Source organism: Pseudonaja textilis, chromosome 2 (assembly GCF_049901715.1).
Source record: "Pseudonaja textilis isolate UNSWEBS1 chromosome 2, rPseTex1.2, whole genome shotgun sequence".
Lineage (NCBI taxonomy): Eukaryota > Metazoa > Chordata > Lepidosauria > Squamata > Elapidae > Pseudonaja > Pseudonaja textilis.
This window is the reverse complement of record NC_141991.1, coordinates 77,577,879-77,649,967: the sequence shown is the minus strand read 5'-3', so window position 1 is coordinate 77,649,967 and position 72,089 is coordinate 77,577,879. Positions and strand designations below refer to the sequence as shown.

Below are 72,089 nucleotides of genomic sequence, written 5' to 3'. Positions count from 1 at the left end.
ATTTACCATAGCATCTTTTTGGCATTTGTTGTACCCACCTTTTCATCCATCCACAAATATTTTAGGGAATATTGGTTGCTTCTCCTGCTACCTTCCTAATGCCTCCTTAATTCAATACCATATTTTCTTTCATGTACACCCAAGGTGCTTCTCAACCATGGCAACTTTAAGAGATGTGGATTTGAACTCACAGAATTCTAGGAGGTGAAGTCCATGTGTCTTACGTTGCCAAGATGAGAAATACTGATTGACATTATTATTATTTGACTCTTAAAAAAGACAAACTTCTTTAAGGAGCAGCTGACAGATACAACAGGGTTCTTGTGCCACATCTGAAGCCCCCTTTCCCACTTCAGATCCTAATACTGGACTACTCTATTATATAATTATATAATCAAGAAACAAAGACAGACAAAGCTAGTATAGAAATAGATAGAATCAGATAGGATGTCTGTGTCCAGCTTTGGAACTGGAAATGGACAATATTGTTTACCTTTGGGACCTTCACTTTTCTATGATTCACTTTTGAGGGAATGAAAAGGTGAAGGGTCTGGAAAAGAGACAGGAAAAAGTCAAAGAGCAGCTGGAGCCAGGACTTTCAAACAAAAATATGCCTATGTCCCTCTCCCCACTTTTTTGATAATATCTGAATAGTAATTCAATAAAAGACTTTAAGTTGATGCTGAATGCTCCAGATTTTCTTTGAAACCTTTATGATAGTAGATTCCACAAATACTCCAGCCAACCTCATCCATTGCCCAATTGCATTTACGGTTAGGAGCCCTTTCTCAATATCTAATCTAAATCACTTTTCCTGTAAACCCTTCCTTAGCAGTGATGCTTCCTCCCTTATCTACAATATAGTCCAGACTCCAAAGCAAAAATTGATTTGCATGCTATGCATTTTGAAAACAGTTTTTTAAAAATATTGTACAATGTTTGGGACATTTAAAAATACAGAGTACTAATTATCCAGATTATAGGGGTTTTGTATGTTTATGAGGAGTTATGTGAAGAGCTGTTCTAAATCTAACATCTGTAGGAAAATGACATTAATACAAATGAAACAAAGCAACATTTTAAAATGCAGAATGAAAGGCAGAGTGCCAAAGATTCCCATCTGGCTTTTCAGTTGTCTTATCCAAAATATTTTCAGTGGAGAGAGAATGTAAAACTCCCAAGCATACTCACCAATCAAAGCTATGTAGGAATTACATACAACTCAGTAACTTTAGTCCTTGAATTTATCGTTCTTATGTGCTTTCTTGGATAACCCTATCCATGAGTAATAATTTTCTTTTCTTCCCCAACCCAGTTGTACCATTTGCAATCCTGATGGTTAGATCCCAACGAACCCCAACAGCTCACTCTTCCTTTTCCAGATTTGATTTTAAAAAGTAAAATATCTTGAGAACATGCACTTTGATATTTAAACATCACTTAAAATCATGACACGGTCATGAGTACAGGAAAATACTTCTGCTCATCCCACTATGCCAGGGCATAAGTGGCATTTTTTAAGAGACAGGGATAATATAGATTTAAAATTGGGAGGCTCTGCTCACAGTCAGTCATGTCCCAGTCACCTCCAGATGGGACTACTGTAATGCTGCCTTTAAGAGTATCCAGAAGCTTCAGATGGTGTAGAATAAAGTGGCATGGACAGTTACAGTATGTGTGCTTCTAGAGCAACATGTGTCACACCTCTGATCAACGAGCTGCTTTGGTTGCCTATTTGCTTCTGGGTCAAATTCAAGATGCTGGTTTTAACCTTTAAAGCCCTTCATGGCATGGGACCAGGTTCTGACAGACCACCTTTCTTTAGTTACATCTCCTCATCCCATTGCGGAGAAGACATATTACAGATCCTATAAATGTGATCTGGTGGGTCAAATCATCAGCAATCATAAATCATAAGAGCACCTCATTGGGTCATGTGTTGCCTTGTACTAGGTGGTTTCTGATGGAATTGGGGGAAATTGGATGGTCAATTCTCATCAAACTGTTTGCTCGTATCCTATCCTTTTCTTGGAGAGACTGGTCTCTCTGTAACTTTTCTGTTAAGGGAACTGAAGGACTTGACTTTCTTCATTTCATTTGGTCATGATACTTTGATACTACCTTTTAGTGGTCAGAGAGAAGTTTGTCATAACAAGTTAATTTTACAAGTAAAATAATTATGGAAATAATTATGTCTTGGTAACTATCAAATTATTTAAATCCAAAATTTAGGGTTCAATAATATATGGAGCTCAGCTGTGTAGTTATAACAGAAACCCAAGCATAGAAGCTATAATCAAGATTTATGAAAACTTTTACTTGATTTCTAATTCTTTAAAATTGTTAGAACTAGGCTTCATCTCTTCTGGGGCTTGACTAAAAATCTGACGACTTCAATTCTGGCTGAAGCAAGTACCCTGATAATCTCCTTGGTCCATCTCATCCCACAACAGGTTTAGAACTACCTCAAGGAAGCAAATTAATGATATCATATAATGTCACGTTTCCTTACTAGTATTTTCTGCCTTTGGCCCTGATAATACTTTGGCTGAATTGAAGTAGAGGATTTGGGATTTAGATATTCAGACCAATAAAAGCAGTGTTTCCCATTTTTTTTCCTACAGTGTAATTGTCACCCTTCATTGGACTGTGCCTAGATATTTCTTTCTACTCTTACCTGGTCCTCGCATGGCACAATCTGAGGTGCCACCCATTAGGATGATTAGTAGACACATTAACCTCCCTACTGAAAGCTGCACTTGTCTGTGCTGAAATAAAAGGTTGAATCTATATCACATGCTATTCACATGTCCATTATATACACCCAACAGCAATCGAAACTCTTAGTCCCATTTCTCAGTAATTCTAATTGCTCCTGGGATTAGGAGGTTTCTGTTCTTTTTTTATGGCATCAGTCCTCAGAAATCACTAAGAAGGTTGCAAAATTCCTTTTGATAGTCATAGCTTTCTGAAATGTCTGGTATCTCGTTCTTTCTATTGGGGCTGTTTCAGGATGTTCATAATCTTATCTTGTTATTTACTATGTTGTTGAATTTCTTTTTTTATGAAGAGTCTTGGGACCTAAATAAATAAATAAAATAACCTTATTAGCTAGTCTGCTGTGTCCCTTTTTCACTAAGGCAGACGGGCATAAGCTGAACTCCCACAGTTGCATATGGTCCTGGAGATCTCATTCTAAGCTGTAATGTGGGACAATGCAGAAGAGGGACAGTGATTATATCAATCAATCAATAAAATGCAATATAGTCAATATGATCAATAAATATAGTCAATATGATCAAACATCATATTGACTATACTGCATTTTAATTAAAATAAAGGAAAGTAAAACCAATTAAATTTTGTAGTGGCTTCCTCCAACCTGGATATGCCAAGAGCATGAGTTGTGATGGGAGTAAAATCTTTTCTCCCCTGCTTTCTTTCCCAGTGGCTCTGCTCAATCCATTTTATCACACCTCAGTTTTAATGAAAGAAATGAGCCATTTTAGTGGTGGTCATAGTGATGGTTGTGATGGTGGGATTAAAGCTGACGAGTGTATCCTAGAGTTAGCAATTGTTGATAAGACAGTCAAAAGTCTGGATAGTGGATGTGGCAGTACCTGGAATCAGCAGAAAAGAAGAGGCAGAACTGGAGAAAATCACATATAAAAATCCTCAAATGGAGGTAGAACAATTGTGGTGCAAGGATAGTACCAATAGTAATAGGTGCCCTTGGGTGCCGTCCCAAAATATCTGGACCACCACTTGAATGTCTATCAACATTGACAAAATCAACACCAGTCAATTGCAAAAGGCAGCTTATTTGAAACACTTTACACCCTGTGATGAAACCTTCATATTATTAAATAACAACATCTGCCTATCCTGGATTCTTTGAAAGGACTTAGTAAGTAGGAATAAAATGCCAAATCTAGTCTAAACACCTGGCTGATTGTGTGATCAACCACAACCACAACAACCACAATTATTATTATTATTATTATTATTATTATTATTATTATTATTATTATTATTATTATTATTATTTTGATGAGCTCTTATTTTTGCCCATATCTGCTTTTGTTCTGAGAAAACACTCCTTCTGAAACTTTTTTTCCCACTGGGAAGCAAGAGACAATCCTTTATTGATGCCACACTATAATTTCTTCTAAAGCAAATAACACCTTTTTAATTATACTAGTAAAGAAAAGCTTAATGTTCTTCATATGTGCAGTTATGTCAAAAAATTATTTGCCTTTTTAAAAAGGTATTTTAAATACAGGACCATTTATAAATAATATCTGGTTTGATCCTTACCAAAGTATATTGTGCATGCAATGAAAAAATTCTAAAAAAAGAAAAGAAAAGAAAAAAAAGAACAAAATTTCCAAAAGATAAAGGAAACTATTGAGATTTTACAGGTGACCACTGAAGAAAATGTGATAAAACTCACCATCTTCATGTTCCAAAAACGGTGGGATTGTGTATGGTCCAATGATGGATTATGATGGAAAAAGAAACCACAATCTGGAATACATTATTGAGACCCTTCAGTTCCTTCAGTTATTCACATATTTTATATTGCTAAAAATTAACATTAAAAAGAACTCCACATATTTTAAAATGACTGACATTGTTAAATATGTAAAACATATAGCAATATTACTTGGCTTAGGATAAATGTGTGCTTGCTGATAATAAATTAAATGAAATTAAATGAAAGTAGTAATCATAAATATAAGTTGATCCCCGAGGCTCAGAAGAAGCAGCCAAAATCTATCATGAACATATACAAAGAAAATCAGAACAGATTGCCAATTAAAAATTACTAGTGTCACATTTAAAGCATAGGTGAAAAGGTCAGGCTTTACCACTCATTGTGTTTCTGTTTACACAAGTTCTGTCAGTTTCCATTCAGCTATTCCTCCTCTATTGCGAGAAATGAGTTCATGCCTGAAGGTTCATTAAGAGAAAAGAGCAAATAAACCTTTGGAACCATGAACCAGAGTCCAACACAGGCTAGTTGTTTTGTGCTTATCAAGCTGTTAGGAGTAATGTTATCACAATGTGCATTCAGTGGATTTATAGAGGACCACTGCAGATGTTGAGTTTAGACAGGTCTCTAGACTGAACAAACATCAGGCGGAGACAGGAAAGGGGAAAATGATGGAGTTTCATGTGCGCATAGGAAGACTAATTGCTTGTGGAACAGCTGTGTGGTACTTGAAACTCAAGATGAAGCATCTGCTGCAGCCACTGTCTCATGACAAAAGGACCACTCTAAAAATAATTTGCCTCCACCATGGAGTCTAATTAAGAGGAGACCAGCAAGAAATAAATGTAGAAGATGGTTCTTGTGGAAGCTTCCACCTCCTTGTGGAAGCTTCTTATTTGATGTTCTGCTAACTGCTAAAGATGGTTTGGAAATGAAGAGGTTTTACTCCATGACACTAAGCATCGTTGGAACAACTCCTATGCTCTAAGGACTGTCAGATTGGGCAGGCAAAACAGCACAGCAAAGCCATTTCTACAGTTTACATTCTCCAATCCTTTAGGCAACTTCCTCAAAAAAATTTTTTAAATCTTGTCCCTTTAGCCCACTTAACCAAATGCATTTTTGTGTCATTTGTTTTTTGTTTTTTAATGACCTGGCCAATTGTGGTATTTTCTGCAATATATTTCTAGAAATATTGTGAAATGCCAACAGCAACATTGGCACTTTCATTTTTATGGAAACTGTTGTAGAGCGAAGGAATAGACGAGGCTTAGACCAGAGCATACAACTAACAGACTTTATTCAGGGAATAAAGGGTTGTCGCGTCTGCTAGCTAACAAGGCAGACTGCAAGCGAACAATGGCTGGCTCTGCTCGACAGCCGGCTTTTATAGCCGACTGTCAAACGGAGTCAACCAATGGGAGCCGCTGATGCTCCCGCTCAAACAGCGGACCTGGTTGGGAACTCCAACCAGTCCTAAAGACATAACACTCCTCCCCCCTAGCTGGGCACATGCATAGTCTTTGAGGTATGAGGGTGGACTTCACTGGTGACCGGAACGTCGTAGCTCAGGGAGACTGCTGGTGGGCAACGAGTCCATGGAGCAAGACTCCGAGGTCGCCGGGGTGTCATCTAGGCTTGGCGCTGGATCCTGGGAATGCGAAGTCTCCCCTCGTTCGGGCTGGCTCGGCAGAACGGCTCGGTCTGGGTGGTTGGTGTCTCTGCCGGGTGGATGTGATGGAGATTCGGGTCGGCAGTCTGGGTCCGTTCTCAGCTCACTCTGTTTGAATGGGGATGTCCGGTCCCTCAGGAAACTCCCTTCTGGAACCTGGGCGAGGACTTGAGGGCTGGTTGGTGGATTCGGCTCACCTCTGGTCAGGTCGTTCCGCCGCCTGCGTAGTTGGTCCAGGTGCCTCCGCCACACGCGACCGTCCTCTAATTGGACCCGGTAAGATCTCGGACCGGTGATAGCCACGATCTGTCCTGGCACCCATAATGGATCCCCTGCATAGTTCCTTGCAAAAACTGGGTCCTGCAAGGCAAAGTCTCGTACCTGGCTGTCCGACCCCAAGGGGGTATCCGGGCAGTAATGAGGGTGCAGCCTGTCAAGAGTAGTCCTTAAACGTCTCCCCATTAAGAGTTCAGCTGGGGATTTGTTAGTGGTTGTGCATGGAGTTGTATGCTGGCTGAGGAGAAAGCGGGACAACTTGGAATGCCAGTTTTCCTGACCGCATCTGGCTAGTGCCTCCTTTGCCGACCTGACCGCTCTCTCCGCCATCCCATTACTGGCGGGGTGAAAGGGGGCCATGAGGACGTGTCTGATGCCCAGATTCGTGACATACATGCTAAATTCACAGGACGTGAACTGCGGCCCGTTGTCGGAGACTATTGTGTCTGGAAGCCCATGAGTTACAAAAAGTCGGGTCAGGGCTTTAACAACTGCCTGTGTGGTGGTCGTGGGAAGCAAAGCAATGTCTATCCATTTAGAGTATGAATCCACGACCACCAAGAAAGTTTTGCCATGCACAGGCCCGGCCAGGTCGATGTGTAACCGTGACCATGGGGCATTGGCGCTTTCCCATTTAGTGGGTGAGGCTGCTGGTGGGGCCGCCCTAGATTCTTGACAGGGTTTACAAGAGCTTACCCACTCTGCGATCTGATCGTCCATCCCCGGCCACCATACGTAACTGCGAGCCAATGCCTTCATTCGCACGATACCCGGATGGCCCTCGTGCAGCACCTTCAATATGGGTACGCGAAGGGCGGTTGGGATAACGACTCTGGTACCCCACAGCAGGCATCCCTGGAGTTTTGATAATTCCTGTTGACGCGTTTTAAACGGGACAAAATCAACTGAACACTTTGTATCCGGCCACCCTCTCCCCACCCAGTCCAGAACCTGGGCGATTATTTTATCTTTCTTGGAGTGTGCTGCGATGTCATCTGCAGTCACAGGTAGCTTAAGTTCGTTGACTTCGAAGATTGTGTGCACCGGAGCTGGGTCCTCAACCGGGGTCGGCAAAGGGCAGCGGCTGAGAGCATCTGCGTGGCTTAAAGTCTTACCGGGGCGATAGACCAGCTTGAACGAATAGGCCGCCAGGAACAATGTCCATCTAGTCATCCTGGGGGACAGCACTTGTGGAGTTTGTCTGTCCCCTGATAAGAGCCCCAAAAGAGGCTTGTGATCGGTAATGAGTTCGAAATGGTGGCCAAAAAGGAATTCATGGAATTTTTTGACTGCTGCTACTGCAGCCAGAGCCTCTTTATCAATCTGGCTGTAGTTTCTTTCAGTCATGGAAAGGGTCCTGGAGAAAAAAGCAATTGGCGCCTTGGTGCCATTGGGGAGTCTGTGACTTAGGACAGCTCCTATCCCGAAGGGGGATGCGTCAGCGGCCAAGACCAAGGGAAGGCGTTGGTTGAACTGAATTAAAACGGCGTCAGAAGTGAGCAGAGATTTGATCGCCTTAAAGGCATGGGATTCTTTGGGGCCCCAGTGCCACGGAGTGTCTTTATCTAATAACCTGTGTAAAGGTTCAGCGATTGAAGCTTTGTGTGGTAAGAATGAAGCATAGAAATTTAATAAACCCAGGAAGGCTTGTAGTTCCGTTTTATTGGTAGGTGTGGGTGCCTCGTGGATGGCTTTTACTTTTGACTCCACCGGTGGATGCCTGAGGCGTCTAGTCTATATCCTAAAAGTCCACTTGTCTAGTGGCGATGGTGCACTTCTCCCGTTTGAGTTTGAGCCCATGCTGTCTAAACTTCTCCAATACTGCCCTAACCCTCTGGAGGAGCTGGGGCCTGTCCGTAGCTGAGACCAAAATATCGTCAAAGTATGGGACTACTCCTGGAAGACCTTGGAGAATTCTCTCCATTCGTGACTGAAAATTCCTGGGGCTACGCTAACGCCGAATTGGAGGCGTTTACACCTGAATGCCCTCTATGGGTTACTATGGTTTGTAAGTCTGCTGTGTGGCTGTCGACAGGGAACTGCTGATATGCCTGTGACATGTCTAGCTTGGCAAAAATGGTGCCGGGTTCGAAAGTGTGCAACAGGTGCTGGATGACAGGAACGGGGTATGCGCTAACCTGGAGATAACGGTTAAGGGTCGTCTTGTAATCAGCACAAATTCTCAAACTACCGTCCTTTTTGAGTGGGGTGACTATGGGGGTCTCCCACTTGGCGAAATCTGTGGGTTCAATTACCCCTTGTTTGAGAAGTTTGTCCAATTCCGCGTCTAATTTGGGGCGGATAGCGAAAGGCACTCTACGGAATTTCAGACGGACAGGAACTGCCTGGGGGTCTACGGAGAAAGAGATGGGTGTGCCATTGTAGCAACCCAGCTTGCTACTGAAAACATCGGAATAGTCAGAGAACAATGTGTCTACATCAGAAGTTGAGACAGCATGAATTCCTGTTATGCTAAGGCCAAGAGAGGGGAACCAATCTAACCCCAAAAGACTAGGGAGGGTACCATGAACCACCACTAAAGGCAAATGGCCTTTGAAGGTTTTGAATTTAACAAGGAACTTGCCTTTCCCGAGGACAGGGATGTTCTTGCCTTGATAGTCTCTCAGGGTGAGGTGGCACTTTTGCAGCTGCTTCCTGGTCAGTCTGGGTTGAATCTTTTTCAGCGTATCCCAGGAGATGATTGAGAGCGCTGAGCCGGTGTCCACCTCCATGGTGCAAGGTTTACCTTCTAGGGAAAGAGAGAGTTTAATTTTATTTGGAGTTTGGGAAGTGTGGTTGGCGTGGTAACACGTGTAAAAGTCTTCTACTTGCCTTTGGAGGCTAGGATATGAAGGAAACTTCTGGGGAGGAGCGTGTGCTGCCTGGCAGACTCTTGCAAGGTGACCTTTCTTGTGGCAGTTTAGGCAACTGGCGTTTCTAAACCTGCAAGATGCCCGGGAATGGGAACCCCCGCAGGTTAGACACAAAGGGATCTGTTGTGGGCCACTGCTGCTTCTCTGCCTCGCTCCTACCTGTGGCTGTTTCAGTTGCTTGAGGCGGTGGACATCTGAAATTTCAGAGGGGTTGGCTTCGCTCATTACCTCCTCTGAGTGGACGGTGGACGTACCAGGCTTTGGTGCGGTGCCCTGAATCTCAGCTGCTGACTGGATGGATAGTTCAGCAGCTAGGGCTTCATCCATCGCTTGGGGAAGATTTAGATCTTTCCTGGCCAGCAGACGACGTTGGAGCCTCTGATCTCTTACCCCGCAGACGAGTTGGTCGAGAAGCATGTCGTCTAAGTAATTCTTGAATTCGCATTGAAGAGCGGCTGTTCTCAGGGCGGCCATGTACTGGTTGATGGATTCTCCCTCGGCTTGCTTCCTCATTCTGAACGTGTAGTGCCTTGCGATCTGGGAAGGTTTAGGGGAGTAGTGGTTCGAGAGCGTTTCTTGTAGCTCACTCCATGGGACGTTCTTGATATCACGTGGTGCAAAAAGTGCCGTGGCAGTGTCGAAAACTGCAGCCCCGCAGTAGCTAAGGAAGTACGATTTCTCCCTATGCTACGCAGCGTCGGCTAACCCAATGGCATCGATGTAATGGCTAAAGCAGTTTTTATAGGAGTCCCACATCTCCTCGTTGGGTCTGAATGGTTGAAACGCCGGATTGGCGTTCATCTTGGGCCCCTCGGTGTCATCGGTAGACCGGGCTATCTCTCAGGTTGGTCGTGGCCCTGGGGCTTCACTATCGGGCGTGCTGGTGGTTGTGGCTACAATGCCCTCGACTCGCTCCGTGACTCGGCCCTTGCAAGAGCAGCCTGCGTTGTGCTCTCTGCGCTCGTTTTCGGCGGCAGCTAACAGCGCCTTAACTGACTTCAGCTCAGTGATAACAGTTTTGTATTACGCGCTCTCTGGGGAGCGTTGGCGACTGTGGCTACAGTGCCGTACTTCGCTAGAGTAACTAATTCAAACGACAGCGGTTTGAATTTTGCGCCCTCTCGGGGGCGTGGGCGGCTGAGCTTTCAGCGCCATGACTTCAGCTCTTTCGCAGCGGACGAGCTTGAGCTTTCAGTGCGAAGTGGCTGCGGTTCAGCTCCGAGGCTTCGCTGGCGTGACTTTCAGCTTTTTTGAATTTGAGTGCTTCTGGCTAGCCTGCGTTCACATCCCACCTTCGTCGCCAGTGTTGTAGAGCGAAGGAATAGACGAGGCTTAGACCAGAGCATACAACTAACAGACTTTATTCAGGGAATAAAGGGTTGTCGCGTCTGCTAGCTAACAAGGCAGACTGCAAGCGAACAACGGCTGGCTCTGCTCGACAGCCGGCTTTTATAGCCGACTGTCAAACGGAGTCAACCAATGGGAGCCGCTGATGCTCCCGCTCAAACAGCGGACCTGGTTGGGAACTCCAACCAGTCCTAAAGACATAACAGAAACTGACCCTTGCTGACCATTTTATGGTCTTATTGCTTTCCGACACATTGCCCAAATACAGTATATTTCTATGAGAGTTAAAAATAAAAGCCCAGTCAAAGCTTCTGGTTAATACATGCAGTGAAAAAAGTTACATGTATCAAAAATGAAATAATATATACTGAAATTCATTATGACTTAAAGTTAGGGAAATGTAATATTTGCTTAAAACTAAAGAACATCCAGCTTTATCTTGGACTTCATTATATGTACAAACACACACAAACACACACATACTGTATGCATGCAAATCTCTCCCCCCCCCCATCTATATCTATATGAAATAATAAATACTGAAATTCATTATGACTGTAATATTTTCTCAAAACTAAATAGCATCTAGGTTTATCTTGGACTTCATTATATGTGTGCACACACACAAACACACACAGAGATACTGTATACATGCAAATATCTGTCAGTTTTGGAATCCTTATTCACTGCTGCCACATAGCTTGAGAAAATGGGAGGGGGGGTTATTGAGTAGCTTTAAGTAGACAAAATCGAATTCTTTTGTTAGTTCAAGGTCATAGATTGTGGCACACGAAATAAAAGGATAATTCTCTCTCTCTCCCTCCCTCTCTCCCTCCCATCTATATCTATCTATATCTATCCATATCTATCTATCTATAACACACACAAATACAAACACACACACACACACTCACACCCTGGTAGGGTATAGGGAGGAATGGGAACTATGTAAAAGAGAAAACCAATTGTTTTTCTTGTGTGTGTCTCTAGTCTGTTTATTCCAAGGCTAACAATCTGTTGCAATCAGACTGAACAATCAGAGTAACGTCTGAATATCATAACATAAGATCAGTGCATATTATAATATTCAATGATTAAGCCCATTCATTTTACTTCCCATTTTCTCCCGATTGTTACATCCTGATTTTATGGAAACATTCATTGCTGTGGTACAATAATTTGGCAAGTTCCTGCTGACAAATTCCAGATGAAGAGAAAGAGTAGGTACACCTGTTTCTGGGCTGTCCAGATTGGAAAAGGAGGCTGTCACGATTGACTTCTTTTCAATGTAAAAATCTTCAGCACTGAAATCCAGATTTCAAAGAGAAGATTTTTCAGGGCATTTGCTAAAAAAAATGATAACTAGGAAAACTCAACATGTGACTTGATTTGCTACACCAAAAAAGCTGGGAATAGTGCAGCCCTGTGAGATATCCAATTACAGTTGTCATTAAAAGTCTCTTCGAAGAAATTATTAGCTTAGAAAGTAGTAGCATAGTGAAGTTAGGGGTGGTGGGGAAAGTCTTCTCAGGTTTGGTGTTATGACATGGGCTCCCTCTTCTGTGAGAAGCTATAATTCTTCAGGAGAGGAGTTACAGCAGTTGTCTGGATAAATACATTTTGAGAATGGACAGTTGTTAAAGACAGACTAGGCAACTTTGTTCCTCAGTTTTTAATTTTTTCCATTTTTTTTCTAAAGAAAGTCCTTTCCCCCTACCCCCCACATTGTTGTAACTGTTCCTCCCCCAAAGTCTTTTTTGTACATTTTTCTTAATATTTCCTCCCAATGTGCACATTTCCAGATTTGAAAAATCAAATCAGCCTGATTTTACATTTTGTGTTGAAGCCTTGAATTAAGTTGGCTTGGTTCTCCTAATCAACCTAAATCATTGAACTGCATCAATCAACAATATATCACCTAATACTTAATAATATCACATAATACCTAATGAGAGTGAGGCTTCCAGATCAAGTTATAGGCTTTTTAGTGTGAATTCTTGTGATTTCTAGTATGATTTAGTGTAAGAGCCGTGGTGGCACGGTGGTTAGAATGCAGTATTGCAGGCTAATTCTGCCGACTGCCAGGGGTTCGATACTCACTGGCTCAAGATTGACTCAGCATTCCATCCTTTCAAGGTTGGTAAAATGAGGAGCCAGATTGTTGGGGGCAATATGCTGACTCTGCTTAGAGAGGGCTGTAAAGCACTGTGAAGTGTTATATAAATCTAAGTGCCACTGCTATTGCCATTTCTGCTCTAGCATCTTTCCAAGACAGGAATGTAATGGTCTCATTTTCAGTATTATTGTCATCAGCTCATCCAGGTTAATGAGTGTTTCTCAAAAGCTATAACTTATTCCATCAATATATCTCAAATTCCACACCTCATTTGCATCTAATGGAATGCTTTAGAACCCCCAAAATTTAACACCGTCATATTTTACTTATCTCCAAGATGCCACCAAAAACTTTTGGTGAGTTTTGTTGCAAGTTAACAATGATCCTTCGGGAAATGTTTACATGAGGTCAAGTTATTTTGTCCAGTTTCCAGTCATGGAGGAGATTTTTGTGCCTGCAAACATCTATAAGATGCAAAGGAGAACTCATGATTTCCTTCTAGCTGGGTGGATAAGACTGTAATTCAAGCCTAGTGGAGCTGTCAACAGCTGTTGACAAATACATTACAATGAAGTTAGGTTAAGTGAAAATGTATTAATCCACACCTTGGCTGATATTCATCTTTTGCACTGGGAAGAATGTGCCAGCAGGGATGACTATAATTTCTGACAACATTCTGAGAACTACCTCAAGGTGGAAATTTGCAAATAGAGCTACTGTAGTAAGTAATGAGAAGCTACAGGGCTTTCAATTATCCCACATAGTCTGTCTCTTTGCAACTTGACTGACAGCTAATTATGCTGGTGCCATTTTTTTGGCAGCAGAATTTAATCTCCCAGATGGAAAGCAAATCAATCTGCCCATCCACTGCAGCTGAGGCATACTCTGGCTCAACTTTAATTTATTCTCCTAAGCCTAAGAAGCCTAGTCATTTCAAGGTACAGAAATATCACCTTTCCTGTGTTAACCAAGTCGGCAGGAAAACACATGCAGCAGAACTGGGATTTCATAGGCTATGCTGGGAGATGTTGTCACTATTCATTTGCTATTAGAAAACAGCAAATATCATCTCCCCTTGATTCCTATTTGTGAGATTCAGCCCAAAGCAAAGACACTTATGAACCAGTTGCTAGTGATAATGGTTAAACATGAGCTATGAAGGCATTAAGTTGGATTCTATGGAGGAATGAACTAAATCTCCAAAGAGCAAAACACAGAAAGGAACTTGTGGCAATTTTCAAGTTTTGTAGCCATCATACACCAGCCTTGTTCCCCATGGAGTTCAGAGCAAGGATGTAAATACAATCCTTCTACTTACCTGCACTCTTCAGGCCTATCAATTATGCTGCTGTTGCTTCTGAGTTGCGGTTCCAGCTTTAGGTATTAAGGCTGTCTGCAAAGGACATACAGAACGAAGTATAAGGCTAGTTAGGCAGAGGGGAAGACTGATACTTGAATGTAGCTAATATCCAGACTAAAATGATATCATTCATCTCAAGTAAGTGTTGTCAGCTTGCAAGTCTGAAAAAAAAGGACACGCTTTGTGCTCATTGAAGCAATTAAGTTCTGCAGTATAATGAATTCATGTTGCAGAGTTTGTTGATGATTTATCCCCATAAGGCAAAATAGGCTGAGCCAAATTCAGCAGATTATCAAGACTGTGATGGCTTGAGATTCATAGGGTTCCTGACATTTACCAACCGGAAAATCTCATTTATCTATAAGAGCCAGACTCTAATTTTACACTAGCAATAAGGTTGCCTCTTCCCAACCTGTTAACTTCTACACAGATAGGACTGTGTTTCTTTTCACCTTCAGCCATCTTCAGATGATAGTAGTTCTATTGCCCCGGTGGCCATTCTCTCCATTCACAGACATTCTTAAACACCTCCTTGTCTGAACCATCAGATCAGTCTTGGTCCAAGGACTCATGCCCACCCTTCAAAACCCTTTCAGGGCTCTTCAAAATCAAAATTATTAGCCAGAAATTGAGAATATTTGCAAAAAAATTAAAACAGTGTCACTCTTTTCATTATAATTTTTATTTACTAAAATATTTGCATTATGTTACTATCTCATGGGTTGTTATTTTTCAGTGTTGTTATTTTTACACTGTTCAATAAATAAGTATTCTACAAATGCATCAATTTTAATTTTCTTCCATACTTTTGGTTTTATTTAGTAGATATTTTGAGGAAAAAATGCAAGCATTCAGGGCCTAACATTGCACCAGTAACAATTCAAGGGGCATTGGTATGATGATGACACAGATGTTGCCCCAATACTAATGATGGGGTTCCCTCTTCCCACATTAGCACATTGCATTTTAGTGCTTTTCTTCCAACACTCATATGCTTGAAATAATAACTACGTTTCTTGTGTCATATTAAGCTATTATGAAACATTATTTTATCTGCATTTAATCTCATAATTGTCCAGTGATAAACCTGTGTTGTCAGGTAGATATTTTCTATAGAGACTTCCATTCACATTTTTATTCACTGAATTGCAAAATACAGTATTATAGAGGAGTACAGAAATGGCTTTGAAGAATGAATTCATCAGAAGAGCTCTAAAAGGAGGAGAGAAAAAACTCAAGAAGCTCTATTTCAGGGCTGTCAAACTCACTGGCCAGGGCCACACCTGGTTTAGTGAAGGGGAAGAGAGGGAGGGAGGGAGGGAGGGACTATGTCATACATTTAAGATTCTGTTATTACACTTTGCAACAAAAAAGCAGAATTACAGAATTTGTGGAGTATATTTCCTTCCCTGGCCTACCTTGAAGAGCTGATAAAACTCTGGGAAGAGTTGGAATAAGTGTCATATTTTAAGAAGATATTGACCCATCTCCACAGAATTCATCTACCTTACATTTGTGTGGGGAGGAACGCTACTAAGACAGATATTCTTTCTAATGAACAAGCTATGTTAGTTCATAATTCACAATTTTGCAAGTCAACAATAAGTCAGTGGAAAACAATATTCTCATGATCCTCTTCTATAAATTCTTTAAATTCTATAAATTCTTCATCATTTTGCTAATTTTCAAGCCTGATTTAAATGCTTAAAGATGATTCAAGAGCATCCATGGGAGGAGAGAGTTCACAAGACTGTGGTTGTGACTGAGCAATTCCTTCTCCTGTATGTACTGATGTTATACAAACATAGAAAAGGGCAGGGCTGCAATTGCAACCTCCATGTTGATTTTTTTTTTTTTTTGGCCTCTCCTGCAGATCTTGATTTGACATGATTAAAAAGGGAATGATTCAGTATGAGGTTCTGAGTCAGCAGCAAACTGGTTCTATCCAAATTGGGTTAAATTTCACGATTTAACCTGAAAAAGAAAAATGAACTGTGGTCTACAATGGGGAAGCAATGAAGGCTTCTTTCAGTTTGGATAGATTGAAATGAAAATAGCAGGAAAGGTTGACTGCTTAGATGGCATTGTGCTTAGATGGCACACCTTGATTCATCTGGATGTTTTCAAGGAATTCACCATAATATACCTTTGAAAGTTCCTCTTTAAGGCTGGGGTAGAAATGATTGATCAGCATCTAAATTGTCCAGTAACATGGCCAAATTATATAGAACCAATGCAGGAAGTTTCCTATCCCAAAATATAAACTATTAGGACAAAAACCTGTTTTAAAGTTAAGTTCTTACTTTTCCACTGCTTTCTCTCCAATACTGGATTTGACATGACACACAAAAAACGATCACAGGTTTCTCTAGTGGAACTGCTTGCTTGCTTGAATCTCATTTCTGAGGTGCCAGGACAATTGGCACAGCTGGTTGGCAAGCTGATTGCTCTTTGGGGGGGATGAGTCCCCTCCTCACTGGCAGAACATGACACCTCAAAACTTGTTCATACTTTTTCGTGAATTTGTTTTTTCTTTTTCTTTTTGTCTTCTTGACAGAGACTCTAGAATTCAAAAGATCTTTTTTTGCATCTATAACAGCTGGCAAACTGTGGTCTTTTTCTAAAACAAAACAAAATTCTCAGAGCAAAACTATTTCTTCATCTTTGCTTCTTGGAATTGTAGAATATAAAGTTTTGGAGTAATATATGAAATTAGTTTTAAATCTCCAACATTTGAACTGGCACAGAGGACATAAAAATTGAAGTCTTTTTTCAGCCACAAAACTCAATGAATGACTTTATATACCAGTCACAGTATCTTTTTTAAAAAAAATTAAGTTATCTTAAAACATTGAAGGAACCAAATAAATGACTACATAAAAGGAAAAAAAGAATAAATATTAAAAACATAGTGGATATAAAATAAAATCTCAGTAAATGAACAAGAATTTACAATTGTAATATTTAAAATCCATCATTTGATTGATTAAATAATGAACTGGATATGTATATCATCTTATATACTCATATCATCTTAATAAATAATTGAAAATCACTAGAACACTTTATTTATTTAAATATCATCACTATTTATCATTATTTATATAAAAAAGTACAAATGACCTTGTTGAAAAGAAAAGAAAAATGAATAAATAATAAAGAAGAGAAATAAATCAATAAAAACAATTTAAATTCTACATTACATTCTAGTTTGCTTGACTGGTGATTATATCAAATATTCATAAATGTTAAAATTGTTTCTGGTTATCACCTTTACACTGAATATTTCTTCCTTAAAAACCATAATTTAAATGTTTGAAATTGACTTGTTGGGTTATATGTAATATATTGGGAAGCTCTTCCTGCTTAGTCAGACCATTAATTTAGCCATTCTAGCATATTCCTCAAGCCTGCTTTCTGATTCTGATATTGTCAACAAGCTATTGTTTTTCCAATGTTCAACCAAATTTGTCTTTGCAGCTATCAGTGTGATCTTAAATCAGCTATGATACTTTATGTTGATTTATTCTGGAAAGATTCTAGTAGAAAAAAATCAGGGTGTGTGTGTCAATTCAAATGCTTGTTTCCTTTAAATTCTGAATATTGCTGTGTATTTCTTTCCAATATTTGCTAATACGTCTAAAGATAGAAGAGAAATTGAACATCCTTATCTGGTACATTTACTGTTTGAAAAATTTATAATGTTCCATTAGCTATGATCTTTGCTCTGTGTATATTTAACTCAAGCTTTAAATTGTACTGAGGCATGTTGTAAAAAAGATGCATTTGTTGTAAAAAAATAAAATAAAAACTTAGTAAAAAAAAGACAAATAAGTGAGATGTAAATGATGTAAACATGTAGTCCAAATGCTTGAATACAAAGCCCAGGTGTAGTATGAGACTCTCAACACAAGTTTGCTTGTTTGAACTTATTATCCAACAATTCAAAATACCTTCATCTCTTCTATCTGCAACTTTAGTGTGTAGTCTTCCCATTATCTGACTGCTTAGGCAAGTGTTCCTCCATATTTTTTCTGAAGTTTCTCAGGAATCTGAATTTAGAAAGAGCAAGATCTTTTTCTTCCAGATGGCAATAGTAACCAAGATGAAACATTACTTGGACTTTATTTAAGATTGAATTGAAGTGAGTTGAATTGAATTCTTTATTGTCATTGTACTGTCATGTATACACAGTATACATATAATGAAATTAACATAACACCCAGAGACCAGACCCAACACACATACACACATGAAAATCCCGAAACAAACCACCCACCCCCCTGCCAAAATTCCCCGGCCTTAAAAACACACAAGCATCCACACAACAGACCAAGTAATACTGTCCAACAGCTCACTGATGGTGGTCCTTAAGTTCATTGTTAAGTGCAATTATAGCTCTGGGATAAAAACTGTTCATAAAACGTGTGGTCTGAGTTTTAATTGTTCTGTATCTTCTGCCAGAAGGCAACAGTTTATAAAGATTGTAAGCACGGGAAGAGTCTTTGAGAATGTTGTGCAACTTCCTCAAAGAGCAAGATGCGAAGATGTCGTCCAGGGCTGGTAGCTGGAGCCTGATGATATTCTGGGCAGTTTTAATTATTCTCTGTAGAGCTTTTTTGTCCACTACAGAGCTGCTCCCATACTATGCAAGAATGCCATATGTCAGGACATTCTCAATGATGCTGTGGTAGTAGGACAGAAGTAGATGCTGAGAAAGATGTATCTTCCTGAGCATTCTCAAAAAGTACAGCCTTTTTTGTGCCTTCTTCACAAGCATGTTAGCATCCATAGTCCATGAGAGGTCCTCCGAGATATAAGTGCTCAGGAATTTCAAGCCACCAACCCTCTCCACCTCCTTACCATTTATGTACAATGGTAAATGTACATCTCTCTCTTCCTCCTGAAGTCAGTTATAAGTTCTTTAATTTTTTGGATGTTAAGTGTAAGAATATTTTCTTTACACCACAGTGTCAGCCCTTGTATTTCCTTTCTATAAGCAGACTCATTGTTCTTATTAATGAGTCCCACCACTGTTGTGTCATCCATAAATTTAATAATTGTGTTTGTGTTATGCAATGGGGTGCAGTCATGTGTGCACAAAGAATAAAGGAAGGGGCTTAGCACAAACCCTGGGGGGCTCCTGTGCTTAGTATCAGAGTAGAAGAATGGTGAGATCCCATCCTTACTGACTGTGGTCTATCTGTCAGAAAATCCTTTATCCACAGACAAATCTTCTGATTTATACCCAAATTGGACATTTTAAGAAACAACCTGTTGAGTAGAATGGTGTTAAAGACAGAACTATAATCCACAAATAACAGCCTTGTGTATGTTCCCTGTTTCAATACAGTATGGACAACAATAGACATAGCATCATCAGTTGATCTGATCCTCCTATATGCAAATTGGTATGGGTCCAAAGTAGATGGAAGACTAGCCTTAATGTAGTTCAACACCAGTCTCTCAAACCATTTAATCACAACAGATGTTAAAGCTACTGGTCTATAATCATAGAGAGATATCACTACTGTCTGCTTGGGGACTGGCACTATAATGGATCTCAGCTGATCACAGATAAGGGCTTGAACAATAGCTGTCTTCCTGAATGATAACTTACACTGTACAGTTTGTGCAGTAAAATCTCCAGCGCCTTGGTTCTGCTGAATCTATCACATGTCTTCAATTATCTGTGTGTAATTAAGCCCTAGTTGGCTTATTCAGTGTCCTTGGTGAGGCCAAAACACTTTTATAGAGGACCAGCCTCAGATGAACCATTAAGCTTCATGTTCAGGGCACCAATGGAAGGGGGGCACCACAACTATCATGCTGTTAACTCTTTCATTGTTACCCTTAGTTTTACTGGGTTTTAATATCCTGTCAATCAAGCAATGGAAATAGTGAAGGGCATCATGGTTGGGCTGTGCTTATGGCACCAGTTGGCCTTAATCTGGCCCTGTGAAGTACATTATCTTCAAATTCTATGAACACGAGAGTTCTGCTGGATCACACTAAACACCCCCAAAATACTCATTCAGTTCCCAGTACATGAGAAAGAATAACTTGTCTTGTCATGTTTACAAGGAAAATAGCCACAGAAACAAAGCTGTGAAGTTACTTTGACTTTTGTTATAGTGGTGCATTAAAAACAAAAACAAAATAGTTACAGGATGCAGGTAGTGGCCTTATTGGAATCCACAAAATTGTAAATTAGACAGATTTATTCAATTCGTATTCAGCAATGGATTTTGCATTAAACTAAAATATCCCCCAAAGGGAGAAAAAGTGCAATGTAGTATTTTAATTTTAGAATGTAGGAAATGAAATTGCAGAATTCAAATAGCTGTTTTCCCTTTCTCATAACATAATATATTCTATGAATAGGATTTGAAGGATGAATGCATTGCTGTCTGTATTTCATGTGTATTCTGGCTCTGAAAAAAAGACTCTTTGATTTTGCCTACAGTTTCATAGAAGGAAATCCTATTGTCTTCTTTGTTCGGTGGATATTGATAACCCTGCTTATTGGACAAAAACTCTGCAGACTATTAAGGCATAGCTTTTGGATATTCAATCCAATATCTGGGATATTTGAATATGCAAAGGCAATGTCTGGGGCTAACGTCACAGCAATAAATCTGCTTGGATTATCCTCCCAATAGATTCTCAATCACTGGGTGAAGTGGAAAATAAACGGCATTCAAAATATTTGTATGTGTGATGTTGGAGGGAATGTTGTCAACTATGTGATCAAACCATAAATGTTTGAATAGACTTGTATGATATTATTATGTTGCATATAACATATTGGAAGGTGGGATATGTGAAAAAACATCCTGAACTTTTACCATGACCAATAAAGGCATGTAAAAACAACAGCCAATCTTTCTCTTGAGAGTGTAAGTCAACAGAATAATTCAGCAACCACAGATTTTATGTAAACTTCATGTTACCCTTGTGTGGCTATTAAGTCCCAATACTTTCATTTTACATGCACAAACTACTTCATTACTCACTCATTCATTTGGGCTAGGTGTGGCCTGGGCCAGTTGGGCTTCTAGTGTTTGTGCAAACACTAGCAGACCATTCTTACCTCATGTACTTTCCCATTAGTAAGACTGAATACAATCCAAGAACCCAAGGCTTGTTTTTACTAGATCCAACCAATCAGTCTGACTCAGCATCTCATTTCCAACCTCATTAAGACAAACACCCCTGCTTAGTAACATTTGCAGGGGAAGGCTTTCATCTCTCTCTTTTTATGGTGGCATATAGTATGAGAATTATGTTGAAACCATTAGTCTCTCTCCAGCTAATAGGTGTTAAGAAAGCTTTATTAATTTCCACAAGAGAAGTCATAGACAAATCTAAATTCTGTTGGCTTTGTGTAAGGCAATTCTCTTTCAACTATGAACAGTCATTCTTCTACACTACAAAGTTCCGTGAAGTTTGTTCTCCTACAGAAACTGTGGCAACATCTTGATTTCTTTTCCACTGGTCCTGCTTTATCTGACAATACTGTGTTTTTCAAAGTATAAGATGCACCGGACTATAAGACACACCTTGGTTTAGAGGAGGAAAATAGGAAAAAATATTTTGCCTCCCTGCATCCCATTTTTGCCCTCCCCAGTGTCCAGAGGCACTCTGCAGGCCAAAAACGGGCCAAAGCCTCTGTGCATCCTGTTTTTGCCCTCCCCGGCCAGGGATGACAAAAACAGGACCCACAGAGGCCTCTGGAGACCAAAAAGGGGCACGTTTTTGGCCTGCACAGTGCCTCTATATGCTGAGGGCAAAAACGGGATGCAAAGAGGCTTTGGGAGGCCCAAAATGGGCCCATATTCACTGTTTAAGACTCACAGACATTTCCGCCCACTTTTTTTTTGGGGGGGGGGAGTGCGTCTTATACTCCAAAAAATACGGTAGTTAAAAATAGGAGTGGCCAAAAATAAGTAATAATAACAACCTTGGTTTGAGTTTTATTTATTTATTTATTTGGTAAATTTATATAGTCCCTCATCTCACATCTTTTTTTTTTTTGACAATTTACTAAGTTAAAGCAGTGAGTTGAAGCTGACTGACAGGCTGCATTTTAGAAACAGTGAAAATGAGGCAACCCACAATTTCTACTGTGGGTGTTAGTCCACAGCTTCACATTCGTTGTATTTGTGATCCCTAAATACAAGTATTGGTGCAAACTGGTGGAAGCCCACTCCTGAGAGCTAGACTCTCCCATTTAGCTATATATATATTTTGATTCAACTGCGTTAGGCTATTATTGGTGTACATGAGAGAAATAGCACACATATCTTTCTGTCAAAGATGGAACTCCATACATATGTGGGTATATATTGTAGGTATTTTTAACTTCTGCCAAATGTCTGTTTCAAAACTGCTTGAGAGTTCTCAATATCCTCACAGTCCTTGTAACTGTAGAAATACACATTATGTATCAAGAATGTATTCAGATTGCAGGATATTATAAACTATATTTTATTCTTTATTGTATTTGAACTGTACAATGAGACTGGGCTGAAGGAAGAACATTTGCTTTTCATTTACTGGCTAAAAATGATATAAGATGGCATCCAGTTATTTCACAATTCTGACACCTAATATTATGGTTTAAATTCTCACACCCGCAGCATTTTCTTCGCAAATAGTGTATAAGACATCTGATTCTCCATTTGTGTTTGGAAGACTGCAAGTATAATGTTCATCTGAAAGCTACTGACAAACTAAATTTGGCCTTTTATAGGAAATATTCCAAAGCGGTAATTGATATTTTCCAGATTCTTACAATCCCTCTAGTGACATCTAGTGGACTTTAGAGAATCAAATACAAATACATATATTTGTATTTTCTTATGCTAGCAAATTATTTTTTGTTAAATAATCCTCTACTTTTAAACAGATTTTGACATGACATTTTGATTGTATTAAAAAGAATGATATAATTAAAATCTCAATTAATTTGATAAACTTGTTTAAATGGGAACTTTCACAATAGTGCAATGTAGCCAAAATTAACAAGCCATTTAAAAGGCAATTTAAGAGGCAACATGTGATGTGGCTCCATTGTCATTAGCACCCCTTCATCTCTTTTTTAGTTCTTTCATAGTTTTAAAAACAACTATTATTATATAATGGGTTTTAAGTAAGGATTGTTTTACATTAATAGGAATTAATTTATTGGATTAGTAGATTGTTATACACAGCCCAGAGACATTTTCTGTGACATGGGCATCCATATAACTTTGATTAATAAATAAATAGTTATGAATTATTTTGGAGAGGTGAGAGAATCTGGTCTACTCTGAGCATTAGTGTTTTCTTGTTAAAACAATGGCACTTTGTATCCTGACATTAAGCCTATCATTAAGCTGCCTAAAGGTTATTGCGAGCCATAAATCTCCAGTTCTGATCTATGGGCTGGATCCAGTTTTTAAGCAGCTCCACTGACTTGAACAGGAGCTTAAGTTAGGCACGTGGAAAGGCTGGGTTCCATTCTATATTGTTTTTATTGATTTTGCTGAATATTGGAGTATGCAAGAGTCAAATAAGTTCAGGCCAACTGACTCCCAAATGGCTTCAATTGCTGATATAGTGTTAACATTGAAAACATTATGAATAGGCTATAATTTTGTAATAATAAAAACAAAGGCTTTATTTGTGAGAATATCCGATCTTAAAGACAAACAATAACAGGGTACCACTATTTCAAGTGTAAAATTTGAAAAGCCATGGAGAATTATTGCATGAATAGGAAAGAAGAATTGAACTAGATATTCTTGCATGACACCTAAAACTATTTATTGATTCTGCAGTGGACATCCCAGAATCAATTGGACGATCATCCTGGAAGAAAGATTCTTGATTAGATGGACACTTTATCCAAATTATTCTGCTTTTTCTCAGAAACAGGATCTCATCTAACGGGCTCTTCTTTTAGAATTCCACTAGGCTAAGGACTCTCATTGGAAGCAACAGACAGAAAAAAAAAGAACAGAGGAAAAGTGGTCTCACTTTGTATGTGTATGTGTAAGAGAGAGAGAAAGAAAGAAATCAAGATGATGGCCATAGCCACATGATCAAAACATTTGCCCCTTTCTACGTGTCACACATGCATTATCCCGGCAGGGTTGAAAATGTGATCACTCGGCACAAACCTCCATTCTCCATCATAATCTATGAGAATTAATATGCATATTTCACTGAAATATAAGTTATCAGTCATTGTTTGGTAACATCCAAATGGACAGCTAAAGATAAGGGTAGTTTCTCCTATCCAGTTCTGTCTGACTCTAGGGGGCATTGCACATTTTGGTTTCTTAGCTGAGGGAGCCAGCCATCTTTGGCTGAAGACATTTCCATGGTCATGTGGCCAGCATGTCTATACTCTGAGGAGCACAGAATGCTGTTACCTTCCCACCAAAGTGATACCTATTTATCTACCTGCATTTTCATGCTTTCCAATTGCTAGGTAGGCAGGAGCTGGAGCAAGTAATGGGAGCTCACTCCATCATGTGGTGCTCGGGTCTCAAACCTGGGCTGTCAGCTTTCCAGCTGACAAGCTCAGGGTCTTTAACTGCTGAGTCATTGAGTCCCCTACCATTTTAATCTAAGATTTACAAATCATTAATTCAGACGACACCAAGACCATTTCAAACATTTTACTAAATCAATCCACACAAGTTCCAAATTGCAAATATAATTAAGGGCAACGGGTACTTTTCTCCTTGGATTCATCATTAAGACATGAAATAAACACAAATTAGATATGTAGCATTTTTTCCTTCTTTAAAGAGATGAGAAAGGAATGCCACCTGATAAGAACACCACAACACTGTTACAAAATAGGATCTGCCGGTTTCTTTCACAAATAAAAGACTATGTACTGCTAACAATTTTCCAATCAATCCATAATTCATTAAAATAAAACTATAAAATCTCCTAGATTACACTAAATTCAGATAATGCCTGGAATACAGTGCATTAAACAGCAGTAATGTCAACTATCAGTGCCAACATAAAACATTTTTAAAAGTAAAAAAAAGCCCATCTTTATTTCCTAGATGAATGAAATTTAAAATAAGGGGCTATCTGTTTTACAATGAGGAATTTAAGGAGAGGGGCTGGGTAAAGAGGCAAGTATCATTTGCTTTCTAGATTTAGTTGACATCTAACTTGGCCATTTCTTGCACATAAATCCCTATACTCTCACTATCAAAGAGAACAAAATAGACTGTCTTGATTGAAGAGGACATCGTTGATACAAAATAGCTGGAAATGGCTTTCAGGATCAGCTGAGCAGCAGTCTGCTTTGGGAAACCATTCCTATTCAAAAAATTTTGGAGACAAAAGATAATTACAATTTGTTTAATAAAAGTTGAAAGTGGAATAGGAATCTCATTACGTTTCAAAAATGTGACAAAATCCTCATGAGGCTTGTAACAAAAAGTAGTTTTCTAATACCAAAGGTCCTATTAATTAATTTTATAATGACATTTATAATGAATTCCTGTATCTGCATGTTTGGGAGTACGTCCACTGAAATCTCTGAGTAGACATATATACTATATTATATATTATACAGACATGTGCTGTGCATCTTGCAGAAGCTTGAAGGAAGAATATATGGGGTGAGAGTCAATAGGAAATGAGGCAGACCCTGGTTCTTTTTTCACTTAGAGTAGAGTAGAGACAAATACAAATGGCAGCCTTTTTCTTTCTATCTTCTCTTTGTAGTGTGGCTTCTTAAACCACATGGCTTGTAAAGCAGCCACTGAGAATAATCAAACATAAGCTATGGAAAAGCTTGGAAAAGCTGGGCTCAATTCTACTTAGGCAGCAAAATACAATCAGTGGATTTCTAGAAATTTATGGTCAACCCCCCTTTCAAACCTTCTCCAAATGTTCTCAATAAATGGTAATCTTTAATGTGACAGAAGGGGAAAATATTCTAAACTAAATTTTAATTAAGTGTATTTAATGTCATGTGCATTAATTGGAAACAAATTATTTTTTTTGCTGGATTTATTTGGGGGTTGCAGAGTCAACAGTATGTTCTTATCCCCTTGGTCTAAAAATATTATGTACCATTATGCTACAGTAATGTTGAACTTATGGTTGGAAACAACTCATGCAAGTTTTTGCATATTTCATCTATCTATCTATCTATCTATCTATCTATCTATCTATCTATCTATCATCTATCTACCTACCTACCTACCTACCTATCTATTTATTTTGTCAAGCAATTATAAGATTACAGGTATAAGTATAGACATAATTACGAATACATGAAATGGTTTCATATAAGAAAAATAAAAAGAAACAGGACAGGGACGGTAGGCACGTTGGTGAGCTTTTCAGGGAATCCCTAACTTCCTGAGTGATTGCAAATCCTAAGGAACAAGCAGTGGAGAAAGGAGATTCTTGAGCAGTTCCAACATGAATAGATGAAAAGGCAAGCTTTAAAGGACTTTGAAGATATGCTCTGAAGTCTACATTTAAACAACGGTACTTATTGCTTTAGAGAAGAGTATATAGAACTTTGAACTTTTAAAATGCCATTCTACAAATTTGGTTTTGTTGAAATTAGACATTGCAGAACATCTGGCATAACGATTATAGATTGCCCATTGTGCCTCCTCCCCCTTTCCCTCTTTTCTTGAAATACACACACTTATAATGAATCACCCCATGTAAATTCATGTTTTATCCATAAAATTGGACAGAACTGTTTATACAGATTTAACGAGTAATGTCTGGTTGACAGATGCCTGTCCTGGAACAGCTGTGTACATGTGTTGGGACTGAGAGAAAATGCTGCTCTTAAAAAACATTTTTATGTTTTAAGATTTTTATTTACTCTTCTTCAGATTTATTGAACTGAACTGACAAGATGAGTCTGCTATTCTTTAAAGGAACACATTTTCACTTGGAATATCAATCTGATTCAATACTATTAAACTTCCCTCTATATACATACACAGCCCCATACAAGAGAACTTTATCGAACAGTAAACATTTTTTCATGGGGGAGGGAGAGAGAGAGAGAGAATTAATTCCATTCATCAAGGAAGCAATATAATATTGTTTTATAGATATTTTATCTGAAAAAATGTTTTTCGTAATATTGGCTCTTTTAACTGCACCATTTCCTAAAATTCTAGTCATGGCTAAAATGTTGCCAAGGTGATAGGTCTGACCTCACTAGAGATTGTGGACAGAAATGAATGGCATCATTATTGTTTGCACTGCCAAAGACAAAAAGGGCACTGCTGAGTCACCCAGCTTAATTATTTGTCTCACTAAGGGACCGTTCAAAAGCACGGCGAAGCCAACATTAAAGAGTAGTGTATAGTAAGCTATAACATATAAACTGCAAGGATTTAATCATTTTGCAACGTAGCATTTATTGAGATACAGAAGCTACTATAATGGATCATCATAGCCATGGCACATTTGTATGGATTTGGGTTTTATAGAAAAGAAAAGTATCATTTAGCTCTAAGTTTGGAAACTATAAGGACTTCATCTTAAATCAACACAAGGAAATGGTGGCTTAATATATTCCATAGTGGTTAGCAATCAGAAGCAATCAGAACTCCAGGGATTATATTGATACTAAATCATGGTTTGCTGAATTTTATAGTGTAAGTAATTTATCATGCTATCCTTGCCTTATCAACCACAATTTTGCCAAGCCACAAGAAACAATCACTTTATTGCCTAGCATGTTGTATGAATATAGATTTGGTACAAACTGGATGAATTCCAGGTTTACCTGCCACTTCCAATGGAAGGAAATGCAATTGACTTCAGCTTCTTTTCATCTGCCAGTGCTAAGCAGTTTTTCACTGTCTTTTCCAACAATTCCTCACATTTGTCTGAACCCCAACTGGGGCTATTGCAGTGGATGACAAATTTTGCAGGCAATCCATGTCCTGAACTGACAACAGCTGGTTGAGGAAAAAAATAAGAGTGTATTTAACATTTTGGAAAATACTATTGGGATATTATAATTCAGCAATGAAGGATACATGTAGTTTTTTACTCCAATGGATCACCTATACTGCACAATGAATATGATTGTATTTATGCCGGGTGGTAAATTTGGACATAACATTAAACTATAATTTGACTGGGGGGGGCAACATGCCCTGTATTCTACATACTTATACTCTTTGGTTGTATTCACATGAGTTAGGTCAATTGTGAAATACAAATTCAATACAAATTCACACAGATTTTCCCCTCAAATGATATAATGCTTACCATTAATATATAGATAATACTATGTAAGTAAGCTCTACTTAGGTCATTTTTCAATACCTTGGATTCTATACTCCTTCAATTCCACATGCAGTTGACTTGCATAGGACTATATGCCTCTAATTTTTTTAATTTTTTTTTTACAAATATAGCAGTTTGAATTAGTGCATATGCTAGTAGTGATTTGAAATTGAATGTATGCATAGTTTATTTTCTTTGTCCCATTTCTCTTGTTTTATTATTTTCAATGTAGTGTTAATGCCTTCTTATAAACCCAGGTTCAAAGGCCTTTTTAACACAATCCTTGTCGATGACATGTTGAGGACATTCTGGTTAATTAAAAGAGTCTAAGTTAAATTGAACTACCATCTATGGTACACAAGCATATCATGTTCCCCATTTCCCAAGGATTTAAACTGCACCTCCTGCTGTGTCCAATGGCCCGTTCTTTTTGCGAACTTCAACAACAGCCTCCAGGAATTCTTTTCCACCCCGCTTCTCCAATGTGCTCCCTGTGCAAGAACAGAGCGGTGACTGTTCCACATCCAACAGAGTATTTATCACTTCAGGTGGCTATACATCACAGATTTCTCTGAGCAAAAAAATGGGGGTGGGGGTGGGGGACTGCAAAGTAAGATCTAAACCTTTGAGGACTGGTCCATAAGTAACAATTCCCTCTTGATCGCCATCTTTGTAAAAATTCACCCTCCCACGGGATTTATCCCGATACAATTTGCAATGCCAACCAGCAGGGCAACGACGTATCATGCTGTTGCTTCCATAGAACCACCGGTAGACATGCCTTCCGGAGAACAGGCTAATGCAATGAGACTTGACTGTTGTACCAACGCTTTCCCATGGAGGGCAAGGTCCCCCTTTCTGTTACAGACTGCTTTAAAGACAAAGTCGCCATAATAAGAACTTGAAACTCACCTCATCTTCATCCCTGACCCCAACAGGTGGCCCCCGGGAGTGTAACAGTCTTGTGAGTGCAACTGGCTGCTTTACTTGACAACTGCCCGGCTTGTTGAACCACCTTTAACCAAGAGGAAGAGCCTCAGAAATAATGGAGATTCTCTAGAGTACCCACTTCCCTCCACTGAATTGCTTCACTGCAGCTACGGAAGTGTAACAAATGCTGCTCGAGTTAGGAAGGGAGCTGCATTATTTCCATTACGGGCTGAGGTTTGCGCAAAGGCAGTCCACTATGAACTGGTTTAGATCTTATTTTGCAGCTTTACTTTAATACAGAGGAAATAGAACGTAGCTGGAAAAGGTTCATTCCTAACGAAGCACCCAAATCACATTGCATTTGTTCCATGATTATACAAGGAGCGAGGCAAAGAAACAGTGATAGTGACACTGGATTAATTCTGGATTAAAGCAGTAACTTTGCAAATTGATCCCTGCAGCCTAATCATAAACATATTTACCTAGTAAGTAACTCGGGGCTTATTTCAAGAGAATTTTGTGACGATACGTAGGTTGCAACCTGTGCCAAATTCATCAAAGCTTACTTCCAGGTAAACATGCGTAGGGTCAGGCTTTTGGTACTTTAGTACAATATTTCCAAAATGAATTCACTCAAATGATACAGGGGAGAGGGCTGTAATTTCTAATGGAAGTCCACATATTATATGCCCGTTGAAAAATACTTAACTTGGTAGTACGTATTGAAACCAAGTATCTAAAACTACTGGGAATCTATTATGCATTACTTGATATCACAGCCTAACCTTTATTGGTTTTATTTTGGCTGGCTGGGGAATTCTGGGAATTGAACTGACAAGTTTGAAAAACACTGATTTAATACATGCATTTTTCTGCCTTCCTTTTATCACAAGACCCATTCTATCATTAAGGAGGGTCCCAAGCGTTTTCTTCTCCAAACATGGATGAGAGCCACACATCCTCAGTTCCTGGAAAATTGACCTTGGGAGCAGCAAAATCAAGCTATTGAATGAAAAGAATATAAATGACTCGCACATTTTAAAAACAATTGTGAGTCCACAGTCCAAAAGTTGTGGCTCTTGATATTTTTTGTTTGTTTGCACTGCTTCTCAAGTTCCACAGGAGTTATACTGCTGAACTACAGGTAGGAAACTCCAGATCAACAGATTGACTGCAGAGTCACCTTACAGGTAAAATGGGCAGCATAAAAAAATTAATTAATAAATAATAAGCAGGTTCTTGAGTTTCAAACTATTTTTGCAGTAGTAACAGCAGATAGAAATGAGGGCTGTCATATGGTAAGGCATATGTTTTGCATGTAAAAGCTTTCATGCTTTTCTCCTAATATCTGAAAAGACAGGGAGAGCCAAAGATATGAAATGTGTGAAGCTGCTGACACTAATTGCACAGAACTTTAAATGAAATGGTCTGACTCAACCCAAGTTGATCCAGTTTCAGTAAACTTGACAGAAATGTTTCTGGGAACAGTGACCATTAATTAGGAAGTGGTCACACTGGCTATAAAGGAACTATGTCCTGTAAGTTCCTCAAAGGTGACTGAAAATACACCTGGGAAGATGCTATCTTGGCCAAATGCAAACATTCACAGAAATCGGTTTTGAAAGTCTGAAATGATTTTAAAGAAAATATATTTTCACTTTTATTTTGTTAAGCTTGGGAGGCTTGCTGATTGGAGAAATGTGGAGAGGGCTTTTATCGATTTCCTAAGGCCATTTTTATACACATAGTTTGCCAATTAAGGCTGGGCTAACAAAAATGTTTAAGTTATCTTTCAAAAATCTTCCTTGGAGTTACATTTTTCATATGACTTTAAGACCGATGAGAATTTTTTTTTTTTAGTATTGACGGGTATATAATGGTATTGCAGAAGCATTAACTTGTATTTAAGGAATGAAATGCTGTCTCCATTTTACATTAGAAGTGGGGTGTCATTCTCTTTTCATCATGCTCTACAGCTTTCAGCTGAGTGGCTTAACACAAGCATAAATGTATGTGAAACTCCCATAGAATAATGTCACTATTTCATGCTGTCAAAGCAGGCATTGGCATAATGGTGACAACAGCAGATGCCTATAAAATTTGTGAAATATTTCCCCAATATACACTGCAGTTAGAAAGGTCTTTATAAAAATAAAAGTTAATCATTTGAAGCTAAGCATGTATGCACTTCTATTCTTTCTTCCAGCAGCCACAGGCAATTAGAAGACCATATGTTATACTGAATGAAATAATTCCGCTCTTCCTCTCCCAAATCAAATATTGATACTGAAGCACATCTTGCTATTTTTAGAAATTATGGGTTCTGAAAGTCAAAATAAAGGACATATTGCATACGTAAATTTTTCCATCAATTTCAATGGAAATAAGAACTATTAAGGTAGAATGGATCAAACCATTACTTTAAAATATATATGGTTTCTGATCTATGACATTCCATATGAAATTCTGCACACAATTTAGTTTTGGACATTTTTCCTAGTTATTGGCATTCAAAAACTAATGTTATTGTATCTTGATCTTATAGTGGTTCCCAGTATTTCTAGGAGGGAGGTCTTACATCATTGTAATTTGCTATACTATGAATCCTTGTCTCCCAAATATCATTATTTTAATATTGATGGTCCCTTAATTTGATAATATGTTGGTAGGCTGTCATTCCATGCTTCCCACAGGTCCATTACAGAATTAATATTTGTGTCAGTTAATACCTATGTGTGGTCTTTAAGAGTCCATACCAACTTGATGTCACATAATCAAATAATCAAAATTGGATTTAAGCTTGTGAAATTAGCATTTCTCTCCAAAAACCACACTTTGGTGAAATGCCTCTGTTAAATGGTGCCTCTCTTAAGTGTTCCACGTGTAGCTCTAGTTTTCAGGGCAAGGAAGTCTTTTAAGTTGTATGCTCAGAGACTTAACTCTTCTTACTACACAATGAGGCAGAATCACTGTTTATGTAATAAAGGTAAAATTGAAACCTCCCAAAATTAATAAATTAATGATTAATAACTACAAGAACATGGACTTTCTTGCCGTGTTTTTTCTAGAACTCTTTTTTATTATTATTAACTTGCCAGTTTATTGTAGACAATTGTGGATTTCAGATGGATTTGCATCTAGGCACCACCATGTCCAACCTTGGTTAGGTTTTTTCCCCCCCAAGATCAGTCAAGGTTGATTTGTATTGATCAAAGAGCTTTTTTCACTTAACCATTTGAAATTTGCGTTAGAATTGAGGTGGATTGCTGGAAGTGAGAAAAGAATGCAGCTCTGCAGAGCAAGGACAAGATTGCTGCTGCTGATTGGTCATGCATACACACACAAAGTCTGCAGCACTGAACTCTCCATTACCTACTTCACCACCGGTGTAGATGTCAGAATTTGTCGGGTGAACGACAGCATCACTGTCGATTGTGGCAATGTCAGCCTGAACAACTTGCAACTACAACAGGTAAACAAATGTGTATCAACCATGTTGGTCAAAGACCCGGAACAGGATCTACATTTATGTACATACCAACATCCTTCTTTATCCTACCTTTTGGGCTCCAAAATATGTGTAATAAACCATCACAATAAAACCTAAGAGCCTGTGTACAGGTGTGGGCTGAGAAAAGGGAGAATGAAAGGAAAAGGTAGAGAAACATCAAATACATAACTTTTAGTACTTGACCAATAGGTCAAAGACACTGCGTTTCAGGAAGGAAATATAAAGAACAGCTAGCATCTTCTTGGTTTTGCAGAACCTGTAAAAATGTAATCTTAAAAAAACATTATGATAACTCTATCCAATCTGGTCCATCAAATCTGACAAAGCAACTGTTTCTCCATTCTGATACACTATCTTTACAATATTCCTTGATTTTTATAAATATTCCCAACATGATTTTATTAATCATGTTGGGAACATTTATGCATTAAGACCTACAGAAATCAATGTGTAGTTTAACTCCCCAGAGGTTCTGGGAGCATTTTCAGATTGCAATGCTATAACTATTTACTGAATATGAAAGGGGCAGATATCTTGAATGGCATGGGGGTAAGGGCTCATTTTGGCCTCAACAAACAATGGCCATGTTATCCTGAGGCAAAATTCTTAAATTTTCCCTCTGAATCTATTAATAGGAAACTATATGACCAAGTGCTGGGTTTTTGAAGGACATAAATAATTTGCAAACAATAGATTATAAATTACCTTTACTCTAGAGTTCCCAGTAGTAGACTTATGACTAAGGAACTGAAGATTCAAGAATGAATATATGTAGAGATTTCAGCATAATATTTGTTCTATAACTTCTAAATAAACAGAAACATAGGATAGTATGGAATTCACCATGGTATTTGTTCTTTTTAATGAGAAAAAAGTGCTAATTTCATAATTTAAGTTCCAAAATGTGATATTTTTATATTTTAATTATTTGTGTTTAATTTTACCATGCCTTTCCTAAGTTGATTTTTAAGTTAAATATAAGAATAAAAAATATTTGAACCCTATGTTTTGCAGATTAATATACATGGTAGCATTTCAGAAAATTGTTTAAGTAGTTAACACTGATTTCACATCCTCATTATAATTTCGATCAGGATATACAATAATATGCACTTGATTGTCCTTGGCAATGAATGGGATATGGCTTTAAAAAAAACACATCAAATATCAACGATTTAGGAACAATATTCTGAAATGGAGTGCTCCAACCATAGAATGTGATCTCTCATTCAAAATGGTAAATGTGGTTGAAGAAGTTATTCATAAAACACCTAAATCAAGGCAAACTATTGTACTATTTTCACTTTAATCAACTTCCATATAATGTGGGAATTAAATACTATTCTCTCTCTTACCTCATTCTCATATAAAAAAAGAAATCTGTGTGCCTGGTAACTTCTCTTTGATAAAATGATACTTAAAACTATAATTAACATAGATCATTTTAACATTAAAAATCTACAACACAGCTGATAAGGGGAAAAACTCCAGAAGGTTCCAGAGCTTATAGTATCTATCCTAACCAATTGCTTCAGTGTATGCAAATGTAAGAATAAAAAAATAATAATCCTATGTTCTGCAGATTAATATACATGGTAGCATTTAAAAAAAAATTAAGAGTCTGTGTACAGGTGTATACTGAGAAAAGGGAGAATGAAAGAAGGTACAGGAACATCAAATACATAACTTATAGTACTTCTGTGTATGCAGAAACAATTCACATTGTATTCAATGGAGTTTTTTTCCCGTGTAAGTCTGTATCGGACTGCATCCTTAACTATCTATGTCTATCCATTTCTGTCTTTAGCTAAAGCAAGGAAAATAGAAAACTGAAATCAGAATGGAGAAACTGCTTAGTTTGAAGCCAACGGTGATATAAAGCGCTATTTCAGTCCTCACAGAATTTATATGCAAAATATTCCCAAGGGAACCAACAGTCACATCTGATTATTATGGAACAACATTTAAATGATTTCAGAGTTACTCAGAGAGTCATTTTCATGCAAGTAGTATCTGGAGAATGCTACACATATTAACAGTCTTTCTATTATGTATTTTGAGTACTAAAGATGCACTCCTCTATCTTACCTGCGTTAAGTCCCCCTGCAATCAAATGGAATTTGTATCTGAGGAACATGCATTGAGTTGCACGATAAAATATCAAATTTATTACATGAAAATAATCTGCAAATTCCATAATTTTCATGTGACTGTTAGTTATAGCCACCCATTCCCCATTTACCTAGATCATCTTTAAGGTCAATGTCAGCATTGGTGGGATTGATAATGGCCTCCACTTCGAAGCCGGCTAAATTACTGATTTCACTGTGAATTAGGTTCAGCTGAAAAGAAAAGCATGAGGTAGGAAATAACAACAGGACAGTTGGGAAATTACAGAGAAGCTGCAGTAAAAGTAAGCTTTGCAACATAGATGAGGACAGCATCTCTGAAGGCAAATGTGCAAAAATAAACAGCAGGTCATAAAGAAAGTTGCTTATAAACAAACACAGAATATGTTTCAAACTCTAGAAACTAACACAATTCTCCATATGGGAAGTCAAAATTTGACAGAACATGGCTTAGTTTACAAATTGTAATGCCAGATGAGGAAGGGTTTGCAAAAGCCCAAAGATGCTAAATTGCTAGGTACTGCTACAACAACTTCGGACTTCTTGCTCATGCAACCCAGGGGCATCTCTTGATCATAATAGCTGAAATTATGCATAGCATCCATTTAAATTCATGTGAAAATAGCCTTCCTTCACATTGTTCATGTTCTATTTTTTGTGATTGGTAGACAGATCATTTTTGTTTAAATTTTTGACAGAGTTGAATGAGTACATCTAGGTAGTTTTGAGTTAAACAATAAAAGCATCCGAAAACTCAAGAGTAATTTCAGTTGAAGCCAGTAGGATGTAGTCCCCGGAAGATATGGGATGGACTGCACTGTAAACAATTCAGAGATGCCCTGAAAAGTTTGACTGTATGTAGTACTTCCACTCTAAAATTTTACTTTTGTATTAAGATGAATGATATAAGTATCCATTCTGAAACATCACCAGAGATATGGCAAATTATATTATTCATTTCTAATATTTTCTGGTTTTTTTCATGTTCTGTTGTTTGAAACTTGTACTAAGATTGCCAAAATAATAATAAAAATTGGGGAAGAGGTAGGAGAAGGAAAAAAACCAGTCTCATCTAAAAAGAAAATGAAATATTAATGAAGGAAGGGTTCATGCTGATATATATATGTACAAAATTCTGGCTGGCTTATAGTTTTAATTATTATTTTAATATTTCATTTGTAACTAAATGAGAGGCAAAATACCATAGTAGATTTGCCCAAAGCAAAGAAAGCATGGAAATGCTCATTCCAGTCATCTATTCCTGCTTTCTGAACTTCAGTTAAATCAACACACATTATGCCTGAATCAATCCATTGCTTATATTCCACTGTTTTCAAAATGCCATAAGTAATAAGCATATACTGGAAGACAGCCTACTGTACAAATCCAGGAAGAGAAAGATCTTAATTTGAAAATAAATTTCCAATTATACATTTAGACTCAATAAAAAAAGACAGAGGAAAAGAAAATGTATTTAGCCTGTTGTATGTCTAGTGGAGGCTTTGCACACTTAAGCTTGTAAACAACAAATTGTATTTTGTGCAAAACGATTCTTTTCTCAAAGGAAATGTTCAGTGGGTACATAAACATTTCCCTGCCCTCCCCCCATTAGACAGCAGAACACTTGCCTGCTTGTTGAAAGGAGTTATTTTGAATGGAAGCTTGGCAGATAGCAATATTGTCCCTTAGGCTCCCCCCACTGTCACAAAAAAGACATTTTTCTCTTCAATATTAACATAAATTTATACTATATAGCACATGATAGCTATATGGATTGATGATATCATGGATAAACATTAGTTGAAACCAGTCTGCACATGATATAATTCCAATTATACAACAACTTAAAAAAGAGAGGTATTTCTATTATTATCTGCTGCCACCATTTCAGATTACAGTCTTTCCAAGAGCCATACATTTCTTAGATTTTTTAAGGCTTCCACACATGTTACTAGCAGCTTGTGAAACGAATGTGGTTAGAACACCACGACATTAACAGGATTAAGAGGGCTGAGATTAAGAATGCTCCACATAATACTCTTTTGGCATCACTTTCATTTAACCACCATCAATACATAACATATTTTTTGGCCTCATACAGATTAATGAAGTAATAATATGATAATAATATATAAATAATATAATATAATAAATATAATATAAAAATATTTTTAGCTCAGTATTCAAAGCTTGTGATAACAAACAATAATGCTTAGAATAGCAATAAGTCATGGAAAGTTTAGGGTTAAATTTTTTAAATATGGCTAAATATATACGCGAAGCCTTCTTAGGTATAAAAACATTCTCCATCTGAATATATGTTATTTCTCCATACATCATTACTTATAAACCAATATTTATTGTTCAACCTTTAGCAAATATCTCTTAATATTTATGGATGTATCTTGACAAAGAATTTCAATTATCATCATGTCAGTAGAGTAGAATAATATGATTAGAAGCCATATTCATATAAATCATATTAAAAGACAATTGTTTTTGTACATATTTACAATCTTCTCTATTTGTGTGAAAATTTTTCTCTGGAGGTTTCTTGTATGTATATCAAACTCTATTATTTCAGTGCAATATAATTAACAAATGAAATGTGACACTATGATACCAGAAGAAATCTGTTTACAATTTTTGTAACCAAACATAGCACACTTTATTTTAAATCACTTAATCTTGATGTAATTCAGGTTGGAGAAAATGGGCCTTAAATTTTCAACTGCAAGAAAAACATGTAGCAACATGTGAATGCTCAAATAAGCAATTTTTAAGTCCACATATGCCTTGAAAAACCTAGGAAGTGGGGAGATCAGGCATAAAGAACTGCTTAATGTCTTTCTCACGCACCAATCTCTCCAATGTTTTCCCAAATTCTTTCTTTTCTTAGATCATACAGTGTATGAGTTGAGATTGGCTTCAGCCAATGTAAAAGTTCTTTGGATTGTGACTGTAGAATCCTCTTGCAATGTCTCCCTTACTAGTCTTATCATTTACTATATACAAAGCTCTTTTAGAAACTGATGCATATTTCTTTTATAATATAAATTATTCTATTTATATTAATTTGTGACTCTGGCTTACTATGTCAATCCCCTCCTGTCTCTATGGATGCTTGTAATTTATTTCCAGGAAGATAACCTTAATTCTAAGCTTGATTTTGCCCACTTTCCTCTTTCTTTCTGTTGTACTAAATTATTGCTACTCTGGACTACTGAAACCTTTTCCTTACAATTATAATTTAAGGTTTTTATCTCTATTAAATCACTACCAAAATTTTTCAGTTTTATGAATCATTATTTGTCCAAATGTTGTTGCTTACCAACATCCTTTACAAAATTGTCATTCTGTTTTATATCAAAATAAATGCCATGTCTTTACTTCTTCATGGCTATATTTTCATCTATTTTTTTAAAAAACTTTCTGCCTAGCCTTTGGCTCCTTCTAATCTGCCAGGATAATCTACTTGAAGACTACCTTCCTATCTGTCTCTTCTAGGGTTGCTCAATAAATATAAGGCAGTATGTCTTCCACTTTTAAATGCCTATTGCCCCCAACCTTTTGGGTGCCAAGGACTGGTTCCATGGAGAGCATTTTTCTGTGGACCATTTCACATGCTGCCTGGATTCCTCATTTGCGTACATGAAGCTTCACTCATTTGCGCAGCCCAATCCTTGACAGACTGTGTACCAGTGCTGGACCACAGCCTGAGGATTGGGGATGCCTAGCCCTGGAGACCTGTCTTTTCTGAGACTATTGGATTAACCCCCTAATCATTATTCCCAATTGTAAGTGAGTTCCAAGTATGCATAACTGTATTCGTTCATATTTATTATTAATCTTATGTCTGTTTAAATTTCACGCTCTTTCAGAGTGGGGCCTTTTTAAAAATCCACTGCAGTTTATAAATTGATGGCATGCTGATTAATATATATCATTTATAAATGTTTGAAAATAACTTGAGGATATTCATAGAAATATATCTCCAGGTTCAATTAACACACATGCGTGCACACGTACAAAAAATATTTTGAATAAATGCACAAACCTACCTTTTGCCCAAGAAATAAACTTTTCGTGGATAAGACAGTGAAACCATCTGTTGGGGTACCTTCTGTTGTGCTGTCAGCACTTGCTGATTTACTGACTTCTCCCTGTTTCTTTTCACATATAAATCAGTTAACGAATCAGTCTATTAGCAAATCCAATTTTAAAGAAACATTACATAACTAATATACATACACACACGTGTGTATATATGTATATATGAATATATATGTGTGTGTCTGTATATATGAGAGGGAGAGAGAGAGAGAGAGAGAGAGAGAGAGAGAGAGAGAGAGAAAGAAAGAAAGAAAGAAAGAAAGAAAGAAAGAAAGAAAGAAAGAAAGAAAGAAAGAAAGAATATGCTGGGATGAGCAGATTCCAGAGAGGAACGAAATAGCAAAATCATGTTTTTTAGAACTTAAATGCTAAAGTCAGGTCATCCGTCCTACATCTTTTTTTTTCAAGAGCAGCACCTATTTTCTTATGTTAAAAAATAAATAGTAATTGGTATAACACCACCAAAAACAGCTGACTTTTTGGTCTCTATAGCTAAAAATGAATGTGCAGATAAATCAGAATTGAAAATGTTACTGCACAAAATGTAACTATCTATACATCTAAATCTATAAAAGAAGCTGTATTGTTATTACTATGTATCTGAAAAGTCAATATTTCACATATCCACTCCTGAAATACCTAGATCTAATGTAGAATTAGAAGAATTAGAAGAACTTTATTGTCATTGTACAAGTAAAACGAAACTGTAGATGCACCCCAACAACTGTTCGCAATACAACAAAACCAAAGCACTTAAAAATGAAGATAAGAAAAACAGAGTACCCATGTCTCCATTTGCAATTTGAGAGTATGATATCTACAAATATACACAAAATATACATCCAACACTGACTGTAATGCTTAGCCGAGTATAATACACAAGAGATGGATTATGTTATTATACATCTGAATGGGGTATTGAGATTTCACATCTTAGTAAGATAGTGACTTCGTGTTTATTTGTGGTTCAGATGGCCCAGGGAAAGAAACTATTTGTTAGACTAGTGGTGTGGGATTTTATTGACCTAAAACGCCATCCAGACATCAGCAGGTCAAAAAGATAAATGACAGGGTGTGAGGGGTCTTCTATGATGGCCTTGATTCTGCTTTGGCAGTGGGACCTGTAGGTATTCTTATGAATCAGAATAATTCTGTGCAATTGCCTTTTACTTTATGTTAGATTGGTGATATATTTTACTAGTCATCTAGCAACTTAATTACTATATTTTTGAGCAAAAATGCATAAGACCGGCAAAAAAATGTAGATATACCTTAGATTTTCTTGCTACTTTCTTTGTGCTTGCTTTCTTTGTTGTGGTTTTCTTCTGTGATGGTGACTTTGCTTTTTTAGCTGGGGGTGGAGTGATGATTGCTTCCAATTTTCCTTTTGAACCCCGCTTTTTGGCCAACAACTCTGGGTGAATATTTGGTAATACACCACCGCTGGCTATGGTGACACCTTTCAACAGCTTAAAAGGAAGTAGAGCAAAAAGATATCTCTGAGGGGTTTTAAAACTTGAAGAAACTAAAACTTTGATTCTGAAGAAAAGGATAATGAAATACCCAAATTATGAGTTGGGTCCATACTGAGTGATGGAACTCTATGACAACTTCAGAGTTAACCACTGCTAATATATTTTCTAAAGATATAATTCAACTGAAGCAATATTGACTTATTTAACAGATTATGAATTACATTTTTAGACAGAATAAGCAGGAATTTAAAAAAGAAAGAAAAATAAACCCCTAAAACCATAGAATATATTTTCACCTGATTTAATTCTTCATCATTTGCTACAGCCAGCAAGATATGTCTAGGGGTGACACGGCCTTTCTTGTTATCTCGTGCTGCATTTCCAGCCAATTCAAGAATTTCCGCTGCCAAGAAAGATAAAATTGATTCTTCTTTCTTATTTTCAAAATAGAACACATAACCTTATCCAGGAATTTAAAAAATGCAATCCTAAAATCAGTAAAAGCACTATAAGTGTTAAAACAATATTAAGGATAAATAAATGGGGCAAGAATTAATTGCACATAATCTGGTAACATTTTATTTCAGCATAGAGATGGAGGACAAGATCTATATGACATCAGAGGTATTCGTCTGTGCTAGTTTTCTCCAAAGACGTTCTCCAAAAAAAATACTTTCATGAAGAATTTAAAATACATTTAGCACATCTGACAGTCTTGAACAAGAGTCTTCAAACTTGGCAAGTTTAAGACTTGTGAACTTCAACTCATAGAATTTCTGAGCTAACATGACTGGAGGAGGAATTCTGGAAGCTGAAGTCCACAAGTCTTAAAGCTATCAAGTTTGAAGACCTCTAGTCTTGAACATCAACCAGATTTTTAAGGGTTTTGCTAATAATAACTTGATCTGGAAAAAGTTAACAACTGTGCACAGGAATGATACATAACATATGTAAGGGAAGAGCAAGAATTAGCTGTCCAGCTAAGTAAACAGTGGAAATACCTAAATATTCTATGTTTCGTGGCAATGTACACTAAAAAAACAACTGCAGGTAAAGGAAGCAAGAAGATTTAAATGGGAAGAGTCACACAGATGATTATAAAGAAAGTGAATAGATAAAGGATGCAAAATCAGCAAGTAGAATATTCAATGGATATAGATGATTTAATAAACAAAGTATGCATACTGTATACATAAACATGTTTAGTTATTGGTATATTTAAAAGCAATAATAGATTTTGTTTAAACAACTTCAAGTAAGCACCTTATTCTACAGAAATTCTGTTAATTATTTTAATGGCTCATTTTAATGTTGCTTTTAATTATATCAGCTTTCTGGTATCTTAAACTTGTTTTCATTGTCAGCTGCTTCAGCGCTGGAATATATGAAAATCCAGGTATAAGTTCAGTAATAAATGAATATGAAATACATTTAACAATGTCAGAGCATGTACACAACTATCAGATGATTTTTGGATTTTTTTTACAAATAATCTGATCATTAAAGTTTATTGGGAAATATGTGACTACTTTTAGACAAGCTGTGGATTATATTTAATTATTAACAAAATAATTTTTCAATGTTTTTTTTAAAAAAAGGGCAACAATGAACACTATTAAAAACTTGATGGACACAGTCAAAATGATGACAGTCTTACTAATTTTATCTTGCACTTAATTCACATACCACTGTACTTGTTGTCAATATCTATTAAGATGAATTGCACTGCTCAGTTTGGGGATAGGATTCTCTTCCATAACTATATTAATAATTACATGCTAGTGACCAATTCCATTCATTGCCTTTATCAGAGTCTAAAAATAGATTTTCACTTAACAGCTGATATAAACATACAACAAGTCATATCTTACACTCTATAAGTATTCTCTGAAATGCTACAGGAATTATTTTTTGTCCTTCACCCATCTCTTCAGATTTTCTATGGTTACCTCTGTAAAAAGGACCCCCTGTCCCAAATAATCATTTTGAGATCATTTTGAGCTATCTCAATCTCTTGTCAGATACAAGATGCAGACATGCTTAGAGAGTTTAAATTGGAGATATAGCAAACAGAATATAAGTACAGAAGAAGAACACATGCATTTCATTCTCATAGTCCTTGAGTGACACAATATAATAACAGTACATTTTTCCATCTAGTTTGGGGAATTTTACAGAGAGGAACTTTTTTTTTCAATACAAGAAGTGACCAATACATCATATTTTACAAAAAGCAAACCAAACTACTTAAAAACCTGAACCCCCAAGCCAGCAACTTCTTCAAGATAGGAAACAGACACACAGAACTTTTCCAGCTTGTAGCAAACAAGAAACTTCACATATAACTTACACCTGCAACTGTTTGACTGGTTCTCATGAAACCTTCTGGTTTTTATACCAGATTTCCATTAATATAGTTTGACACAGGGCTAGCCCAATTTGAAAGTATGTACAGTATTAAATATCAGAGCAGGGAAAGCCTACGAGATTTAAAATTCCAAGGTTTAATAGGGGGATATTGGATCACAGGAAAAAAGATATACTGTACACTTACAAAACACTGTTCTGCAACACATGCCTAAGAATTTTTCAACAACATGCCTAACAGTTGCTGGGAATTATGATTTCCCTATAAGTTCTTTTTCCTTGCCCAATTCTGAGGAGTTAGAGCTGGGGGCATTTTATCTTGTTTGGGGCTCTTGAAGGGAATGCAATTAATCAGATCAAATTTGAAGAAAGTCAGTAACAACAGCATTACAATAGTAAGTTCAGTCAAATGCTCGTATCCAGGGAGACACAAAAATCCAAAACCATAGTCATGGTCAGTTCTCAAATAATCAGGGTTAAGCACAAACTTGAGATCCAAGCTACTAGCAACATACCAGGGGGAAGGCAAGGCTACCAGCAAATGTTTGAAATGTAGGTATTTCCCAATTTTACTTAAAACTTGACTGGGGAGCTTCCTACTCAGGATTTATTTATTTAGTATATGGCACATACATGGACTTATAGTGGTTCAAATGTTAATGTCCAGTCCACCCAGCCATTCAAGGACAGGGTGGTCTGTGTTGAAAAAAATCAGACATTGGGACAGTGTAAGCTCTTGATGGACATTTGGACACAATGGGATGGATATTTTGTCGAGGAGCACCACAGTCACACTGAGGGGTAGAGACAAGACCCCACTTAAACAATGAGTCCTGGCAGACACCAGAGATGGTATTCAGCAGGTTCTGACCAGTTCTGGAGAACCGGTAGCGGGAATTTTGAGTAGTTCAGAGAACCGGCAAAAACCACCACCTCTGACTGGCCCTTCCTCATCTATTCTCTGCTTCCCGAGTCGCAGATGATCAGCTGGGTTTTCTTTTGTTGCCCTGCACAGGAGAACGGAGTTGGAAAGCAGGTTAGTGGGGTGGGGAGGTAATGGGAATTTTGTAGTAATCCTTCCCCTGGAGTGGGATGGGAATGGAGATTTTAAGTATCCTTCCTCTGCCACGCCCACCAAGCCAAACTATGCCCACCAAGCCACACTCACAAAACTGGTAGTAAAAAAAATTTGAAACCCACCACTGGCAGACACCATGCTGGGTACGGATCCTGTTCAGAGCTGACCAATGCTGGTGAGGAAGGTCAAAATCTGGCACCTTTGGTGTAGGGTCATCTATGTAACTGCTGGCATCTGGGCGTTCAGCAGCCCATTTGGCTTCCCACTCAGGAATCAGATAACAATGTCACAATTCTATGGATTCCATTTTAAAAGGGTTAAAGTTTGTTAAGAATTCCATGCCTCCTATTTTAGATGCTAACCTGTTTTGTTTGGTATGTCAGAGTTTTATTTATTGTTTTAAAAATTAAATAGAAAGTACGAAGTGAACATAATCATAATTTGGAAAATTCTGAATTTTCTAAGAAGAGTAGTACTTTTCACAATAACCATGTTCTTATTATTTCCTATGGTCTCAGTCAGCTGGGGGAAATAGGCATTTTCTAACAACTTTGGTTACAAACCCCATAAATCTGTGATCCTTGTGAACATTTTCACATACACAATAGATTTCTAACTAGCTTCATGATATATGGCATTAGCCAAGGTCAGAGCTCTGAACAAACTCCATTCATTCTTTTTCGTAATGGTGTTCCAAATACTGTAGAACTCCCATGATGTTTTAAAGCAGAGTCCTACATATAAAAACATCAGTACTGAAATGGAAGTAACTGATCAAACTCAAAGTTTAATGTATATTATGGAAATTTATATGGAATGATTCTGCAATTTCATACATTTGAAATTTAAATGTAGGTTAAATGTCAGCTCTCAAATCAAATCTGTTGTTCATTATAGAACACAAGTTAAATGCTAAATTTGCATGATGGTTTCTTTTCTCAATACTTAGTTCAAGCAAAAAGTCCTTGGTAATTGCCAGGTGTTCAGGACCTGGACTTTTGCTATGCAAATGTGAATATACCTGACAGCTAGGAATTCTGACTTCATCCAAAGCCTGATTAGATTTTGTTTCCTCTTCTGGGTAGATATTTTGTCTTGAGGAAAACCATTTCTCTGATTTCAAAAACATTTGCCTTTCTTTACTTCACTGCAATGAAGTCATCATGTAGAAAATTCAGTTTCTAACAGCTAACAGATGACATACTAAGCAATTGCCAGCATTTCCAACACCCCCAAAAACCAAAAGAGAAAAGCCTAAAAAGTGTGTGAAACTCAACCCTTCAGCCAAAAAGAAATCTGAGAAAAACTCCAGAAACTAAGAGAGGGACATTAGCATTCAGAATTTTTAAAAAAACTCTAATAAGGAAAGCATAAATAGAATAAACAATTTCTAAGCCATATAGGTACTTCATTTGTATTTCCTTTCTCTGTTACTTACATACATAAATCAGTCTTCTATCAGTGACTAATTGATTAAATCATCTTATAATTTTGAATTATTTCAACAGAAATAATAAGCACTGTTTTTCTTGAACATTTCTTGAACATTCTTGAACATTGTTTTTCTTTTATTTTGAAAAAAATACTTCTTTTCTCCAAAAATACTTCTTTAAAAAAATGTCAGGCTTACCTTTGCCATAATTAAGAGTCAACAATGATCACTCCAAGGATGTATCTTGACAGACCTGTTCACCCAGTTAATTGCCCGTGCATTATATGTTTAAGGGACAGCTTTTAACCATGCAGCTGACTGAACCATGTTTAATGGAATTTATATTTTCACTTTAGAAACCTCTCAGAATTAAAATCCCCCCAAGCCAAATTTCTATTTCATTCTTTCCTTCAACATTGCAGGTGCTTCTAAAAGGTAGCCTTCCAGAAAGCAAAAAGGAAGGTAAAGGAAGAACATGTTATTTTTTTAAGGCTGTGTGCTATAGAAATCAGATAAATGTTTTATAAAACATGTTGAAGTGAACAAAGCACTTCCCTTTGAAGCATAAAGTAGTATCTGTGAAAACACACATGCAAACCAATCGGGGGTAGCTTTTGAAGCAGCCATAAAAGGACGCAGTTGGTTTAATGCTTCAAAGAGAGAACTTCCTTCAGGATAATGTACTTTTTGAAGCACCTCATTCAAATTCTTTGCTCAGCCATATTCTTCTTTCCATCTTAATTAGCTATAGAAGAAGTGGTGGAAAAAACACTGGGTGGAAATCTATTTTAGGTTTCTTAGTGAATCTTGTGTCACTAGGACACAAACACTCCTGTGAACTTCCAACAATAATCAAGGACAAGCACATGGTAGAAGCATCGCACCAATTTTGTTGGAATCTCAAATTGTATTTGATATGTCTGATGCTGGGTCTTAATAACTTTACAACAGGAGTGTGATCCTATGAATATTTAGATATTCAATTTATTGCATTTCTATCACATTTTTTAAAGCAGAAATTCACGATAGCATACAGAAATTTCAAATCCTGTTTTTATCCTCACGACAACCTAGTGTAGTAAATTGGGTTTGGAGAGATCAATTGGCTAAAGTCATCTAAATGGGAATGTGACTATTAAACACCATATTACTTTAGCTCTTAATGGAGTTCAGTAGAACTTCTTTTTTCATAAATTAATTTTGAACAGTAGCTACAAGAAATATGTAGTGTAGCTATACTGCATTAGTAAGGGCACATTTGGAATACAGCATCCAGTTCTGGTCACCATGATGCAAAAAAGATGCTGAGTCCTTAGAAAAAGTGTAGAGAAGAGTAACGAAGATGATAAGGGGTCTGGAGGTTCATACAATCAACAGCTAAGGGAACTAGGTAGGTTTAACTTAATGAAGAAAAAGTTCGTAAGAGACATGATAGCAGTCTTCCAATACTCAAAGGGCTATCACAGAGACCAGAGTGTTAATTTATTCTCCACAGCAACTAAAAGCAGGACAAGAAGCAAAGGGTGAAAAGCTCATGGATTCAACCTGGAAATAAGGAAGAATTTTCTGACAGTAAGAACAATTAATCAATTCCCAGAGTTGTGAGTGCTCCATTATTGGAAGCTTTCAACAAAAGATTGGACAATCATTTATCCATGATGGTATAAGGACTCCTGCCTTGGGCAGGGGATTGGACTAAAATACATCTTTTAGCCCTATGATTATATAATTTTAAGAAGATGCTTTAAAAAAAAACAGAACTGAAAAAAGACCAAAACCTGATTAACAAATGTAAATATAAGTTGTTTTTTATAAACCCTAATAGAAGAAAGTCAAAATCTTTATCCTTTCATACCGGCTTCTCTGACCCCATTCTTTCTTTTTCCTTCTCTCAATTAGTCTGTAAAATGGTGTTTCCTTTGCCTACCAGTTTACACTTCATTGTTACTCTTTAACAGTTTACACATGCCTTTCCCCCCTTTTAAACACATCTAAACATGATTAGACTAAGAACTGCCAGATGTTGCTTGAGTGAAAGCAGTACGCGAGTTTTGGCTCAACTAGTTTACAACTCAAGACAGGTCTTGTGCTCTTAAATTTGCTCTTGGCTTACATCCTTAAGTTCCAAGGGCACTTGTTATAAACTAGTAATTACACAAATTAGACACCAATCACATTGCATGTGTGTCCCCTGTGTGCATTAACATAAATGACCACAAAGTACTAATTTCTTTGGATACAACATTGAACAAGTCCTTGTAGCAGAGGGTTACCTCTTTCACACTTGCTTAAGGAAACATTTACAGGTAGAAAAGAAAGTGAGGCCTAACTTTAGCCATAGTTGGTCGTTCCTATTATGTGCTTATTCCATGATTTGAACAAATTAACAAATCTCCCAGTTTTGCCATCACACAATTGGAAATAGCTGGATTTGTACTACAATGGCAAGATTTTTCAATAATTTAAGTCTCCTAAAGAAAAGCTAGTCTTTGAGCTTCACTTTATTTTCCTTTTTCCCCAATTAAAAAAACACACCTTGAAATAGTAGTTACCAGTGGGACAGTTATGGTTGCTGGCACCACAGGAAGATCTGGGGGAACCTTACCCACTTCTAACCTCAAGAATTTCATAGGAATAGGGCTTATGAGTGATTTCCTACCTTAAAGATTAAGGCTAATTAAAAAGCAGCAGAAACAGAGAGAGAGAGAGAGAGAGAGAGAGAGAGAGAGAGAGAGAGAGAGAGAGAGAGAGAGAGAGAGAGAGAGAGATTTGTCCCACAGCCTATTCAGTTTTTGTAAAACTGAGTACAGAGGAAAAAAACAACTACAGCATAAAATATACTACTAAAATATATAATATTTAAAAGTTATCAAATAAAAGTTTATTTTAATAATCAATAGTAATGCATTGCTAAAAGACCCAAGAGTATGTTATTAAATTCAAGTATAGTGCTGAAATATCAAATAAAAAAAAATCTAATTGAAATCAGCCTTATAAGGCAGGTATGTAGGTATGTATGTATGTATGTATGTATGTATGTATGTATGTATGTATATATGTCTGTATATATGTCTGTATATATATGTGTGTGTTCTGCAAAGTGAATTTTTTAAAAAATATGGATACAATGGAAAGAAACTAACATTTAACTATAGAGATGTTCTGATACTGAATGCAAAATGTTACTGGTCTAGATAGCAATGAACATTTTAATCTCAAATATTTATATTGTCTATTAACCTTGCTGCCAAAGTGGCCATGAGACATTGACAAGCCATTATGTTTTCCAAACACCCTCAATGCAGCATCCGTAATCATTTATATGTTGCAACTGCAGAATTAAATACTGCTTTTTAGATGAGATAAACAGTTGTTGAAAAGACAGGAGGAAAATTAGGGGAAAGATGAAAACAAATACAAGAATTAGAACTGAAAACCAAACAAGTGAAGCATAGTCAGGTAATAGTAATTACTAAAACAAACTGTAAAGTTCTTTTTTGTGCATTTTTAAAGCTGTAAATGCACCTAATCCATACTATCACTGGCTTTCACTTCAACGGAACAATAATAGAACACAGGTAGTTTTCAATTTACAACCACAACTGCACCCAAAATTTCCATTGCTAAGTGAGACAGTTGTTAAGTGAGTTTTGCTCCATTTTAAGACTTTTGTCACCACAGTTTTAAGTGAATCATAGTAACATAATTGTAAAGTGAATCTGGCTTCCCCATTAACTTGGCTTGTCAGAAGGTAGCAAAAGGCAGTCAAATGATCCTGGGACATTGCAACTGTCATAAATAATGACAAAATGTGAATGTTGTTTGCATGTTTATGGGGATGCTGCAACAGTTGTAAGTGTGAAAAATGGTCATGTCACTGTTTTCAGCGCTGCTGTAACTTTGAATGGCCACTAAACGATCCAAGGGTCCTTTTCCAAAAAGCAAGTGGGCTTTCTTGGTTTTCCTTCTTGAAAATGTTTTGCTTCCCATCCACTAAATGAACTATTGTAAATCAAGGACTACCTACAATAGTCTTCAAAGACCAGGTACATGACTCCCTTTTCAAAGACAGCAGCAAATCAACTTCAAAAATTTTGACTATAAAAATATTTTGCTTATTCTTGCCACATTAGAGAACAGCATATAGAGCCAACAGTTCCACAAGGGCAATTTTGCCTAGAGGCCCTGCATTTCCTCATCCCAATTTCACTTCTTCATCGCCTTTTGTAATTTCCTCCTAATTTCTCTGCCTGTTGTGCTCTCTGGTGCTGGCTTGATTTATGTGATTTCCTTCAAAACAGGTGGATCATCTGACTATGGTGGAAAGCCTTCTAGATGGGGGTCACCAATTCTGAGCTCAGAGATTTCAGTCCTTCAACATTGCCGGTCACATATAACATGGAACCCATTTTTAGACTTTTGCTATCAGAAAAATATACTTGCTGCCTATGAAGGGGTTCGTTGGCTGTATCAATCTGAGAATGTTTCAAGTAAGTATATTTTGTTTTCGGTATTAGTTGATCCATTTAACTTGGACACGCAAAACATAAATAGAAATCATACCACACAACATATGCAGGAATGACATGTATGCAAAAGGATACTGTCATTTTTCACTGAAAACTTTTTATTCCCTCTTAGGATGCCTTTTAAGTAATATTCAAAACTTACGTTATTCATCAAATCAAATTAGTTTTACACATCACAGAGGTTGCAATAAACATCCTTTAAAAATTATGTTTTATGACTCGGATACAATTGCCCCATGTTTTTAAATTACTTCAATTACTTCAAGTAATATTGCGGGTTGAGTTCAAGATAATGGAACAACCAACATAATGAGGACTTAAAATGGTAAGTAAAACAAACTGGCAAGAGAGAGCTTTATTGTTCAAGCGTTCAATGCCTTAGCATAAGTCTTCATCCATGAATTATGATTCAACAGAAATCTGATTTTTTACATCTGAAATTTCTTGAGGATTTTGGTGATGCCATAACACACAAGAACAAACTCTCAAAATCAGCAACTCCAAGGAGAAGTTACAATCCTGGGATTTATTTATTTTTTTGCATTGTTTGTTTTAAATTTATAAAATGCATGTACTGGCAGTTCATTTCCAATTGAGGAAAAAGTTAATGGGCAAAACAGACAGTTCTAGGATTCTTCCTATTGCACTTTTCTAGCAAACTACATCCCAAGTATATTAGAGAAATGTATGGAAAGGAAAAACAGCAATTTAGCAGGCAAGTTTGCCGGGTAAGGAGTGGGCGGGGTTTTTTTTCCCCATGGGCCATGTGGGTGGCGCAGCTTTGTGTTTCTGCGCAGCCTGGATTAATTGCTTTGGGGGGGTGCTCTAGGGGTGACATTTCTCTGCAGCCCATCAAAATTTTCTCGCGGCCCACTAGACACGTGCTGCAACAGAGAATGCTTGCTTACTTACTGCTAGATAAAATTGCTTAATTACAGGGAACAGAAGCTATACAATGGATGAATTTTACTTGATCATTTAGACTAGTTTCTCAACTTTGACAATTTGAAGATGTGTGGACTTCAACCCCCAGAATTCTCTAGCCAGCATTCAAGTGGGCATTGATTCTGGGAATTGAAGTCCATGCATCTTAAATTTGTTAAGGTTGAAACACAGTGCTCTAGACCAGCGGTCAACAACTGGTGGTCCATGGACCACTGGTGGTCCAGGAGAAAATTTTGGTGGTCCACAGAAAAATTATTTGCATTTGTTATATTGCATTAAATCAGGGGTCCTCAAAAATGCCCCCTGGGTCGGGTACTACACCCCCCAACCAGGTACATGCAAAGAGCATTTGTGTTGCTGCAGAGTCTCCCCCTTCGGGGTCTTTTTGTGTGGGTCAGTGGGGAGCAGAAATTCCGACTTGAGGTCTGCTTCAGCCTACTGGTGCAGGGCTTTGGGCGAAGGCTGGAGGGAATGCTGCTGATGGCAAAGAGCCAGAAGGACTTGTTTCAGTGGGACTGCATCATGGCCTGGAACTTGCCAACCATCTCAGCCTGCTAAGCCTCCAGGTGCTGGTATGTGGCTTTGCACTCCCGCAGGTCTTCCCTCTGCTTGGAATGCCTATGTAGAGGCCGGCGAGGTGCCCCTCAATGTAAGTGACATCAAGTTGGCCATGCCCACCCAGTCACATGACCATCTAGACACGCCCGCCCAGCCAGTCATTAGGCAGATCATATTATTGGTCTGTGGGATTTAAAATTATGAATTTAGTGGTCCCTGAGTTCTGAAAGGCCGGTGCTCTAGACTAAGATTTCAAAGGACCATGAAATGGAGTACTTCTTGTTTGTTTGTTTCATAAAAGCAAATGACACATTCCCACTGCAAATAAACATTTTCACTTTTGATCATAATGATTTTAAATGGGCACAGCCATCAGAGTAATCAGTCAAATGAAAGTGTCTTTTTCTGAACTTTGCTTATTTAAAAAAATTAGTTAAACAGAAAAACCATGCAGGCAATTAAAAGAAAACATGTGCAGGAATACAAGCACAGAGTAATCACAGTTCCTCATAATGGAACTAATTAGAAGTAGACAATGCCTTCTTCTCAGTTCTTTCTATAATACCTTCCTTAGTGATTGCAGACCATGTTTACAAATTCCCAAGTTGCCGGATACTTCTACACTACCACCCCATCTTTACCAACCTCCACATTTGATCTTCATGCTTCATTTTATTTCTCTGCTCAAGATACTTCAGCTGACAGAAATGAGGAAAACAGTTACATAATTGGAGGCATGTGTTGCACATAAACATTTCTAGCAATACATGTTGCAAGTTGTTCTCTTAAATAAGACACACGGCAAAGATTATTTTGTAAAAGGACATGCAGTTTTGAATATTGTGATTTAGATTTCATGTCTGATAGTATTCCTTTTACTCCCAAGAAAAATGCATAATGATACAAATTTAGATATTTATATTACAATAATATACTAACTCAAGAATACACTACTTTGATCTCAAATATTTAGAGACTATCAGAAGACCTGGCAGTCTTAACAAGTGGCAATTTCTAGATGACTATGGTTGGTCTTGAAAAGTTAAGCAGGGTCAAACCTGATTAGTAATTGGATGAAAAACTTAGGAAATGTCAGGTCTGAAAAAGTTTTTTTGGGGGGGGGAATCCCAAAGGCAATGATGCAAATAAAATTTTCATATTTTATCAAGAAGCAATATGGACGTATCCATTTAATCAGTAATTGAATTAGACTTAAGGGCACATAAACTGAATAGTAGAAATACTTTAGCTTTATACTGATATTATTTAATATTAATCTACTTAATATTTAAAAGCAGCTCAGTATTACATCTTTTTAAAAATAAACATAATTCGGTTTTCTTAAAAGTTGTATATTTAACTTTTACAAGTTTACAACGAACAAAGAATCCTGCTAACCCTAGCTACCTATACCTTACAAAAATTTAGCCCAAGTGAAATTAACAACATTTCATGAAGATACAATAATTTTTCAGTACTGTACGTTTTAAAAATATAGGGTTTTTAAAATATTATCTTAGTTGCTTCTATTTTAAAAAGTTGACTTAAATTTCTATTTGTGGTCTTTTTCTCTTGTAAAATCAAATTATGAGCAGAAACTTTATATGCATTAAAGATCACTGTTACACTCTGACCTTGATTCTTATTAGAAGCTGACATACTGTAAGGGCACATGGGTATTTAAATATTACAAACAATTATTCAAAAGCTACAAATCTTCAGAGAAATCTATTGTAAATTCAATTAAAAAAAAACATTTACAACTGCTCAAATTTTATGGTATTGTACTTCCAAGAATTAGAAAAAAGAAACCGGGATTAAAACTTGACAAACTGGATTATGTGCATAATGTTTCTACACCAAACCTCCTCCTCACTTCGTTCATGAATTCCATTTATGATTATTTTATATTTTTATTGCTTTCTCACTATTGTCTTATTAAAATGAACTTACCAGTCAAGTATTCAAGTACTGCTGCCATATATACTGGAGCACCGACCCCAATTCTGTATTTTGGATGACCTTTCTTTATATAACGAAGCATTCGTCCAACAGGGAATATGACCCCAGCCTTTGCTGAGCGAGATGTTTTGGTTGACTTTTTCTTTCCACCCCTACTGGACATTTTTTTTCAAGGGGGTCTGGATCAGCACACTAAAAATAAAGAAGAAAGTAAGACTACCCATAAGTTCCATAATATTTATTGCAAATAATAAATAAAACCTGAATATTACAAAATATTAACAGCTAAATAAGGTCCATGATTTCTAACTGCACTGTACAATTTCAATTGCCACATTATCACAAACACAGGATATTTACTGTATTTCAACAATGGTAATGGAATTAATCATTATTAGTATCAGTGGTGGGATTCAATTTTTTTACTACCGGTTCTGTGGGTGTGGCTTGGTGGGCGTGGCAGGGGAAGGATACTGTAAAATCTCCAGTCAGAGGTGGTATTTGCCGGTTCTCCGAACTACTCAAAATTTCCATTACCAGTTCTCCAGAACTTGTCAGAACCTGCTGAATACCATCTCTGATTAGTATGTAAGCAAAATCAGCTTCCAAAATAAACAATATTTCACTGAACGATGCAACTTTTTGGATAGTAGGTTTGTTTAGGTTATGTGACAAAGAAGATATAATAGAAGAAAGATAAAAAAGGCCTGATAAAATCTCTAAAGCAAAAGTAGAGTTTAATTCAAAATTCTCAAAAAACAAACTTATACACCGATGTGTATACATGTGCATCAAATACATAAAACTTGCCTGGGGTTTGGACAATGTGCCAATAACATTCCTAACTAATTTCCAGATCAGAAAAACCTGTTGATACAACAACACTAATTTTCCCTAGCCTATTTTTCTACCTATTAGTTGTTTCTAGAATTGTTTCTAGTAATTTTGCTTCCTGTTTTTATAAAGACATGAAAACTTCCTCTATCAATTATTGCAAGATAGGGAGGGAGAGAGGGAGGGAAGAAGAAAGATAGGATATACAGTATGGTTCTGGTTAGTCCCACTTGAATAAAGTTTGTTATCGGCACTTTTCACATGAAAGTACACTAGTCTTCAATATATCTTTTAAGTTTTTGGACTGACCTTTACAGCAAATTCCAAGGCTAGCAAGGCCTACTTCTTACTAAGTCCTGTAAACAACACTTGCATATACAATATATAGTCCTTTTATCTTTTTGGAAAGGATAAAGAGTTGCAATTAAATTCCTGGAATGTGGAATGGTGGAATTCATCTCCTTACCAACCAGACTTTTATGCCATTCCCCAGATGGAGTTTCATAAACTTCAGTCTGACAACTACTTTCCACAAACATAATTGCACTTGACACCCATGAAGGATGGCCAAAACCTGCAAGTTAATTTACTACCATGCACAACCTTTTTATGGATAATTCTGCGGAGTGCCTGTAATTTTTACCTTGCATTTTTCTAAAAGTATAGGCATTACCATAAAATGCTAAAAAGCTCTGTGGGGAGGTGTAGTTTACAAACTGTGGCTCTGCTGGGAACTGGTGGGTTTTTTTTAAAAAAAAAAATCTTTCCAAAGACTTAAACTTTTGATTTCATGTTGTGGCTTTTTTCCTTTACCAGTGTGGAGATAGACAGTTCCATAAACAAAATTTTATAAACCAAAGGAAAACCTATTGGCATTTATTGACCTTCTCAGGCAAAATTGATCTGACATCAAATGAAATTATTTCACAGTAATTCTTCTCACTCTTTCTTTTCTCTTCCCTGTTATTAAATAATGATATCTCTGTTTTGAATTTTTGATTTGCTTGCTCTCCATTCTTTTTTGACCCCACTTGGTTCAATTTCATCACTATGTCTTTTTTGTGTATTTGCAACCAAGATCTATCAAAACACAAGTACAGGCATTTCCAAACAAAATAGTTTATCCAGTTTGATCCAATATTTAACTATTTCTATGAATGTTTTCATACAAGGCTGTAATGTCAGACAGATTGTAGTTAAACTTTTAATTATTCCATATATAGAAATTTGTTTATATTACAGAACAGACGTACTATTTCAACTGAGGCTATCATGACAGTCCTAACTGAATATAGTATCTTATCACTGCAACAACAATTGTTCAGACTTAATGAAGCATTGTAAAAAGTTAAGAAGCTTCACCCCATTCCTTTGTTCTTTTTATTTTGGAATTAAAATAAAAATGAAAACTGGCATGTAACTAACAAAACATCTGGTTAATTCTGGCTCTTCCACCAGTCTTTAAAAACAATAGATGCCTCAGTCACTCTGGAAATTGAACATTATAAAACCATTCACAACTAAATAATAGTAATGGATATTTTTCATATTTTATATTGAAATGTCAATCTAAACCATTTAAAACAACTTTAAAACTACATCTATTGAATTTTTAAAATCTACCAGTTGAGAAGAGGCTGGTTTATTAATAACAGTTACAAATACAAATGCCACCTGACGTTAAATTGTTTGACATATTTTCTTAAAGTTAATATACATATCACTGAAATTTGACAATTTCCATAAAGCTGTCCAATTTACCATTTTCCAACAGAATCCCAGAATTGGAACAAGCCATTTTAATCAACTAAATTCAAATAATATTCTAAATAAGATGCTAAACTTCTGTTAGTAGCTCAGAAATGAAGACAGGAGAAAAAAGTCATATCTCATCAGAAGTGTTCCAATTTCACTGGGTGTGCTACAATGTTGTATCCACATCAGATAGCATGCAACTGATCTTAAAAAGCTAAGCAGAATTGAACTAGGTTAGGACTTGAATATCTCATGAATTACTAAGACTACAAGTCAAATTGGGGGAAAATCTTGAAGAAAATATTATTATTGCCACAATATGGCAAGACCATGAAGTCACCAGAAGCTCAACTAAAAGGATGTCAGCCCTGCATGTTAGCCCAGACCAGAAATAGTAGCTCTATGTTTATTTTAAGATTATATTAACAGAATCATGCAAAGAAGTTATTTCTCCCCGCCTTTCCTTTTATTCTCCAGAAAACTAACATGGGTCCCGTCTGAAATATTTCCCATGCCCTCTCTTCCTTGGGGCTGATGTAGTTTTTTTACACACTGACTGTCCAATCTGCAGCTTTCAGCCCCCTCTCCCAAGGCCACTTCCACATATCACTACATCACTACAGATGAAGACTGTTCCAATGAGCAAGTTGGGTCACATATTTCACACTGACAAAGCTAGCTTCTGAAGCATATTTGTCAAGAAAGTTAATTTAATAATAGACTGACAGCTGGCCCTCAGAAGATGGGTGTATTTCAGCTGAGTTCATTTTTAATATCTATGTGGCATTGTGGCAGTAACTTGTTTCTTCTGAGATGCATTTGGACAATGACTTCTTGCATATACATGTCAGATTTTGTTACCTATGGCATTGCTACTAGATAATCATCTCTAAACGCTGGATAAAAGCCAAGCCAAACTAGAACTACATTTACATCTTCTTGAACAGACAAGACTGTGAATTCATAGCCATCCGATGGTTACCATTTCAATCTAGCCCATAAGTCATTTCATTCATTTATCTGGCTCTCCAGTAGTGTGAAATGAAGGGGATGCAACTACTGCCTGATATCTTCACAAGAACCATGCAAAGTTGACTATGGAAGTAAAATATTTCTGCAAACTAAGAGCTAAAATTTAGATTCAGGCCTCTACTGTGTAGCACAGGGTACCTATCTATGATACCACACTGATTTCTCTGCTGTTTTGTTCAGCTGAACTGTGTTCCTTTTACAATACACTACTACCAATTAAATTCTGCCATTCAGAATTTCCTGTTTTTTCTCCACAGTGTAATGCTGTCTCTTGCACTCTTACTGACCAAGATAGGATAGAATGCCAGATTAATACTGCACTATAGTTGTGTAACAGCATCAAGAAAATTACTCAGTGTAAAGTGGGGCTTTGTTAAAAAAAATGTACATACCATTCACTGTTTCCTTCCTCTTTATTCAGCACTTAAAACACAGTGCTTGCTACAGAGACTATGCTAGAAGCTGTCTTTCTACCCAGAATTGTGGAATTCAAATTTCAGTCTGTTCAAGAAAGTTTTACTTCTAACTCTACGCAGAATCATTTGTCTATACTGTATACTGTATATTTAAGACAGTGAAATCAAAGCAACTTTCAAGCCCTATAAACCCTGAACATTCAAATGTTTTATAGAATCAGTACATTTGGCCCCAACTAATTATTATGACACAGGAAAACTTTGACCATCATAAATTGCCAATTTCAAAAGAAGATGCACATCTCTTTGGAACTACCCACATGTGAAAGGGTCTCTATTTTTCTCCCTGAACTGTTTAACTAACAAAAAGTAATCACCACTGTTAACATCTTTTTAAAGAGTTACTAGGAATCTTGGTGAGCATCTAGACACTAAGTTGAAGATCACAAACTGAGTACAATAGCAGGCTCAGTCCCAAGTCACCAACAACAAGATATATAAAATATATCCAGAATGATAACCAAACACTAGCATGTTTTTCATAAATTCTCTTATTTTCTTTTAAAAGTATCTTAGTTTGGTGGAGACTTGTTTCACACATTGTACTTCACAATAAGGTTTGAGTTTAGCTTAGGGTTTTGTGTAAAATCATTATGATTCAGGTCAACTGAAAAAAGTCAAGAGTTCCTTAGGCCATCAAGCCCAATCCTAATTAAAGCATCCCTACCATACAGGTATTAAGCTTGTTCTTGGACTTCTATAACGACAGAGATCCCACAATTTCTCCAGACAATTGGAGATTATCAATACTCAATCAATATTGAAACTGAGATCTGATCAAGCATTCTCTTTATGCCACCCACATTGCATTTGCTTTCGTGCAGCCACATTATACTGCTGACTCATATTCAGTAAGAAGTCAGCTGCACTACACATTCCAATAAATCTTTAAGTATTATTTCCAAGCTGAGTAACTTACATCTGAGAATTTGATTTTTTTTAATGTAAACAGCTAAGCATAAGTCTCCATTACATATTTATTTTGCAATTTCAACCCATTTCTATATTCCATCAAAATAACCCCAAAATTACTTTTGTCTTTTAATAAATGTATATGTCCTAATTTAGTTTCATCTGCAAATTTGTTAATTTGTGTTGCTTTTAAAGTGCTCATACATAAATCTTTTTGTAATCTGGTCTAGAATCTTCCCAAGTAGTCTATATTTTGAGGTAGCCCAACTTGTGAAACAGTGCAAGGATTAGAGGAATTGTACCGAATCTTGAAGACTGGCAGAGTTTCCCTCTTTCCATTCTTATACCCAACAGAATCAAAGTAGGGTTATTTTGAGTTTCTTTCTCACATTTTCCCCTTTTCCAGAATTGAGTTGTCTTTTATTTTTCCTTACTTCTTCCCACATATTTTCTTCAATTTGTAGCACACAGTTTGGAATTCTACCAGTAGCATTGCATTTTAAAAGACAATTGGAAATGAAAATTGCATATCACTTAAAAATTGAAAGAAAAGTGTGTATGTGCCTCTAAGCAACACACCACATTATAGTTCCCCCTTTTTCCTAATTTTGAAGACACAGAGCTTTATACTTTTCCATTTATCTGGTACTCACCACTTCTGCAGATTTTTGAAACGTATTATGTAACATTTCAGCCAGACTTCAGTATCCTAGGATGCACTGAGATTTAAATACATTCAAAAGAAATATTCTCTACCCATGGCTCTGTCAACCTCAACTTTAATTCCTGTTCTTCACAGTTTCCTGATGGAACATAAATTCTCTTTGTTGAAAAAAATTGAACCAAAACCAAATCTGTTTAAATACCCTCATCTTAATTTCCCTTAAAATCAATAAACCATAGTTGAACAAACTTACTGAGTCTATCATCAGCACCTCTATAACTGTCTGGTTTGGTTCTGCAACCCAACAGGACACAGACTTCAGAGGATAATTAGGACTGCAGAAAAAACAATTACTACTCACTTGCCTTCAATTGAGGACCTGTATACTGCACGAGTCAAAAAGGGCACGAGTCAAAAAGGGGTCTGTAAATATTTTCACAGCCCCCTCACATCCCGGACATAAACTGTTTCAACTCCTTCCCTCAAAACGACGCTATAGAGCATGGCACACCAGAACAACTAGACACAAGAACAGTTTTTTCCTGAAAGCCCTCACTCTGCTAAACAAATAATTCCCTCAACACTGTTCAACTATTTACAAAGTGTACACTACTATTACTGTTAATCTTCTCACCACTCCTTACCACCCATCCCCTCCCTTGACTGTTTCCTAGTATGATTTGCTTGTTGATTGTACCCTATGGCTATCATTAAGTGCTGTAAGTTATGATTCTTGATTCTTAACGAATGTACCTTTTCTTTATGTATACTGAGAGTATTTACACCAAAACAAATTCCTTGTGCGTCCAATCACACTTGGCCAATAAAGTATTCTATTATATTCTATCTATTCTTACACTTGATACTCAACCTAGCAATTGCTTCTATTACAGTATATACATAAAGCTCTTAGGCAAACCTTTTTTTAAAGAATGAATGTGTAAAGTACTTATAGCCTTCTCACAATCTTTTTTTAAGCTGAGTATAAATCTGCTTTTTTGAAGCTATTAATGAAGCATTAACGACATACACACATGGAGTTCAGAAAGCATATTTGGTGGAACTGGGCCTTTCCATTTTATTGCTTTCTGCTGAAGGGAAAACATATTATGCTAATAAAACATAACCAAGTATAATCAGGGAGGCAAAGTGAAAGAAAATGTTGATGTCAAATGTTGTTTGGCAATATTTATGGTTGAAATATATATGCTATGTACTTCCTCATTCTGCAGTGTTTTTGTATTTTTCTGTAACCGTGTCATAAAACTGCTCTAGCTGAAGATATACGTTGGCTACTTGCCTACTTATGTATGCACTTCTTTTAGTGTGAGATTTTGCTTACATATACTCTCAGCACAAGACAACATAAATACATAGAATGCAGGGAAAAGCATAGCACAATGACAGTTATTCATCCTCCTTGAGTTTGTCAAGTAGTTTTTATTAAATCATTTTGATATTCTGGGATGGTGCTTTCATGCACATACACACTTTTGTTTCAATTCTTAAATGGTACATCAGTTTTATTTCCAATTATCTTCTTTTAAAATCTACTAATGCGACTGGCAGAATTCCAAATTGAATGTCTTAAATTCCAATGACTCTACAACTGCTGATACATTCCCTAATCAAAGACTATGTACAGAACGCATTCAGATGCAAACTCCAAATTTGTCACTGTCACTTGAACCAAGTTATTCAGATTCTGTTCTCAATTACACAAGTGTAAAGCTACAGTAGAAACAGTTGAAATATATATGGCAGTTAATAATAATCAATACTTATAATTAAGAATTTAATTATACACATAGTATAGGCATTACTGCACATTCCTATTTGTAGAATCTGATTAGAGAAAGAAAGAAAAGTATAGGTTTAGTTAAATCTAAAGAAAGATTTAGTCAATTAAAAATGGCTGAATATGTGTCAAGAATAAAATATATTGCAAATCCACAACAGAAATTTCTTAGTAAATTAATGTATTATCAAATATTAGTAACTACTATTCTGGTTTCTGACTGTCTTAAATATTAGGGTTATGCCATGTTTTGGATATGATTATGATTATGAGGATGCATGAATGTAATACCTATTACAATTCTTTAAAGCAGTCGCATCTTTTCCAGGGTTCATATATCAGTTACAGAGAACAGCCATGCAATACCAGGAGAAAATGCAGCTGCTTCAAAAAGTTGCACACAGATGCTATATTTACTCCTCTGTATGCTCCAAATTGCTATTTTGAAATCAAATCTAAAGCATGTAGAGTCCTACTAAAAATTTCTGTTCACCTACTCATGCACTTCTTGCCTGATTGAAAGAATGACTGATTTTGGGGCTTGTTCTTTTCAAACCCTAAGAAACAGAAGAAACATGTAAGCTAGAGTAGTCCCCATACACCTGTTGCTAAGTAACATTCTCCCAATAGGCGTTAAGGCACAAATATTAATACTCTAGTGAGATGAACAAAATCTCCGATCGTGAAAAACTGATATAACTCAACACTGCCAAAATCTACATATTGAGTTATGAATTAAGTCAGGGTAATAAGTAATAAGGTAATTTGGTCCCCAAACTGAAAATGACAACATACGTTTGCCAGGAAGTAATTTTGAAATTTCATGCATGTACACTTCAGCGAATTATCCAAATTAGTAAGAAGTGTACTTCATACTTTGAACAGATTCAAACCGTATCTTATTAATATTGGGGCCCCCACCTTCTTGACTTACTTGTGAGCTATGACCCTGTTCTAACCTTATTCACAATCACCTTCTTCTGAAGTCCTTTTATAAACTGAAGGTCATAATTCAATTAACAGGTCTTCTAAACACATTTATTATTCATTTTATTATGGCTGCCCGCTTCAGAAGACAGGGTAAATCTCGCAGGGTCAGCATCACAGCTTTGGTTCAGATTTCTAAAATACTTTCTTAAATGTGTTTTGGTGTGTGTGTGTGTGTGTCCCCTTTCCTGACATGGTATTTTCTGCTACATTATTTCATCCATCCCTTCGATAATGAGCTACTTTAAAAAGCTACTTTTGAGCAAAGCAGTTTGGGCCAGGAGCATCCTTTGCCCTGAAACAGGGAACATGACCCCCCATTAATTCCCCACCCCCAGCATTTCTATTTGCAATCCCTGTTCGTTATCTGTTCGTGTCCAATGACCCGAGGTGAGAGGAAAGAGGAAAGTGAAGGACGGTCGAAGGGAGGGAGGAGAAACGTAACCGAAGCAAGCCAAACCATTTTTCTTTAATTGTTTACATTGGGGAGCAACAGAGCTGTTTTCCTCGGGATTTGCGGATCGCTTCCCAATCCGACCCTGCTCGAGCTGAAGTCAAAATGAGAATAGATGCAACGAGAGAAGAGAGAGTTTATTTCCTGGTTCTCTTTTAAGGGCATAGCGGGGAAGTCTTCCAGCTCTCTCTTAACCCTGTCGATCCCGAGAGAGGGATCTTTTCTCTCCCATGCCCCACCCCCTACTGAGATCCCAGATGCCAAAAAAAAGTCGCGGCTGAGCTCTCCCAAAGATCGCCCAAGAGCCGAACTTGGCGGCGACTGCCGGGCAGGCAAGACAGGGGCTGCTGCCTGCAAAACGGACACCTCCGGGGCTGCAACGGCAAGAGAAAGAAAGAGCGAAGAGCCAGCCGTTTCCCAACCCCACCTTCCCAAGCGACCGAGAGAAGAGCGGCGAGCATTCAAAGGACAAGCCCCGCCGCCGGGCAGCCTTCGCGTCCTGGAGGCTCCGGGCAAGAAACGCGGCGTGGATCACTTACGGCGCAGCGGGGTCGGCGGCAGCGGTAGCAATGCGTCCCCCCCTTCCCGGCTTCTCCCGCTCCCCTCTGAGCTCCGTCACGCGTGAACTGGAACGACTCAGGCGAACGTGCAAGCGCGTCCCACAATGCACAGCGCGCAGCCCTCGTCACATCCCCTCCTCCTCCTCCGACTTGGGGGCCTCGGCGCGCTCGCTCGGCGGCGCGAGACCTTCTTTCCTTCCCATCTTCCTCCCTCCGATTCCCTTCCTTCCTTCTTTCCTCCCTCCCTCTTTATTCCCTTCCTTCTTCCCTTCCCATCTTTCTCCCTCTCATTTCCTTCCCGTCTTTCTTCCCCCCTCCCTCTCTCATTCCCTTCCTTCCTTCCCTCCCTCCTTCCCATCTTCCTCCTCCCTCATTCCCTCCCTCTCTCCCATCCCATCTTCCTCCTTTCCTCCCTCTCATTCCCTTCCTTCCTCCCTCCCTCATTCCCATCTTTCTTCCTCCTTCCCCTCTTCCTCCCTCCCTCTCTCATTCCCTTCCTTCCCTCCCTCCTTCCCATCTTCCTCCCTCTCCCCTCCCCTCCCTCCCTCCCATTCCTTCCTCATTCCCATCTTCCTCCCCTCCCCTTCCCCTCCTTCCATCTTTCCCTCCCTCCTCTCCCTCCTCTCATTCCCTTCCTCCCTCCTTCCCATCTTCCTCCCCCTCCCCTTCCTTCCTCCTTCCCATCTTTCTCCCTCTCTCCTCTCCCTCCCTCTCCTTCCTTCTTCCATCTCCTCCCTCCCTCTCTCATTCCCTTCCTTCCCTCTCTCCTTCCTTCCCATCTTCCTCCCTCCCTCCCCCTCCTCTCATTTCCTTTATTTTCCCTATTTCTCTCTCTGGCCCTCCTTTCACTGCCACCTTGCTGGGCAGTGCTGCTCCCTCCTCCTTCACCTGCCTCTCTCCCACTTGGCCCCACTCCACTGCTTGCCCTCTCTCTGGTCACGGACCAGCAGTGGAATGGATCACGGCCAGTGGCAAGGGGGCACTGCTGCCAGGCCTCCACGTTGAGAGGACCACAGGTAAATCCCCTGCGATGCGATGCTGCCTGCTGGGTCCCCCTTGACCGCTGCCTCCCTGGCCCTCGACAGCGGCCGAGATGCATCTGGCCAGAGGAGGAGGAGCCATTGAAATGGTGGAAGCCAGAGTACATCACTGGGGAAAAGGTTGCAGTCTGAGATGCAAAGCACATGTACGCATTTTCTCTCTGCTGCAGATTTTCCTGAATCTTTTATTTCCTGAAGGGTCTAGGCTGTTTTCTGGAGGATTCTGCTTCCCAGGCTCTTAATTGGTTCGCCTTTCTTGGCTCTGAGTTCTCTTTCAGAATTAGACCTCTTGAACAGCTGTCAAACTTTCAGGGCATTGGGACTGGTTCATAAGAGCCATGTTTAGTGGCAGTGATATTTTATAGAAGCAGTTTGTTTCATTTTAGTATGATATTTTTTAATTAATTTTATTTTTTATTTGTCAATTACTTACAAGATAATAGGTATAAGTAAAAACATAGTTATGAATACATGGATACATATAAGAAAAATAAAAAAAATAGGACAGGAAACAATAGGACAGGGACAGTAGGCACGTTGGTGCGCTTATGCATGCACCCTACTACTGTCAATCATAGACAGTCTAAGGTTAAAGTTTGGGGCGGGGTTTTGGTATGATCACATTCCCGTAGGATTTCTTTCTACCACAACATCCGTCACGCGTGAACTGGAACATCTGTGTGTTTGGGATAATAGAAATTCAGAAACAGAATAAATGACCCTGGCCTATTTAGCTGATCTAGCATTTGCAAAATCCTGAGGACATAGCACAATATTAAGATTCTGAGTTTAGATTTACGTTGCTACTATTGCAACAAATGAGCATATCCTAAAATTGTCTCAATATTAAATTGTACATAGTTTAAATATCCATTTTATACCTTTCTAGCTGAAATACATAAACAATATTGATCACTCTGTTTAAGTATGATTGTTCCTAATTTGGTAAGACTTTCAGGTGCTTTTATTTGGCCACAGTTGCATCTTTGCTCACGGGCAGCAGGAGCTGCTCCTGTTATTGAGTGAGAATGCAGGAAATAATATCTAAGAAATAAAAACTTACAATGCGGATCCATGGATGCTTCCAGGATTTCATTTATAGTAACTTTCGGCAAAGAATAAAGCCCATTAAGAGTCTATTTATTTATTGATAGACTTGGGGAGCAAGCATCAGCATCATCAGAACAAAGGCCAAGCAAAGGAAGGGCTAAAACAAACAAACACCCCATTTAAGGTAAAGAAACTTTCTGTACTGGAAGTAATAGCTGATTGGAAGCTAATGAAGAAAATTTTGAGTAAAGTCCTAAGGGGACTTGGATGTGGTAATAATGTTCTAGGAGTTATAAAGTATAAACGTTTATTATGCCTGGTGAGAAGAGATGAAAGGTGAGGATATTCCAAATAAGAAGATGAAAGCATGGAAGAGGTATATGTTTAGAAGTGAGACATCTCTCCCCACCTTCCAGCCCATGTATTACTCATGAATATAGGTTCCATGCAATTAAAGAAGATGGTAATTCTTTTTTTAATAATAAAAACAAAAAATAAAACCATCTTTCAGTTATATAGTATGTCATCTGGGTACATATATCTTGTGTACATATTAATATTTGTATACATAGGTTCTGCCAATTTTGATAGCTTCCCCAGCCTCTGATGTTCTTAGAAGGGAAATTATTCATGTAGCACTTTTTGTTCATAGACACACACTTCAGTGAAGTGGAGCTTCTTTATGCTATTTTAGGGGGTCATAAAGACCAGTCAGACTCTTTATTATGTTTTAAGAGTGATGTCTTTTGACTTCATTGTTGTGTTTGCTTATAGTTTTAGAATAATAAACATCACAAAACTATGTTGCTTTTTCTTTTTTAATTGTGTAACTTAATCTGTTGTTACCCACTTTAAGCCAGATTACAGGTTGGGAATGTGCAGAAACTAAATGAACTCACCAATTGCATCAAAATAAAAGATACAGGATATATAGGATTAAAAAAAGTTGATATTAAATGTGAATTGGATATTACATTTATATAAAGTAAGAATATGTGTTTCAAAATAAATATAATACAGGTAGTTCTCAACTTACGACACAATTCAGCCTAAAATGTTGGTTGCTAAGTGAGACAGTTAAGTGAATTTTTCCCCATTTTACGACCTTCCCTGCCATAGTTGTTAAATGAACCACCACAGTTATGTTAGTAACACAGTTGTTAAGTGCATCTGGCTTCCCCATTGACTTTGCTTGTCAGAAGATTGCAAAAAGTTATCACATGACTCCAGGACACCGCAGCCGTCATAAATATGAGTCAGCTGCCAAATGTCTGAATTTTGATCACATGACCCTGGGGATGTTGCAATGGTTGTAAGCGTGAAAAATGGTCATAAGTCAGTTTCTTTCAGAGCAGTTATAACTAAAAGAACTGTTGCAAGTCGAGGTTTACCTGTACACAATATGCTATGTAAAAGACTTATTCTTGAAAGGGGAAATACTAGCAGAAATGGTGCAGTTATTATTTTCAACCAGTAGAGGGCACTGTGCACACTTACATATATCATTAGAAAGTGTTTTTCCCACTTCAAATAACAGAATAACAGAGTTGGAAAGGACCTTGAAGGTCTTCTAGTCTGACCCCCTGCTCAAGCAGGAGACCTTATACCATTCCAACAAGTGAAACAAAATACAAATTTTAAAAATACAACAGATTTTAAAAATACATATAATAAACTAGAATGTAATATTGCCCACAAAAGAAACTTATAATCCAGTCTAATTTTGTATTAGAAATGTAATAAGACTTTCAACAATTATTTGCTAGGTTTCATGCACTGTATGGATTTTCTTAAAGTGCTTCAGTATTTTGTTCCTTAGCACTAATTATTTTTTTCTACCAGGAGATTTTTCCATAAACTGCCAAATTTTTGGTGTTGTGGTGTAACAAATAAAAGGCCACTCCTTTGCATTTAGAATGACACAACTGTGTTGTGATGAAGAAGAAAACATGTTCTAATAAACATGTTTTAATAAAGAACCTTGAGATGATGCCAGTCTCGAAATTAATGATTAAGTCAGACGATTTTTGGAACCCTGACAGTTGTAAGTAAAAAGTTCATTATTATGTTAACTCTTGTACAAAACAGCACCTGAAACAAAAATTAAGTGGATATGAGGAACCTTTCAGTTATAGCACTTGAGCTCAGGATATAATTTGCTTTATAGGAAGTAAAAAGGAACAAAAAAAGCAAAACCAGAAGAAAATAGAAAAATGTTGAGAAACAGTCAAAGACATCACGAACCGAAAGCTATTGTGTACTGTACTCAAATCAAGCATGATCTGGTTGTTCCAATTTGCATGGATGACACTGACTGATGCCTTTCATTTATCACTGACTGGAGAAACCCTTCACAATAAGTTCAGCTTCCCATTTGTCTCCAGGTGATGAAATAGAAAAGATATTAAAGAGACTGCCGGAACAAAATTGAAAAACTGCAATGTGGGCATTGCTACTAAACTGAACGTTCTTTTTTCTAAAAGAAAAAAGTGTGCGCAACTGTGTTCTGGATCAGTTAATACTTATGAGTGGTTTTCAAGCCTGTGTAGAGCTGCAATCCAACTGGAAATAACTAAGGTGTGAGTGATGGTAAGCAAGGCCTCTTGATCCAAGAATGGGCACAATTGGCACAAAAGATGTACCTGTGCAAATGCCCTCTAGCGGCGGCCTCTTCCTCAGGCTAGAGCTCTTGAGTCTAGGAGCACCCCAATTTTTGCACAGGCTCAGTATCAGGGAATGTAACCCTTTCCAGTAGGCAGTGTGCAAGCAACTGTAATCAATCAATGCCTTTCCATTCATAGAGCTATTTTCTCCCCTCTTATCATTTCCATGAATGTTGATGAGTAGAAGAGGATGTCTACTAACTTTGGTGCTAAATAACTCTAGAGAAAGTCACAATTATTCAAGCAAGCAAAACATAGGCGGTTTTGGTTCACATTTCATTTCTGTTCACACAGAAACGGTGGCCTGGGAAACTGGTGTTAATAATTAGGGGGTTCTACACAAAAACTCTGAAAACACAGAGGAGGGGCAGATGAATGGTTTGAATAAAAGTAACTTAGAAGAAATCATGTGGAGATTAGAATTTAATTTTGAAAATACTATCATTGCTACAGTGCATTGGCCATTTATTTTGATTGATTGGGGCTTTCTTTCACCTTTTGTTTTTTTGTTTTTTTTTACTATCTGAGAAAATTATAGCTGAGCTGCAGCAGGAATTTCCATGCACCCAGGTGTTTTTAGTTATCCAACAAATAATTCCTTTACAGAAAAGTCAAAGTGCCTTGGAATCTATGTGGTGACTTGTAGCTTAGTATAATACATCAAATGCTTGCATTCTGATTTTTTTTTTAGTTTTTAATTCAGTTTGCAATTATTCTGCTGGGCTGAACAAAAGATGTATAAAATGAACAATTTAAGGGAAAACTAAACGTTGGTTCATTGAATAGTTGTCCTTTCCAAACTTAGTGAAGAAGCCACTCATTCTAGGGAGGGCCTTCTACATAACATAGTGTGTTTCTGTGATTTGATCCACTGGCCAAATTTGCAGATAATATAATTATAAACTACATTATATGGAACAAGCTATATGGCCTTGTTTAAACAACAATAAAACAAAACAAATTTTATGGTTCAGCATTATGTGTTGGTCAGTCAACATTTGATCATTTCTGCCCATTATGGAATGGAACTGAACAATTAATTACAAAACAATTCTATTTCTCTGAAAAAGTAAAGGAAATCCCAACATACTTGACTGTCTTCTTTTGTTATAGACTATTGAATTGACTTGTTAGATTTTGACATTGTAGGAATGTAACATCGTGCTGCGCAAACTATGCTTTATGAATTCGAATTGCAGGGGATGCATTCTTGTAAAACCAAATGATAGTTCAACAATTTAACCAAACCCAGGAAATTACAGCTTATTCAAAAGTCGTGAAAAAATGCAATTAGGATGTATACTGTTGTGGATTAGAAGTACATTTCCCCTCTGGGTTCTGTCTAGAGACCATCATCATTCGGGGGGGGGGGCTCCTATGTTGCCACCATTTTGCCTGTTTTGATCCTCCCTTTGCAGAAAGTGTTCCTGGAGGCTCAAGGGGGCATCACAGCTAGCGATGTTTAACATTTGATTCAGTGACTAGCTGTCTGGAGTTTGATGGAACTACTGTTCATTATCTAGAAAACAAAACGTTATGGAAGATTATCCAGGTCTTCTGATACAGAACAAAATATCTCCCAGAAAAAATATGTATTTGTTGCATTTTGTGTTTTGAATTATCACTAGGATGTTTTTTAACTGTCAGGTTGAAGCCAATGAAAATGCAGATAATTCAACTTAAAATTATCATTTTGCTGAAGGAAAATTAGCCCTATCTTCATGAACTGCTTGATTTTAGTGCATTTTTTTTATAATTCCTTAGATCTCTAGAAATGGTGACCCCAGCCCAGTAAAGTAAAAAAAAAAATCTTTCATTTTTAAACAATCTCCAACTTGAAATGAAAATACAATTGCTTGTAAAGTCAATTAAATGAAAGGACCACTTAAGCTGTATAATGTGGAAATGTAATTTGTAGCCTTGTATCAATTGAGAAGGCATTTTATGGCATATAAGCCAATTTTGCCAGCCACATGGAAACACTTTTAACATTTACCAACAAAGGTGATGACTGTTAGAGATTATGCGAAATGTGTAATTTAGTCTTTAACCTCAAATACCAGCCATATCAAGATATATTAAAAGGTTTGGAGTGCTTAATAATGCTAGAACTTCACTGCAATAATTTTTGTGTATAATTAGAGGTTGGGACAGGGTGAAGAGTTGCTGTAATGGAGAGATTTCAATAAACCAGCTGATATTTTATTTGCAGTACTACATTATGACTGATTATAAGAAAATAGTGTTGCATTTGCTACAAATTGTCATTAAAATATATGGAATAAATCTGCACATTTTCCCATTAATTAAGGAGATATACATATACATACATACATACATACATACATACACATACATACATATATATATATTGTTCTCAGAGGGAAACTGGTGGTTCCTGAGAAGATCAATCCCATTCTAAATTTAGAATGCTTTCCAAAATCTTCTCTACTGGGGCAACTTTCTTCTTTCCCACATTATATAATAGCAGTCCACTTTCATTTTCTAGGTTACTTCATGATTTAGCTAGATGCCAGTTGGAATCCTGACTCCAATACTAGTCACCATGATACCAAAAAAAAAAAAAAAGATGTTGAAACCCTAGAAAGAGTGCAGAAAAGAGCAACAAAGATAATAAGAGGTCTGGAAGCTAAACCATATGACAAACAATTGAGGGAAACAAGTATTTCTAATCTAATGAAGAGAATGACTAGGGTTGATATGATAGCAGCCTTCAGTACTTAAGGGGCTGTCAAAGAGAAGTAATTGAGGGGCTGTCACAGAGTAGAGGAGGTCAACCTATTCTGCAAATCACCTGAGGGCAGGACAAAAAACAACTGTTAAAGAGTTCTAATCTACAACTAAGAAAAAAATTCCTGACAGAACAGTTGATCAGTGAGATGCCTCCAGAAGTAGTGGGTGCTCCATCACTGGAGGTTTTCAAGAAGACACTGGACAGCCATTTGTCTGGAGTAGTATAGGAACTCCTGCCATGGGTAGGGAATTAGACTAGAAGGGACTTCCAAGGTTCTATCCAACCCTATTATTCTGTTTTATGTTCTTAAATAAGTACATAGTGCCTGGATGTAATAATTCACTTATTTACCCCAACATGCTTTGACCAAGAATGGCTTGTCTCTTCTTGAACAAGGGATCACTGTTAAAGATTTGAATGTAACAAAGAATGATGTAGCTCTGTTTGATGTTTAACTCAAAACAGATGATGAGAATAGCAGAACCGACAAGAAGATAGTTTTTGTCAGTTACATGCTTTTTTAAAAAAATATACTGGCATCTGTCTAAGATCAAGCAATGGGAAAGAATATATATAGTATTAACTGGTTAGAATCAATTTTACCTTTAAAAAAAGACTTAAACTATCTCCGTTACCACTGAAATGGTTACTGTTATTAAGCTTGCAAATTTGGATTTTGTAAATTTGGTCATCTTAAGGGCACGTATTTTTTGATACACTTGTTATTTTCTTACTACTTACGATTGTTCAAAACAATTTGTATGATGGAAATTCTAATAAAATAATGATCACGTTTGTACAATATCCTCTAAAAAAGTTCAGCTAATGAATATGTTGCTATTTTCTACCTTTCCCTATCAAATATGGCTGTTTAGTCAATTTTTATGATTTATCACATTGTTAGATCTTGAAATGGATGCCATTCTGAGTTTGCAAAAACAGGCATTTGTAACCTGTGACAAACTGTAAATAAAAACCCAATTTGTCAAAATCTAGAATAATGATCATTCAAGCAACATTAAAGATCCACCTGTGATGTAATCAAACTTTTTTTTAGTTTAGCATGTTATGAGAATGCATCCAGCATATTGACCTTTTTCTGGATATATACAGGATTAAATATAATGATTTAGTTTAATGTGTTGCAACTGATCCTCGCTATAATATAAGCATATGGGACAATGAAACTGCTCCAATTCATTCTCCATTCTATTGCAGCATTCTCTATTGTAACTGGCAATGGCACTTGAAATTTTTTGAGTGAAGTGTTCCCCGGCCCTACTACCTAAATATCAAATTAGGTGTGATATAATTGATATTGACAGATAGCTGAGTTTGACTGACATTGTGAAATTCTACCAGGGGCTAATTCAGGTCATCACGGCAGCATCATGTGACATAGCGGGATTTTGCTAAACCAGCCATGGGCATGGCCAGCAAGTGATCTGGCCCATGGGCCAGGAGTTTGACTGAGTAGACTAAAAGACATCATTGAGGCAGTGATCATAGCTGTACAAGAACAGACACTAAGTTCCATAGAAACAAGTATCTATCACACTAGACAGGATCTGAAATGCAGACTGTGCAGGAACAAGATACACTGAGCAGCACAGCCAAGCAGCTGGCATTGTGTACAAGGACAT

General features: G+C 37.3%; 1 protein-coding gene across 3 annotated transcripts; it reads right to left on the bottom strand.

The window, feature by feature from the left end:
* Positions 1-24,794: 24,794 nt before the first annotated feature.
* On the bottom strand, positions 24,795-63,016 carry MACROH2A1 (macroH2A.1 histone). Of its 3 annotated transcripts, none has more exons than XM_026696510.2 (9): positions 62,918-63,016; positions 53,458-53,658; positions 40,892-40,998; positions 40,392-40,589; positions 39,069-39,176; positions 35,121-35,220; positions 28,839-28,928; positions 27,929-28,103; positions 24,795-25,473 (listed from the first exon to the last, which is right to left on the bottom strand). In XM_026696510.2, exons 2-9 carry the CDS (start codon positions 53,627-53,629, stop codon positions 25,308-25,310), a joined length of 1,116 nt encoding a protein of 371 aa, XP_026552295.1. In that variant the 5' UTR covers positions 53,630-53,658; positions 62,918-63,016; the 3' UTR covers positions 24,795-25,307. The 3 variants fall into 3 exon arrangements, with proteins under 3 accessions (XP_026552295.1, XP_026552291.1, XP_087780493.1); XM_026696506.2 differs by lacking the exon at positions 35,121-35,220 and adding an exon at positions 32,740-32,830; XM_087924367.1 differs by lacking the exons at positions 35,121-35,220; positions 62,918-63,016 and adding exons at positions 32,740-32,830; positions 62,406-62,491.
* Between the last annotated feature and the right edge of the window lie 9,073 nt (positions 63,017-72,089).

Excerpts from the sequence above, each read along its gene's own strand:
- MACROH2A1 (XM_026696510.2), bottom strand. The coding sequence starts at position 53,629 with ATGTCCAGTAGGGGTGGAAAGAAAAAGTCAACCAAAACATCTCGCTCA. Across the intron at positions 40,999-53,457 it reads AGTACTTGAATACTTGACTG|CGGAAATTCTTGAATTGGCT; the intron begins GTAAGTTCATTT and ends CTTTCTTGGCAG. Across the intron at positions 25,474-27,928 it reads CCTTCCATTGGAAGTGGCAG|GAATGGTTTCCCAAAGCAGA; the intron begins GTAAACCTGGAA and ends TTTTTTGAATAG.